This window comes from Saccopteryx bilineata, chromosome 9 (genome assembly GCF_036850765.1).
Source record: "Saccopteryx bilineata isolate mSacBil1 chromosome 9, mSacBil1_pri_phased_curated, whole genome shotgun sequence".
NCBI classification, from domain to species: Eukaryota; Metazoa; Chordata; class Mammalia; order Chiroptera; family Emballonuridae; genus Saccopteryx; species Saccopteryx bilineata.
In genome coordinates, this window is record NC_089498.1 from 42,316,843 (window position 1) to 42,385,550 (window position 68,708).

The window sequence follows — 68,708 nt, forward strand, 5'->3', positions numbered from 1 at the left end:
TCCCTCCCTCCCCTGCCTCCTCCCTCCACCCCTCGCTTGTCCTGGCCCACCTTCCTCTTACCCCAAGCCCTGCCCTCCATCTTTTTTCCCTCTTTGTCTCTCCCACATTCTGTCACACGCACCCGGACACCCTCTTTTCCCCCAGACTCTTCCTCTTACCTCTGTATTTGGGTTGCTGTTGCCCCTCACTGAGCCATAACCGGGTTGGGCCACAGCTCCCTGCAGGGAGGGTGAGACTGAGTAGGGGATCCAAAGGAGGAGGGAGTCATGGAGGGTGTGGGCTTGAGGGCGGGACGGTCGCACGACCAGAGTTGGGGTGCTTACTTACCTGAGCATTGGGCCCCAAGTTGTATGGCCCCCCATTGCCTCCTTGGCCCCAGGAGCTCCCCTGAGAGTTGGTTCCAAAGCTGCCATCTGAGCCTCCAGAGGGTCCATGGTTCCAGGGAGCACCTGGCCCTTCAGGATAGCCCTGGCCGTGAGCTCCAAAGCCACCCTGAGAACCAAAGGTGCCATGGCCTCCAGATGGAGGCTGACCATTGGTTCCCTGCAAAGACAATATACAGACACTTAGTGTATGTGACCTCTCACTCTGTGATGGTGGAGGACAGGCAGAGCAATGAAGATCGAGAGGAGCCAGGGCAGGGTATAAGGAGAGGCAGGTGAGACCCCAAGGTGATGGAGGAAGGATGCATAACATGGGAGCAAACTTCCCCAGATAGCCACAAGTCAGAGACCCCTTCATCCTCTCAACCAATCCCCAAGATTCTCAACCCAGCTGCCCACAGCCTCCCATTTCCACACCCAACTTCTAGCCACTCACCCAAGCATCACCGTTGCCAGGCATCCCCTGCCAGGAGCTGTGGGCAGCATCTATGCCATGTCGAATAATATTCTCAGCCTGTCTGCCATACTCACTCCCAGTGTTTCCAAGAGCATGGGCTGCTTCATCAGCCCCCTGGCGGACGGCCTCTCCAACCCTATGGCTAAAGGTGTCCCTCACTCCCGGGCCCATAGCCTCCCTGATTCCAGAGTTGGCTGCCTCTCCAGCCCCTTGGCCAATGGCCTTCTCAATTCCATAGCTAATGGCATCTCCCACGCCATGTCCAATGGCCTCCCCAATACCTGCTTCAGCACTTGCCCCTCCACTGAGCAATGGGCCAGCCTCCCCACTGCCCAGGTATAGGGCCAGCAGGAGGCAGGCCAGGGACCCCTGTAATTTCATCTCTGCCTCGCTCCTTCTCTCTCCTGAGTGTCTTCTTCCCACCCAAGTTTTTTTCTATTGACTCTTTCTCTTCCTCTGTGTCTGTGTGCCTCTTTTGTTCTCTTCTTCCTTCTCACTTCTTGTTCTCCCTCCCTCTAGGTCTGCAGGCTTCTCTCTCCTTTCCCTGACTCCCCTACTTTCCCAGAGTCCTCCTCCCTGCCACTACTCCTTATACTGTAGCTTAGGAAAAGGTGACAGGGATGGGCATCCCTGAGTCCCTCCCCCAGTGACTCAGGGCCAGCTACCGATAGGGTAATGAGCTGTAATTGTGAGTCTGAAAGTCTGTGTTGAAACAGAGAGGGAGCCCGTGTATCAGGGAGGAAGGAAGAAATGGAATGAGATGAGTGCAAAAGTGTTCTAATTTCCCAACCCCAGGAATTTGGGGCACAGGGTGGGGATGGGGGCATCTCAGGAGATAGGCTGTTGGTGTCTCCTCCAGGTGGCAGGTGGAGGGGAATCACAGGCTGAGCCCTGCCAGCAGGGCAGGGGTAGGTAACCCAGGGGAACAGGACCCACCCTAGGTATCAGCCAGCCTAACTTGGGGGGACCAGAATGGGATTCAGGTCCCCTTTTTGGTCTTTTCTCTAAGTTTCAATTGGCCTTTGCCCCTCCCATTTCTCTCCTCTCCCATGCTGCTACATAAAGGTGACTGCCTCACTCTCTTCCACACCCTCCAGCTCACAGGGAGCCTGGGAGCCGTGAGACTGGCCTCAGGTCTCAGTAGGGACCCCAGGTGTCCAGGAAAGAAACAGCCATGGCCCCGAGAGTGGTCATCAGAGTGTTGCAGTTAGCATCCTGGTGGCTCTTGGCTGAAAAAGCTGGGTGTGGAGCAGGGGAGCTGGGTGGGCCAGCCACCCCCAGGGATGCGTGGGAGGAAAAGACCTAGGAAGGGAGCGGCTCCCCCAGGCACCCATCCTGTTTACCCATGGTAGAGGGGACACTCATGTGAGTTCATGGCCTCCTGGGAGGGCTGGGACTGCACCAGCTCACCCCACCCACCCCCCAGCCTCCCCCAGGGGCCAGGATGGCACTCACAAGGGAGGCAGGGTCAGCACAAGGGTGGGAGCCCTAAGTCAGCAGCGTGATACTCTCTCGGGTCCCCGCTCAGGATGTAGAACCCTGGCATCCTCCTCAAGTCTCCTTCATGCTTAGTGAGCATGGCTGCCCTGTACTCTCGGGAGTCCCAGACCCTCCCACTTGCCATGGTCTCATATCACTGCCATTCATCACCCAGCTAGGAGGGACCAGTTTCCATCAGCCTTTCTCAATATCTCCCAGTTAGTCTCTTTCTCCACCCCAACATCCACACCCCAACTTGTAACATTCAACACCTCTTACCTTGTAAACACAATCCCTGTCTGTCCTCAGCAGCTCCTACCTCCCTGTTATTCCATTTCTGGCTCTCTAATGATGATAATAAATGGTGGTAGTAATAATAATAATAATGACTGCAGCTCTTGTCTACCACGGGCTTTCTGTGTATCCAGTACAGGACTAAGCAATGTAAGGCTCAGACAGCTCTGGAGATCGGTATTATTATTAGTCCATTTAGAGACAGTGAACCTGGAGTTCAGAGAGGCCGTGTGAATGTGCGGTAGAGTCGAAGCCGGAGCCCAGCCTACCTCACTCCTAAGCCTCAACGCCCAGCATTTTCTGTCACCTCAGTGTCTCAGACCTCTCCCTACTTTTCAAAGCCCTTATTCTTCTCTGGATAGAATTGGTTTTGTTTTTTCCCTGGCTCCTGGTGGTGGGCAGGGAGCAGGAGTAATCCTGAGCCCCCAGGATTGGTGATGGAGACCCTCGCGCCTGAGCCTGCTGCTTCCCGCTACCGCAGGGCAAGGTCCCAGGCAGGAGGCAGAGCGCTGGCCGACTCAGACTTCTTCCCACACTTCCCCCTCGGGACACCGCCTTCACAGTGGCATGTATCTGCCCTCTCCCTTCTCTATTACTAATATTTTTTCTTTAGCTTATTTTCTTAATATGTTTAAGAGAATATTTTGTATTGCTGTTGGAAGTGGAAAGCCAAAATCACCATCAATAGAAAGTACCAGAAGAACATAGTGAGAAGCAAACAATGGTATCATTATAGATGGTTGCAGTTTCTGCCTCCTGTTTATTAAAAAGGGAGATTAGCAAGTATGAGAGAGATGTTCAAGGCATACCAGCAGGGAAATCCAGTCCTCCTGTTTAACATAATCAGAAAGCTTCAAAGAAAACTGAGGAAAGAGTTTCTCTCATTGGGTGGTTTAAAATTATTTAGAGCCATGTTCACAGACCCCTAAGTTCTCCCCTACCACCAGAAGTCCCATGTTCTACCTTTCTGAGAAAAACTGCCTTCAGATATCTCTGGACCTGAGAGGTCACCATCACATCATTTCTGTCTTAAGGCATAGCTATTAAGTACCCATCGTCAACTCAGTAGAAGATGGGTTACTTTCATAGGCATGATCTCATTTCATCCTTATTACAACCTCAAGAGGTAGATATATACAGATGAGGCAACTGAGGCCTAGAGTGTTAATACATACACAAGATCATACATGAAAAGATTATAGTAAAATGAAGTTGTCAGAATTTGACCCAAGTCTGTCTTGACTCCAAACATCATAACACTTCCCTTGTTTTGCACATGATTGCATCTACGAATCTGCCATGCCCATGTGATGTTCAGGGCCCTCTGATTTCAGCTTTTATTCATTCAACAAATATTTATTGAACACGTACCCTGTGCCGTGCCTGTTCTAGGCACTGGTGATACCACATAGAACAAAATCATCAAAATCTCTTTCCTAGGAAGCTCATGTTCACTGTGGGGTAAGCTGGATGATAAACATATCAGGCGGTGATGAGCACTATGAAGAAAACACAGTGGAGCCTGACCAGGCAGTGGTGCAGTGGATATAGTGTCAACTTGGGATGCAGAGGACCCAGATTGGAAATCCCAAGGTTGTTGGCTTAAGTGCAGGCTCACCAGCTTGAGCACGGAGTCGCTGGATTGAGCATGGGATCATAAACATGATCCCATGATTGCTGGCTTGAGCCCAAAGGTTGCTGTCTTGAAGCCCACGGTTGCTGGCTTGAGCAAGAGGTCACTGGCTCAGCTGTAGCCCCCTGGTCAAGGCATATATAAGAAAGCAATCAATGAACAACTAAGGTGCAGCAACAAAGAATTGATGCTTCTTATCTCTCTCCCTTTCTGTCTGTCTGTTTCTTTTTCTCACTTGCTAAAACAAAACAAAAAACACACGGTGAAGTGAGGAAATAGAGAAGATGGAGGGGGTATTTTAAATAGGGTGGTCAGAAAAGGTCTGCTTCAGACGACCTATGAAATGAGACCCAAAGAGATTGAGCCATGGGGATGTCTGAAAATAGAGTATTCTAGCAAGGGAATGGTAGTGCAAGGGCTCTGAGGCTAGATCAAGAGGGAAGGAGAGGAGTTGAAATCAAAGAGGTAATCATTGTGAAGACCCCAACTTTTACTCTGCATGAGGTGGAACCAGCCAAGGGTTCAGGAAGGCTATGATCTAACTCAGGTGGTAACAGGGTTCCTCTGGGGAACCGACTGATGCAAAGAGAGGGAGGTACAGAGATCAAGGAGGAGGCTTGCAGGTGGGGTCTAAAGCTGGACTCAAAAAAAAGAAAAAAAAGAGGAGATGAGGCCTTGAGTCTGGGAAGTGTCTCTGCTCCCTCCGATGCGGCCTTGGGCCTCAAACTAGAATCTACTGGATCACCGTGTTCACAGAGTTTATCTTGAAGTCTGGGTTGAAATCTTACCTCCACCACTTACTAGCCATGACTTTAATCATCTGTACAGCAGTTTAATTATCTGTAAGAGGTGAATGTGAGGGTTAAATGAGATAATAATGCAAAGAGCTTAGAGCAGTGCTGGGCACACAGAGGCACTCAATATATGCTCTTGCTTGTGTTGGGCCATTAATGTTGTTGGAATGCTTTCTCAGCAGTTGTTTAATTTTAAGAGATACACATGCATCTCCTGAAAAAGCCAAAAGCATAACCTTATTTTTTAAAGAGGACTTACAGTCGTCCCTCGCCATAACATGGTTCACTTTTCACAGTCTCACTGTATCACGGATTTTTAAATCGTATATATCTAATTGTGTATCACGGATTTTTCACTATATTGTGGGATTTTGCAGTATATAGGTATTTTTTATATATTTATTATTTTAGTTATTTTTGTGGTAAAATGAGTATTTTCTAGAGTGTAGAAAGTGTTTAAGAACATAGGAAGTGTTTATAAGAGTGTGGGAAAGGTTAATAACAGTGTGGGAAAGGTTTATAAGAATGCAGGGAGGGTTTATAAAGCCTTAAAATATATATATAAATAATAAAATAAATATAAGGTTGCTACTTCGCAGATTTTCGCCTATCGCAGGGGATTTGGAACCTAACCCCCTCGATAGAGGAGGGACCACTGAATTCTGAAGCAGCCTGGTTCCCAAGGGCCCCAGAGAAGCATGCTACCTCACTAGCAGAGATCACCAGCAGGGACTTGTTCTTGAATAGAGCCCCAGCCATCACCACTTCCTAGCTGGGTGGCCTCAGGCAACTGTCTGCCTTCTCTGAACCTTAACTTTATCCATCTGTAAGGGGAATAATCATGGTACCTGCCTCATGGGGAGGTTGTGGGGATGGGATGAATCATGTCTGTAAGTGCTTAGCACAGACATAGTAAGCGCCCAATAAAGATGGCTGTGCAGGTCCACCCAGATTCCTCTCCCTGTCCTTCCACATCTGCAGAAACTGGCCCCTCCTGTCTTTGTTACTCCCTGGCCTGGCTCCACCTATCTGCCTCAGGAGTCTCGTTCTTGCTCACACTTATTCCAAGGCTCTTTCCAGGTCTGCTCAAGCTTCCCCTGGACCAGGTGCCAGCTATTTGTGCCTGGCCTCGACCTCTCCTTTTGAACCTCTTGGTCTAGAGGGGAAATGGATATGAAACAAGTAAATATATAACTATAAATTGTCACAAACACTATAGAGAAAAAAATCAGCATGCCATGAGAGAGAATAACAAAGATGGCCCTTTGTTTAGATTGGGTGGTCGACCGGAAGCCAACATAGGGACGATAAGGATAGGGAGGTTTGTAGCTCTAATTCCCCATTTTTTTTTCCCTATCTTCCCACCCCACTCCTCTTCTGGCAACTATCAATTTGTTCTTTGTATCTATGTATGTTTCTGTTTTGTTTTTTTTGTTTTGCTTTTTAGATTCCACATGTAGTGAAATCATACCGTATTTGTTTTTCTGTCTGACTTACTTCACTTAGCATAGTACTCTCTAGGTCCATCCATGTTGTTGCGAATGGTCAACCATATACTTTCATTAAAAGGGGGGCGTATAGAGTACAATCCTAGCAGAGGGAATGGTGTGCAGGCCTTGGGGCAATCATGTACCGTGCTTCTTTTACTCTTTAAAACCGGCTAAGCCCTTTTTTTCCAGAAGCCTCCCAGGATTGATTCCTAGTACATATTGATTTATTCTATATTTCTTTGGAAAGCAAACCCAGCAAGAAAATGTGCATATAGATAAAATCAGTGAAAGCTTTTACTTTGTGAAAGTATGATTCCCTTGAATATTCACCTTTCAGAAGGGAATCCTCCAGTTCATATAAAACAGTGCCCAGCACGGAGTAGACTTTCAATAATGTGTGCTATGAATGAATGCTACTTTTTCTCTAATGCAAAAAACAGATGTCTAAAATTTACTTTGAAATGCATCAAAAATGTATTGATACATGGCTAGATGGATAGATGTGTATGATGAACGGATGTATGACAAAGCAAACATAGTTAAAATGTTAGTGGTAGAATCTAAATAGTGGGTATCCAGGCATCCACTCTAAAGTTCTTCACCTTTGTGCTAAGTTTGAAATATTTTCAAAATAAAATATTCTGGCCCTGGATGGTTGGCTCAGTGGATAGAGCATCAGCCTCATGTGCAGACGTCCCAGGTTCAATCCCTGGTCAGGGCACACATGAGAAATGGCCATCTGCTTCTTTTCCTCCTCTCCCTCTTCTCTGTCTCTTCTCCTCTCGCAGCAGTTGCTTGGTTGGTCTGAGCATCGGCCTCAGGTGCTGAGGATAGCTCGGTTAGTCCGAGCATCGGCCCTAGATGGGGATTGCCAAGTGGATCCCAGCCTGGGCTCATGCAGTAGTCTGTCTCTCTAACTCCCCTTCTCTCACTTAAAAAAATAAACAAAATACTGCAGGGTAGGAAAAGGAACATAAGGGATTAAAATGATGGTAATCTATGAATAAGGAAAAATGCAATGAATATAAAGTGTCTGGAACAGCACCTTTATCATGAGTATGCAGGCCCCTCCCCTCCCTGCTGTGTCATTTAGTTCTTACTGATGCATTGCCTTGTATTTGTTTTCATGTTCTGTTTATATGCCTTGTCTCTTCAGGAAGCTTGTAAATTCCTCAGAGGCAAGGACACTGTCTCTTATATTTGGTCCCATAATTGATGGAATTTTGAAGCTGGAAGCCATATTTATAGTCCTCTCCTGCAGACACGAGTCCCTGCTTTATATAGGAGGAAACTGGCCCCTAGAGGGGAAGTAAGCTGCCTACAGGCACACGGTCCTGATTGGAATGCAGATCCCCCAGCAACCAGGCTAGTGCTTGGCAAGTGTTCTAGAAATTTTATAGGCAACTATGAAAGATCAGGCTCTGGCAGCAGAAAGGCTTGCTGCTTTCTCACAGGGTACCCGGGCAAGTACCCTGACCCCTCTGAGCCTGTTTCTTCACCCATGCAATGAGGATCATTAGAGGACTTCTGCCTTTAGGGTGGGGGAGGTTTTAACGGTTACAGAGAATGAACAGCTCTTCACATTGGACCTGGAACACAGTGCTCAGGTCCTAGTAGTTGCTATGATGGTTCCACCAGGCTTTAAGTCACTCGCAGATCTAAAAACTGGGCTTCCTGAATCACCATTCCTGTCTTTGTAAAGAAGCTCTCCCTCCTGTCACCACTGTCATCAGTGTGCCACTGTCATCATGGTCCTCCTCCCCATGAGAGGATCTCCCGAATGTATCTCTTTCTTCTCTCCGTATTCACTGATTCCCATACCTACTGATGCCAAATAGGGAAAGACCTCTTTGTTTTCAGAATATCCCTTGTAGCTCTTTGGCTGTTCCTCCCTCCAAATACTATGTGACCTTGGTCCTGTCTCTTACCCTGTGCGAGCTTCTGCAAGCTTCTCAATAAAATGGGGTAATAACAGTACCTCTTACCTAACTAGGTGGTTGGGAGGTTTCAGTGATGTCATGCACATAAAGCACCTGTCCAGGAGCTTAGCAGGCTTAAATTGCACAATACATTCAAGAGGTCATTGTTATTCCTTTGATGTAACATGCCCTGAATGAGGATGCTAACTCCTTTGGCTTTCCCTAGGTCCCTGCCATCCCTTCCCTGGTGTTTTTGCCCCTGCTGCTGGCCTGAAAAGGCTTTCCCTGCATATTGCTCCTCCCAGTGCTGGCCACGGACCCTACACACTAATGAAACACAGTTTATCCCTGTAAGTGCCTTCTTAGATCTGATCAGCTCAACCCGTCCTGTACATCAGCTCAACCCGTCCAGCTCCCTCAGCAAAGAAGCAAGAAGAGAAAAGACAAGCCCCCCGCCCAACACCCCTCCTTAGGGAGCATGTGGGCCATGATGAGAGTATATTATATCATATTTATTCACAAATCTCAGTACAGTTCCCTTAAGGGACCCCCGACATCTATCACCCCATCCCCAGCTCCTCGGAGTCATTTCAGCTGATCTGGCAGCAGGAATGTCAGTCTGCTCAGCAAAGTCACTGCATCAATTTAGGGAATGATGTTGGCGACGCTCTGGAAGAGAGGAGGAGATAGAGAGTGAATGCAGGGTATGCAGTCATGAGGGCACCAAGATCCCAGCTCTCACGTACTTCCCCCCACCCCGAGAAATTAGAGGGAGACTGGCTATTTTGGCCCAGGAATTGTCTATGTCTGGGGAATATTTTAAGGAAGGTAGCACCTAGATTGAAAACGACTAGGAAGTCAATACAACCTATACCCTAATAGCAGAGATACTGGGTGGAGGGCATAAGAACTGAGAAGCCTTGTCTGCTTTACCTCAGAGGATCCCGCCACCCCCATAGCCCAGGAAGCAATAAGGCATGCCTTTGGGTTCCAGGAGCAGTTTAAAGAGCTGTTACACCTCCTCACCCTCCTGCCCCAGCCTTAGGTAGCAGAGGTATTCAATCCAAAGAGTAGAGCTAGGCGTTTATTTTGGTCCCAGAGTGAGGGCCAGGATCCCACAGGAACCTATACTGCAGGTAGGGTGGGGGGTGGGAGGTGTCAACCAGGAAAAGGACAGAGCTACCAGTTCGCACCACGAGCATACTGAGGCAGGGCTGAGCAGCAGGGGTGTGTTTGTGCGGTGATTTGAGGTAGGGGAGAGTTAAGGGAGATGGTGGGCACATGAGGGGATAGGTTCAGCTGCCGCTCTCTCCCTGGCTCACAGATTCACATACACCTCTGGAGGTCTCTCTTGCAAGCTTGTGTTTGCCTCAGTGGCGATGAAAAGCATCCAAAAGATGAAAGCAGGGTGTGAAGGGCAAGGAGCAGGTGAAGACAGAGATAAGCAGAGCTAGGGAATGGGCTGGATGGTCTTTGAAAGGCTGAGAGTCTGTCCACAGTGGAGTTGTCCAAGAATAGGCAATGGGAAGGAGTATACAAATATCTCCCACGACGAAGAGCATACATCTGAGACCGTGTGGACACTCACCCTCCACAGAGCTGAAAAGTTGATGAAGGGCTTGTTGACCGAAGCCTGGAATTCAAGGACAAGAGGGTCAGTGTCCAGCATGCATCCCACCACCATCCTAGGAGGGACTCCACTCCCCCACCTCCAAGTCCTTGCTTTGTTCGGGAGACTTACTCCAGATGTTAATGTTGTGGTTGCGCCCCCTCCGTGATGGCCGGTGGATCCGCCTGGATGACCGCCCTGTGGACAAAGCCCAGACCAACATTATAATCCCTCAGCCCTTGAAGGTCCCCCAAGCTCCCCTTCCCAGCTACCTGCTTCCCTCTAGGGTGACTACCCCCCTTCCCCTTCACTGTTCAGAAAGAACCCCAAAGGCCATGTTGCCATGGTAATTCTGTGGGAGATGAGAAGAAAAGCCAGGAAGAATATCTGCCCTTATTGACTAGTCTTCCCCCAATTCCCTTTTATTTTAGTTGATGAGATGGGCCTGTCAGAGAAGGGGACTGATGACTAGAAAGGAATCCCAGTGGACTCATGCAACTACCTAGACCATAGTTAACCTCAGCCCTGACCTCAACTCTACCCCCTCCACACACACTGAGCCTGACCCCTAACTCAGGTTGGTCTCCATCTTTAATCCTATCCCCAGACACTCAGCAATGCCACCTGAATGCTGCTGCCAGCTGGAGTCCTATGGCAAACCCCTCTCTTCTGTCCTCTACATGGTGAATCCTGCCGTCTGTCTCAGAGCCCTTTCCCTACCGTGCATGCTTTCTGAATAGTCCCTTCCCCCACTCATCATCTCTGGCTCCCTGCCTGGCTGCCAGTGTAGCTATGGGCTTTGAGGCCTGGGCCAGTCCTCAAGATGGTGTCCCAAAGACTCCTCATGGAGATTAGAGAGTGTAGAATTGAGGCAGGCAGGAGTTAGCCTTCCATTGCCAAGCCCCCGGCTTGGTGCCCGTTTGTCTGTGCACGGTGCTGCTTGCCTCTCTCCTGCCCTTCAGTTTCTGTTCCCTCTACATAAATGGAGGTCAAAAATCCTCCAGGAGACCTGCTCTAATGGGGCAATGTGGGGGAAGAGAAAGACCCTGGACCTGCGATTTGCCAAGGCTATGTGCTATCTGAGTTTCCTTATCTGAGAATCGGGGAGTCAAGTCAGCCTCCTCACCCTGACTACCTCAAAAGCTCGTTATGAAAATTAAACAGAAAAGGGCTTAACTCCAAAGCTATTCCTTGTGCTCACACTATGATGTTCTGTTCTTGTCTCAGCACTCATTCTGCTCCCACTGTAACAGACTTTGGCTCGGTAACTGTTTCCTGTTTTCCTGTTCCCCAGGACAGACTTCATGTTCCTCTCTGGACCTCCTTAACTAGGAGGGCAGCTCCCTAAGGTGGGGCTGGGTCACATTCACACTGTCTGGTATAAAGCTTTGAAGTTAAGTTGGCTTGATCCATCCGACCAGTAGAGAAAGACGGAGGATTTGGTTACATAGCTGTCTGAGCTTCTTTCACCATGTGAAGGCCACCTGGGCTCCCAAATGTCTCAAGGGTTTAACCTCTCCCTCCCCAGCCCCCTTCTCCCCATTTCCCCACCCCTGTTCACCTACATTCAGCAGCTGGTTGGCCTCCTTGCCGTCTTGGTTGACCCCATTATGAACATTCTGCTGCAACCTGTCCAACTCCTTCCCGGCCTGGCCAGCAGCATGGTGGACACCTTGGCCAAGTTTCTCCGCTTCCTTTCCAGCCTGGCCAGCAGCGTGGTTGACCCCTTGGCCAAATTTCTCTGCCTCCTTCCCGGCCTGGTTGACCCCATCGTAGACCCCATGGACCACTTTGTCTGCCTCCTTTCCGGCCTGTTCAACGGCATGGTGAACTCCCTGGCCAAAATGCTCCACCTCCTTCCCAGCCTGGTTGACCCCAGGATGGACACCTTGGACTATTTTGTCTGCCTCCTTTCCAGCCTGCCCTGCAGCATAGTGCACTCCCTGGCCAAAATGCTCCACCTCCTTCCCAGCCTGGTTGACCCCAGGATGGACACCTTGGACTATTCCGTCTGCCTCCTTTCCAGCCTGCCCTGCAGCATAGTGAACACCCTGTCCAAATGGCTTCACCTCCTTCCCAGCCTGGTTGACCCCAGGATGGACACCTTGGACTATTCTGTCTCCCTCTTTTCCAGCCTGCTCTGCAGCATAGTGAATATCCCGGCCAAACGGCTCCACCTCCTTCCCAGCCTGGTTGACTCCATGATGGATCCCTTGGACTATTTTATCTCCTTTCCCAGCCTGCCCAACAGCATGGTGGACTCCGTGACCCAACTTCTCTGCTTCCTTCCAGGCCTCATCAATCCCGTGGTGAATCCCATGACCAAACTTCTCTGCCTCCTTCCCAGCCTGCCCAGCGGCATGGTGGACCCCCTGACCAAACGTCTCTCCTTCCTTCCAGGCCTCATTAAGCCCATGGTGAATTCCATGGCCAAACTTGTCGGCCTCCTTCCCAGCCTGCCCAGCGGCATGGTGGATCCCCTGACCAAACTTGTCTATCTCCTTCCCAGCCTGCCCAGCAGCATGGTGGATCCCCTGACCAAACTTGTCTAACTCCTTCCCAGCCTGCCCAGCAGCATGGTGGATCCCCTGGCCAAACCTCCCCGCCTCATTCCCAGCCTGCCCAGCAGCATGGTGGATCCCCTGACCAAACCTCCCCGCCTCATTCCCAGCCTGCCCAGCAGCATGGTGGAGCCCCTGGCCAAACCTCCCCGCCTCATTCCCAGCCTGCCCAGCAGCATGGTGGAGCCCCTGGCCAAACCTCCCCGCCTCATTCCCAGCCTGCCCAGCAGCATGGTGGAGCCCCTGGCCAAATCTTCCTGCCTCACTTCCCGCCTGGTTGACCCCATGATGGACCCCCTGAATCACTTTGTCTGCCTCCTTCCCAACCTGTCCAGCAGCGTTGTTGACCCCATGGGCAAGCTTCTCTGCTTCCTTTCCTGGTTGTCCGATGCCATTGTTGATCCCATGGGCTAACTTGTCCAAGCCGTGGTTGAGCCCCTTGTCCAGCTCCTTGCCGGCCTGGGTCCCCATGTTGCTAAGTCCGTTAAAAACTTTCTCCACTTCCCTTCCAGCTTGAGTGATTCCATTATTGATGCCTTCCAGGGCCTTGCCCACCTCTCTTTCTGCATTGCTCAGGCCTCGGTTGATTCCTTCAATGACCTTCTCAATGGGGTCATCCTTGGCAGCCCATCCAGGCAGGACCCCCAGTAGCAGTAGGAAGGAGCAGGAACTGACCAAACTGGCAAGATGCATATTGTTGGGAGACTGAGAAGGATGCAGAGAGGAACCAGCAAAGCCAAGCTGCTATTTATCCTCTGCTCCCTCCCTCTTCTCCACCCCTCATGACTCAATTACCCCTGTGAGGCACTGACTTGGTCCTCAGTCAAGAAGGTATTTTCCAGGGAGATTTGGGGTTGAGCAACAAAGAGGAGGAGGAAGAGAAGGTGAGTCATGAATGGAGAACACACACATGGCATCTTTGCTCCTTGCACAGCTTGAGCCCTCCACCCCCAGAGCCTAGATGTCTGCCCTTCCAACCACCTCCTCTTTTCATTCCTCACCCACTAACCAGGCCTTCTCTCTCCCAATTCCACCTTCAATTACCCCCATCCCTGGTTCCTAAGCATCTTCACTCCTCTCAGGGGATCCAGGATCTAGCTTCTCAGCAGTGAGATTCTAGAAAGATAGAAAATGCAGTCAAGGAGGAGGGGAGCACTCTCAGGGAGTTGAGGGAATCATCAGACTTTGTTCGTATTGTTCTTGGTGACACCCTCCCTCTCCAGCCATTCAGGATTTCTGCCTGGTCCTCAAACATACCAAGGTCATTCCTACCCCAGGGCTTTTGCACTTGCTGTTTTCTCTATCTTCTATGCAGAACTCAGATCTTCACATGGCAGGTTGCTCCTCATTCTGTTTTTGGCTCAAAAGTCACCTCAGAAAACTTTCGCTGGCCATCCCTCAGGTATACTTTGTAATATCATCCTTTGGTTTTTATAGCACTTACCACAACCCAAAATTATCTTTTTTATTGTCTGCCTCACCTATCAGATTATAAACATCCAGAGGACAGGGACTTTGTCTTCGTTGATTACTGCTATATCCCCAACTTTTAGAACATTGCCTGAAGTTTCATAAACATTTATAGATTGAACAAATGGATGGTTAGGAGAAGGCAAGAGAAGAGAGGCTAGGCCTGAGCCTGAGTCTCAGAGGGGTCTGAGGGAATGGGTGCCTAGGGTCCTTTGGGAAGGGAAGCCAGGATCACATTCTTATCACAGAACCCTAGCCTCCTGCCTCCCAGCCCTTGGGCAAGGGCAGGGGGGGGCTGATTGACATGAGCTGGGACAGGACGCAGTGTCTCCTGAAAAGCCGGTTAGGCAGCCATGGGGAGGGGCTGAAGACCCAGAGCAGCAGGAGACTGTCAGCCAGAACCTGGGCTGGGGGCCAGGAGCTCATTCTTCCTGACCTCCTCCGACTAGAGACTCCTAAGTCCCAACCTGAAGCTCCAGGTGCTGCTACAGAAGCATGGGTTGGAAGGGGAAACAGTGGAAGGGGAAACCTAGTTTGGCCTAGGTTTGAAGCGGGGCATCAAGAGGAAGGGTAGGCAGTGGTTGGTATATCTGTGGCAGAAAATCTATCAGAAGCTAGTTTGGGGGAGGGGACAGAGACCAGAAGGACAAGAGCCAGTGGGTGGGTACAGTTGGGTGCAGGGGTGAAAGATATGTGGGTTTGGGTGCCACCCCCTGAGAGAGGGGGTGGAGGTGGGATTCTAGTGGGAAGGCCGGGCAGGAAGGAATGTGCAGGGTGTGAGCACGTGGGGGTGGCAGAGTTATGTGTGTGGGTGCCCAGGTGTGGTGAGAATCTGCCTGTGTTTTCGGGCTTTGCTCAAACAAGGACAACAAGGCCCACTCCCCTTAGAGGACCCAGGGTTCTACCCCAGATCCCGGACACTTGGCTCTACCCAGAACCAGGCATCCTGACCCAGAGGCCCAGGAGTTTCTGATTTCTCTGGGCTCTGCTTATAGAGAGTGACTAATTGTACCACCTCTCCATGCTTGAGCTCATCAAATCTATTTCCCAGTTTCATGCTCCCGGGATCAAGCCAAGTCCCTGGGCAACCTCAGGAGTGGCTTTTCTGCTCTGTCCAGTGTCTAAATTAGGGAGTTTCCCATGCCAGGATATTGCTGGGTGGGGAGCTCCAGAATCCTAACCCTCCCTGAGGTTGACAGGTGGGGTTTCTTATATCTCTTTCCATCCCTCTCTCTGTACCAGCTTAGCGTCTTCGGTCAGCCTCAGTCCCCCTCCCCAGTGTTCCATTCCCATTGGCCACTGTTTGGTTCCGGATTTTGGCATCTGTCCCGGTGAGGTTGGCCTGCCATCCTCTGCTGGTTTGGGTAACGCAGCTGTGCAGCCTTCCTAGAGCAAGTGGGGGAGCTTTCAGACCCCGAGCCATCACAGCTCACCCAAGGCATTCGTAAGAAGTTTGCCATGAAAGTAGTCACAGTGTGCTTGCCGATCCACAGGCCTCTGAGCACGCGCACTGCGAGAGCCTCGCCACCCAGGAGCTGCCACAGGCTGTCCAGGTCTAGTTAGGAACTGCAGCACTTCCTATAGACTGGCAAATATTTGCTCCTGATGCTTACGCAAATATTGCCATAAAATAGGGATCTGAATTGGGCTTTGGGAGAATAGATCTCAACTTTTGTCTCTTGTTACTGGTCTACTCAGATTTGCCATTTCTCTTTGTACCAATTTTGATCCTTTATATTCTCTAAGAAATATTTTCATTTCACTGAGATTTTCATATTCATTATTGTAAAGGTGTACAAAATTGTTTCTTTTTCAATCCTGGTTTTATTTGTGTGGTCTTCCCTCCCTCCCTTGATCATACATGTAAAGTTTGTTCCCCTTTGTTTAATTACTATCTTTTTATGACTGGTCGATTGAAATCTCCCCATTTGTATATACACTCAATTTAGTTTCAGTTCCAGCTCTCCCAGGCCATCCAAGCAGTAAGGCCTCACTCTCACTCAGGCTCCTGGCAGGTGCTTAGCAAACTGAGTTCTCATGGAGGTCTGGGGAGGAGATTACATCATTCTGCCCCTTCTTGCTTCCACACATCTGGGATGGTGACTCCTTCCTGGCCCAAACCCCATACCTCTAAAACTTGGTCACAGCTGTGTGTCAACTGGCCCTGCAGGTGAAGGTGCCTGCCTGTGAGTAACAGACATGCAAGCAAGCCCCCACCCCTAGTGCTTTAGGGGAAGGGAGCCATCTGTCCCTTTGTTCCTCCCCAAACGTTAAGGGAAGCTTGCTTTGTGTCAGGCACACTTCTAGGCGCTGGAGGTCCAGTAGTGAATAAAACAAACAAGAATGCATGCCTTGTGGGACAGAAGTGAACAAGTAAATCATAACTAGATCATGTTAAAATGCATGAAAGCCACAAGAAAAAGAATGAGTTCTATGAGATGATATGCCTTAAAGGTTCCTTTAAGATTAGGGATCAGAAAACACCTGAGGAGGTGACATTTATTTATTCTGGTATTATTTACTGAATGGGTGCCTTCTAAGTAACAAACATCCTTCTAGTTGATTGGCATAAAACTGACAAGGTAGACAAGTACTCTTCCCTCCCAGAGCTTGGTCTAGTGGGCAGAGACAATTGGTAAGAAAACAAATGAATAAAGATGACTTTTCAGAGAGAGAGACATACGCTGTGAGGAACATAAAAATAATAGTGTGTAACACTGGAGTGGTTTTGCACATTGGAACATCTAACCCAGGATGGGAAGTCAGACAAGGCTTCCTGAAAGGTGGGTACATTGAGTGGGGGAGGATGATGGCAGGTAGTGACTGAAAAAGGAGAAAACTAGATGGGGGGTCCGAAGGACCTCTTTCAAACTGATAAGAACAGATACATACTACACTTGATCACAGCCAAAAGGCCAAGAAACGATGGGAGAACCTCTTAAAAGGTAACACCTGAGGAAAACCAAGAGGCAGCCAGCTGAGGAAAGCTCTTGCCAGGCATCCCAAGCATAAAATAACAGCGAGGGTAACTATGGGGGTGGCGTATGTGTCAAGGAACAGCAGGGAGCCAGAGTGTTTAGGGAGAGAGAGGAGGGAAGGGCTTTGAGGACCAACGTAAAACGTTGGATTCCTAGGTAGTACACAGCGCGAGGGCCGCACATCCCTCCAATGGGATCAGTCCTTCGTGCCGCCGCCTCTGTGACATCACTGGACTGTGACGTCATGGCAGGAATCTCGCGCCCCATCAGCCGTGGCGCCCGAGTCGCAGTAACATCGCTGGCGGGTTCCTGGGCAGGGCTAGGCTATGAAACCTTAGGAGACCATGTCGAAACGCGATATCGTCCTCACCAATGTCACCGTTGTCCAGCTGCTTCGACAGCCGTGCCCCGGTGAGGGAGAAATGGAGAGCCCCGGCTGAGGGGAAGAGAGGGTGGTCAGGGAGCAGCATTTGCCGGTCGGACGGAGTCCCCCTTCTCCAGTGTCCGCAAGGGCAAGGGAACAAGGAGGCACGGGAGCAGCCGGCACTGGCTCAATTATCCTGGGCCGCTTTCCTCCCATCCTCCTGCCGATCCCCTCCCCCGCCTGCCAGCCATCTGCGTTTGCTGGCAAAGGGGTTTCTATGGCGCGATGGTGGACGGGACAGGACCCCCCACCCCGAGCGCGGTGAAAGGATAGAAGCAGGGGCCAGGGCGGGTACTGGAGCCTAGATTACGAGGGGACATCTCTGAGGGCAGCCGCTGGAGTTAGGAATCTTGGGGAGCTGGCTTTCTCTAAATTGATGCTCCCGTCTACCAGAACAGAAGAGCCGCTAGGAAGTTGGTGGGCTTTGTCCCTTCCTGTATTGCACAAAATGAGGTCGCTTGCACCTGCCAGAGCTGTGACAAGCACTTTACAAGCCTGCGCTCACTGAAGCCTCACAACCACCTTGAGATGTCAGTGATTTACTGTTCCCTTTTCGCAGGGCGCAAAACACTTTCCTAATCTCTCACACCAGAATAGAGTTGGGACTCTGGAGTCCCTGCTCAAAACCACTGGGCAACCTTACCTCACCTGCACTCTCTCTCGCTCCACCCCCTTCTCCCATGCTCCTCACTGACAGAGGTGGGTAGGTGGGTGGGGTAGGAGTTGGGAAGCTCAGTCCCCAGGGGTGCGCATGGCGGGGGGGGGGGGGCTCAGGCGCAGCTCCAGGGTGGGGGAGACAGCAAGATGCAGCAGCAGACAGGTAAGACCAGCTATGGGCCTTGAACACCCTCCCTGTTGTCACTTGCTCTGTGACTTCAGGCCTTGGTTTCCCCTCTGCAAACTGGATTTGTAGTGCACACCTCACAGGATTCTGTGAGCTAATAATGCATGGTGAGCTCAGCACCACTACTAGCCCATGGTGATACCCAGGAAATGGGAGGGTCATTGTAATTAGGAGGGCGCTCCTGTACCTGTGTTTCTCCTGCCAGGTGATTGTTCATCAGTGAAATTCCTCTGAGTGCAGCAGCTTTCCTCTGGCCCACGTACCCCATCCCTAGAGTGGAGGGGAGGGGAAGGATAGGGGAATTTGGGAGGGGAGGACCACCCGAGTTTTCTCTGACAGGTCGCCAAGGGGAAGCATCCCTACTCTTAACCCAGATAGACAAATCAACTTTCGTGGTAGCAGAAACAGAACTCTAAGGAATGCAAACATCTTTAAGGTCACCAATAATCACAGGGTCTCTGCCGCCAACAAACACCAATATTTTTATGAACTTGTATTGCTACCAAACACCCACAGTGCCGCCTCAGGCCACAAGGTCTGCGGCAGCCCAGGGAGGTCAGGAAGACAACAGGCAGTTGGCCCCTGGCTCCTAGCCCCACCACCTCCCAAGGTCTTTTGATTCTAGTGCCAAATGCAAATCCCACCTTCACCCTCCAACCTCCCTCCAAACACTTCTCTTTCCCTTTCCACATGAATACTTCTATTAGACTTCCCCCTATTAAAATTAAAATCCTCTGGGCATTGAGATATCAGAGTCCTTACAGAAGCCCCCAACTGGAGGGTCAGATGTGATGACAGGAAACAGCCCAGAAGTTCATTAGCTTCCCTAAGGCCACACAGACACCAGATGGCTGAGCCAGGCCTGACAATCAGGCCCGATACCCACGTGAACCCTGCCAGGCAGGCTCCTTGACTGCTGCTCACACCTCCCCTCCTCTCAAGCCTTCAACGACAGCTCCGGTAGCACACCTCCAAGCACAAGCATTTTAATATGTAGTATGGGGATGGGAGTGTGTGTTTAGAGAGGTGGAAGCTAATAAGGATCTCTATTTATTTCATGTTATGATACACCTATATTTTCTAAACTTCTCTGAGGATAAGAATCATCTGAAGTGCTTGTTAGAAATACTTGAGCCTCAGAACAGGCCTACTGAGTCAGATTTCCCTAAGAGAGGCTTCCCGGATAATACTTACAGCAAGTTTGCAGACCACTGAGCTACATGAATTATCAGACCATTCAGGAAAATATTTTTGAAATACAAATGTATGTGCAATGTTCCCAGACTCCTGTCATATGCACTAGATATAGTACCTCATTTAATCCTCATAGTGACCCTCTGAATTATTATCTGCATTTTAGAGGAGGAAACTGAGTCACAGAGGATGTCACCCCAAGCAAATGTTAAAAATACATAGAATCCACTGAATTAGAATCTCCAGGGAAGAGGCCCTGGCACTGATATTTTAAAGCAAACCCACTTGCTACTCGTTCTGTGGATCACGTAGGTTTGGGAAACACTAGGCTAGATGGTTGGCCACTAGGGGCCAGAAGCCAGCAGCAGGTTCTGGGTGAAAAAAATGGCTCTATCTCTCTCTCACTGTAACGGTGCAGTTCATTGCCACCCTCACTCCCTTGACAGTGATCAGAGCCCCACCCCCGCCAGAGCCAAAAGTTGAAGCACCACCACCGCCACCGCCACCGCCACAGCCTATCAAGGCGGAATCCCCACCTCCCCCACCTCCGCCACCTCCTCCACCTAAGAAGGTTCCTATGGAACGGGTACTGACTGTTGGCATCAATGGGTGAGTCATCCCTGGCCCTTTCCTGGAGGCTGAGGGCAAAGGCTTTCCTCTGGTTACGAATGGGACAGCTTCACATTTCTCACCATCAATGTTTTCATCTGTCCACCCTGGAGAAACTGAGGAAAGGTAGACAGGGCTTTGCCCCCTCAGAGTTCACATTCTGGTGAGAATGATCAAATCAGGAACATTTGGTTTGGTGATGTTTGTATGAACAGAGTGGAGTATAATGAGACTGGAGAGGCCAGTGTTAGCTGGGCATCAGGGAAAACCTCTGGGAGGTAACCCCGGAGTGCGGCCTGAGTGACAGTGTGCAGCAAGCTGGGGCAGAAGTGGCAGCTTAGTGTACAAAGGATAGGCAGGAATTCAGTGTGCTGGTGTGGATCAACGATGCAAGAAGAGGAAGGAGAGCAATGAAAAGCAGACGGGCCTAGTACGCTACGGTAAGGAGTTTGGATCTGGTTTTACTGATGAGTTGCGGAGGTTTTCAGTCCCAGAGACATAATGACCTGAAGTTCTACAAAAACACATCCAGCTATGCAGTTTGGAATGGGGCAGAGGACAGACAGGTGAGGAAGTAGGTAAATCACTTAAGAGAATAGCAAGGTCATCTGAGCAAGACAGTGACCCACACAGGGTTGGTTGCCTTCTTCCTCAACCAGCGGTCGTCAACCTGGTCCCTACCGCCCACTAGTGAGTGTTCCAGCTTTCATGGTGGGTGGTAGCGGAGCAACCCAAGTATAACTAAAAAGATATTTAACTATAGGAAGTTATTTTATAAAGTTATTCTGCCAAACTTAGCAAAACTGTGACATAAAGTACTTGGTAAGTAATTATTATATATATGCTTTAACTTGCTGTAACTCTTTATAAATTTTTAAAGTTACTTCCCTACTTTATAAATCACCATTACTGTGGAACCAGTGGGCAGTTAGAAAATTTTACTATTAACAGAGATACAAAAGTGGGCGGTAGGTATAAAAAGGTTGACTACCCCTGGTCCTAACGGAGGAGTCCCTCCTACTTAGTCCCCTGTGGAGCTTCCTGTTACTCCCTTCTCTCCCAACCCCCCTCCGTCTACTGGCCAAGGATCCTGAAGACAACCCCACAACCCTTGTTCCTGGACAGATTTGGACGCATCGGTCGCCTGGTGCTGCGCGCCTGCATGGCGAAAGGCGTTAAGGTGGTCGCAGTGAATGATCCATTCATTGACCCAGAATACATGGTGAGCAGCCAAGGGGAGGATTGAGGTGGGGAAGGGGCTTAGGGGAGCCCTCTGGAACCTTCACCATGGCAGGTACTCCTCAGGGATGCCAGCTCCCCAACCCCTGCCACCCCAAGACGAGAAGCCATTCTGTCTCCTACAGGTGTACATGTTTAAGTATGACTCCACCCATGGCCGATACAAAGGGACTGTGGAATACAAGAATGGACAGCTGGTCGTGGATAACCAGGAGATCCGTGTCTTCCAGAGGTAAGGGCAGCTGTCTGATGCACGCCTGCAACACATTAACGGAGGAGGTATCCAGATGACCATAATGGGATTCCAGACTCTCACATGGGTTCATAAGCCCCCCCCCCCATTGTGTGTGTGTGTGCATGCCTCTCGGTACTGGTTTGGAGAGGAGGTCCCTGACGACTGAAATGGTTAAGAAGCATTAATCTAGAAAGATGCCCCACTGTACTCAAGCATACTTTTATTTAACGCACATTTGCAAGTTTTCTCTCAGGTGTATCAATTCAGTGACTAAAACTCACCTCTTGATTCTCCTTCCCCTACCCCCAACCTATTCATCTCCCTTCCCAGGAAACAGGATCTCTATCTAGCCAACTGCTTCTACTCAGCTCCTATACAGCAGCCACAGAGGGCTTTTTAAAACAACTGGACCCATTACTCCCCTACTTGAACTCTCCTATTACCCCAAGAATAAAACCCCAGCTCCTGATAGGGCCCCACAAACACTATGAGCCCTATGCTTGAGCCTTCTCATGGGACCTCAGCACACTGGTCACCCCCCTCTTGGGACCTCGATCCAGCACCTAGAACACTTGAGCAATGCTTCTTAGTGCCCATTTCACATCATTCTCACTGATATTAATTATCCTCTCCACTTAAAGATATATTCAGAATCTGTAAGTTGAATGCAGTATTAGATGTTTAATATGCTTCAAATAAAACATTTTCAAGATATCAAAAAAACTAAAAATGTATAAAGCGGAAAACAGTAACCCTACTTTATATTTCTAGTGTAAATTATGAACCACTGCTGGCCAAGTTCACACGTGCTGTGCTCGCATGCGCACAAGCCTTCCCGGCGCTCTCCAGCAGGCCCACTCCTGGCTCCTTTCACTGGGGGGGGGGTGTGTGAATGATGAAAACGGCAAGGAAGGCTAGTGATGAGATGGTCAGGGCTGGGTGCAGGGATGGGAGGGGGTGCAGGTGGGGACTGGCGCATCTATGAGAATGGGAGAGGCTGCTGGACCCGTCTGAAATCCTACCAAAAACAATTCTGGCAGAGGTCATTACAAAGTCATACCGTGTCCTTTTCTTCAACTTGGGGACCATCATTGCTGTCACTTGCAGCACTCTCCCTCTCAATGTGCACCCCTACTCGCGTGTTGCCTTGTCAGTGGTTTGTGTCCCCCTCCACGTACTCTGTCACTGCACCGTGGGTGTTCTCCAGGCAAGAGTGATGTTGCTTTTGCGTGTACTTTACCCTGCTCCACCTTTTCTAGTCAGGTGATCTTGGGCAAGGGAACTGAACTTCCTTGAGTCTACTTCCTCATATAACTGACGGATGATGATCAAATCCAGCACATCCATAGCAGGTAGCTCAGCCAAAGTTAACAGGTGTGTGGGGAGAACTGAGAAGGGCATTTTCCTACAAGGCCACAGCCTCCTTGCTGGAACAGCCCTGTCAGTTTGTGTCACCACTGTTCCTTTGGCCCATAAGGTAGACTCAGCACTTCCTTGAAGAATGAATGAATAGAATCCTCCAAACATGCCCCTGAGCAGGTAGGCAGAGCCCGAGAGCCTAGGGAAAAGGGCTGGAGTCTCTGGAGGTCCCAACTCTTTGCCCCATGCTGACTCAACTGCTGCAGAAGTTTGAGTAGCCCACTCCTCCCCAACTTGGAAGGCAGGAAATGGGCGGGGGGGTCAGAGAAGAGCTAGTTGAGCCAGATGATGAAAAGTGTGACCTGACAGAGCAGATGATCAGGGAAAGAGAAGAAGCATGTGTGGTGACCCAGGGAGAAAAGCAGAAGCTACTCATTTGTTCATTCATTCTGGCATGCAGCCAGTACAGACCTGAGGGCCAGTCTGCCTGTGCTCCCAGCCAGCTCTGCTTCCTACCCTTTCACCTCTGCCCTGGCTTCTCTGAAGAATGCCAGTAAGGCATTTTAACCCTTGGGTTGTGAAGGTTAAGCGATTCAGTAAAGGTGAAGCACTTAGAACATGGTACGTGGCAGGTGTTCAGTAAACATGTGCAGGATGGCTAATACAAAATAACCTCACAAACAGACTGAGCCCCTCTGGGGTGAGCAGGCTCAATGACAAAGGAAACGGACCCAGTCCTGTTGCCACAGAGTGGTCCAAAAGAGACAGATGATAACAAAAAAATTATAAAAGCAATACTGCAGTTGTGATAAGCCCTGTGAGGAAAAAAGATTCATATACAAGCCAAGTAGAAAACAGCAAGAATGTTTAACATGTTTTTAATGCAAATGTTTGATAAACTATCAAGTAAAAATGTAAATTTATAGAACAGAAAACCAAAAAGTTCCTTACCTTTCTGATGTAAACTACTAAACACTGCTGATCCACGGTGGCCTCAGGCTTCAGTGCCACCCCTCCCCCATGACCCCCAGGATGTAGGGCCTGTCTTCAGGGACTTGCCCAGCCTCTACAGTAGGCTCCCTGTTGCAGAAGCTGGTGGTAAAGACAAAAGGGGCAGGAAGGGCCATGGTGAGGTTGCCAGGGCAGGGAACTAGAGCAGTGGGGCAGGCCTCACCTTCCTGGGGTCCACATCCTATGCAGCTTCCGTAGAAATGGGCTGACCTGGTTGGGAGTAGTCAGGGTTGGTCCCCGGGGATAGGGAGTAAATGGGGCCTGCATAGGGAGGCATAGCAGGGGTGAGACAGTCAAGAAAAATGGGTTTAGGGTGAGAGGCAAGACCAGCGGGAACAAATCCATCTGAAACAGCTAGGTATGTGTGGGGTGGGAAGAACAGAGGGCTGCATGTCAGGTGGGAAGGTGTCTCGTCAGCCTTTCAACAGCAAAGGCCATGGACTATGAAGGCAAGGCCATGCAAGGGAAACTGACGCACAGTACTGCCACTCCTCCACAGCAAGCAGCCCAGAGATATCCCCTGGAAGTCTGTCGGGAGCCCCTTTGTGGTGGAGTCCACAGGCGTGTACCTGTCCTTAGAGGAAGCTTCTGTAAGTGGGGGAGGGGCGTCTAGGGATGGCCAGTGGGTGTGACATGGCATTCAAAGCACCTTAGGAATTCACTACACCTTCCTCCTTTCCTAGAACCACATTGAGGCAGGTGCCTCACGTGTAGTCATCTCTGCACCCTCACCAGATGCACCTATGTTTGTCATGGGGGTGAATGAAAAGGACTATAACCCTGGCTCAATGAAAATTGTCAGGTAACGGACAGCAATCATCCTGAAGTGTGTGAGCGGTACCCAGAGGACATGGAAGCCCGTGATGGGGAGGGATCAGACTCAGTCTCCCCACCCCCACTTCCACTGGTGCTTCTTTCACATCCATCTGCTTCTCCTTCCCAAATTCTTAATAGCCACCACATAAACATTCCCCTAAAACTGTTGGAAATACACGACTCTAAGAGCATGCTTGGAGAGCTTCCCCCAGCTGCACCTCTGCTGCCTCCTTCAGTGTGCAGTCATCCCCAACAATCCCTCTCATCCCCATCCTGACTTTTCATAAAACCAAGCCTGTGAGCATACCCCCAAAGTGAGGTAAGGGTGGTAGGGTGGCTCTGACACTCACCTCACAGTGCCCTGCACACCGGGCTTTTCAGCAATGCATCCTGCACCACCAACTGCCTGGCCCCTCTTGCCAAGGTCATTCATGAGCGATTTGGGATCGTGGAAGGACTGATGGTAAGTTGGGGAGAGGGCTAGGGCAGGATGGATGGCAGGGAAACTCTACCTTTTCCTCAGGATTTGCTTAGTGTGTGAAGTTAAAAGAAACTGGTTTCAAGAAGAAAGACCCACTATTGGTAAAGTCTTTTAAAGCACCATGTAACTCTCAGGCAAGGCTGAGCCCTGGCCTGCAGGTTCCCCTCCTGTGGTCTGTGGTGGAGGCCCCACCCACCTCCACACCTGGCCCATCACCCCAGGCCTGGAAAAAAAAAGGGTTCACCTCAGCCCCCTTCTTCCCCAAGACCACAGTCCATTCATACACGGCCACCCAGAAGACAGTGGATGGGCCATCAAAGAAGGCCTGGAGAGACGGACGGGGAGCCCACCAGAACATCATCCCAGCCTCTACAGGGGCTGCCAAGGCTGTGGGCAAAGTCATCCCAGACCTCAAAGGGTATGAGGGCAGGAGGTGTAACAGGGTAGGGGGCACAGTCTGGAAAGACGGGACTGGCCCCGATCTTTGAGGTGTCTGATGAGGAAAAGGGGGCAGTGGGGAGGATGGTCAAAAAAGTCTCTCGGTTCTGACTCCATCCCAATATGGGATTCTCTAGGAAGCTGACAGGAATGGCGTTCCGGGTGCCAACCGCAGATGTGTCTGTTGTGGACCTGACCTGCCGCCTGGCCCAGCCTACCCCATATTCAGCCATCAAGGACGCCATAAGAGCGGCAGCCAAGGGGCCCATGGCTGGCATCCTTGCCTATACTGAGGATGAGGTAGGGACAGAGGAGAAGAGTCCCTGGGAAGAACCCTCTGGGGACAGTGTGACTTCCCACTTGCCAAAGAGCTGCTCTCAATGTATCAGGATAGGAACTGCAGGGCTGGGAGGGTCACATCTCCCCAGGTGGCCATACCTCTGTCCTTGCCTCCTCCAAGTCTTTACTTCAGCTCCCTCTTCAGCACAATGTCCTTCTGTGGCCCTTTCCTCACCTGAAATTTCATTTCATACTCACTGTTGGTCCTGCCAGCACACACACTCCAAGAAAACAAGGATTTGGGACGGTATTTTCACTTCCATAGCTTCAGCCATCTTCCCAGGGCTGGCACAGAGCAGGTGCTAAATACATGCTCTGTGAACAACAGATCCCATTTTTCAACACTTGCTCAGGACAGGCCATGGGCAGGTGCCTTCCTGATGAGGAACAAATGTCACTGTCCCCTTTGCTCCCAGTAGTGCCATCTCTCCCTGCTTTAGCTCCTGCAGGTCCACCCTCACACAGCCACAAGGACCTCTTATTTTAACAAAAATAAGATCAAACCTTCCTACATAGAGGCGGATTAAGGTCAGTTGAGGCCCTGGGCACAGAAGAAAATATTGGGCCCCTTAGAAAAAGACAGGGGAAATAAAAATACATGTTAACCATATTTTTAAATAAGTAAAAAGTACTATATTATATGTACTAATGTTAAAATTGCACATACAAAACCAAACTTGGTGTCATTAGAAAAAAATGTAAAGTTGAGTTTTTGCAGGGCCCTTCAGCAGTTGGGGACCATGCCACATACCCGGTGCACCTGCCATTAAATCCACCTCTGCTCCTACATCCCCAACTGCTGAAAACCTTCCTGTGGCCTTCTACCAGACCAGGGCCAAAATCCTCAGAGCCTCTATGCTACAGCTCCTTCCACCTCAGATACTGAGCTGACCAGACTCTCCTAGTCATCCAGATCCAGCCTTGCTGCCTCCACTCGGGCGCCTCTATGCCAGCCCATTCCAAGTGCCTGCATTACTCCCAGGAAATGATGATGGTGTAGCCTCAAGGTGTTTGCAGTTGGTGTCCTTTGGCCAGACCCCACAAGCAAAGCCCCCCTGTGCCTTCTTCATATCCTACCCCCAGAGCCTGGACACAACAGGACTCCACCAAATATCGTAGATGAATGGATGGTCAATATGCTCAAATCAGAATGTGGGTCACTTCCTCTGTGACCCACACTCACCTTCAAAATTCTGACACCCAGGTTGTCTCTACGGACTTCGTCAGCGATACCCACTCGTCCATCTTCGATGCTAAAGCCGGCATCGCGCTCAACGACAACTTCGTGAAGCTCATTTCTTGGTAAAGGGGAAAGGGTCAGAGAACGTGGCGGGAGGCTGCGGTGATCGGGAAGGATGCCCTAACTCCCTTCCCGCCCTCTCCAGGTACGACAACGAATACGGCTATAGTCACCGGGTGGTGGACCTCCTCTGTTATATGTTTAGTCGTGACAAGTGAACTAGGACAGCCCTTCCTCTGCTTCCCTGTGCTCCCCCGGGTCCAGAACCTCTACCTCCCCTTCCCTCCCTTGGCTCCCCAGGGGAAGAAGGGCGCTCTGCGCCAAAGGGCCCGGCGCCGCAGGTCTGCTGGTGAAATAAAAACCGAGTGCTCACAGCTGCGTCCCGTGTCTCTCTGCACCGTTCCCGACGGGGTCAGTCCACACTTCCTCCCGGGACTCGCGGCTACGGGCCCGCCACAGCCCCCTTGCCGGGGACTACCCGCGTCGGCTCCAGCCACCGCGCTCAGCGGCGCGGAGTTCGTGACGTCAGCGCGCCGGCGCCGTGGACTCCACTCCCAGCAGGCCGCGCGGGCCGCGGCGGAGGCAGGGGCGCCAGGCCCGGGCTCGGGCGCCAGGAGGGCGAGGTAGGGACTTGCGCTCCGGCGGGCCGGAGGCCGGCGCTATGACCTTGTTTCACTTTGGGAACTGCTTCGCCCTGGCCTACTTCCCCTACTTCATCACCTACAAGTGCAGCGGCCTGTGAGTACCGGGAGGCCGCGGGGCGGGGGGCGCGGGCCCGGACGAGCCCTCACCGCCCACTCCTGCAGGTCCGAGTACAACGCCTTCTGGAAGTGTGTCCAGGCTGGAGTCACCTACCTCTTCGTTCAGCTGTGCAAGGTGAGGGCGCCCGGAGCCTCGCGTCTGGCCCCCAGGCTGGCCAGACCCAGAGCTCCCTGCTGCTCGGATTCCGCTTGTGTGGGATGGTCCTCAGCACTCCACATAGAAGACGGACTCTGGAAGGGTGGAACCTGAGGAGAGGCCTCCGAGCAACTTTTGCATAGCTATTTGTGTAAAATTGAGAAAACTCGGTCCCTCTCCACATGGGTACCCCAGAACCATGTACGTACTAACTGCCCACAAAACCGCATAATTCATCCGCCTCACTTTGAGGTGATCTCTGTTTTCTGTTCTCAGATGTTGTTCCTGGCCACTTTCTTTCCCACTTGGGAAGGCGGCATCTATGACTTCATTGGGGTGAGTGGAGCAAGGGTGGGAGTAGGGAGTGCAGAAGTGAGGTCCCTGGCACCTGTGCTTATTCGAGCCTCAACCCGACCCACAGGAATTCATGAAGGCCAGCGTGGATGTGGCAGACCTAGTAGGCCTAAACCTTGTCATGTCCCGAAATGCCGGCAAAGGGGAGTACAAGATCATGGTTGCTGCCATGGGCTGGGCCACCGCGGAGCTCATTATGTCCCGGTGTGTGCAGCGGCCTGGAGCCCTGATCCCTGAGAAAGGATACCTGGGTTTCAGGGAGGTTCTGAAGGGTGGGGGCTCCAATTCTGGGTACCGGAGAATCTTTCTCTTTGCCTTCTTCAGTTGCATCCCACTCTGGGTTGGAGCCCGGGGCATTGAATTTGACTGGAAATACATTCAGATGAGCATTGACTCCAACATCAGTCTGGTATGCAGTCCTGCTTTCCCACACGTTGTTTTTGCTGGTGGCAGTACTCCCCAGGACCTAACCCTGACTTCCTGCCTCCCTTCAGGTTCATTACATCGTCACATCTGCCCAAGTGTGGATGATAACCCGCTATGACCTCTACCACACTTTCCGGCCGGCTGTCCTCCTGCTGATGTTCCTCAGCGTCTATAAGGCCTTTGTCATGGAGTGAGCTGGGTGGTGGTCAAAGCCGGTTCCAAATGGGGATGGGTTATTTGTTTTCCTTTTCTCATTGTAATGTTTCCCCACAGGACCATCGTCCACCTTTGTTCCCTGGGCAGCTGGATGGCACTTCTGGCCCGAGCAGTAGTGACTGGGCTGCTAGCCCTCAGCACCCTGGCCTTGTATGTCGCCGTTGTCAACGTACACTCCTAGGCTTGTCCCAGGCATTCACACACCTTTTTCCTGTCTCCAGATTTTAGTGAAGTAAACGGTATTTGGAAAGTTGTTTCCGCCTATATCTCTCTGGACCTGTCTATCAGTACCATGCTTACCTGTGTCCCAGAGGCTCTCTGCCTTTGGAGCTAGGCAGACAGGCTTGCAAACTGGCTGGTCCTAATTTGTCCTGTGTTCTAGAGCAGTTCCTCAGCTGCTATTTTTATTATTTCCCCAGGGTAGACTGAGGGTTTGAAGTATATGATCTTTAAGCAGTGGCAAATAGGGGAACAGGTGGTAGAGGGGAGCTGGAATGCAAGAGAGGGTTCTCACAGCCTTAACCTGACACTCCCCCATGGACCCTTCACTGGCTGGTGACTTTCTAGACATATGTTCCTAATCTCCTTTGACCCACCCTTTATATGGCAGCCAAGGGGGTCGATCTGAAACCCCAGTCTATTCACCCTCCTTACAACCATCTAGGGCTCCTATTGCACACTGGACCCTTGAGGAAGACTTCTATGATTCTGAGCTCCTGTGCTTTGACCCAGTTCTATATAGTCCTCAGATCACATCCTGGCTGAATCTCCTTAGGGTAGAGTTAAGATACAGCTGCAGCCAAATAGAGCATTTGAGCCCCTCAGTGTGGATATTGTCCCAGATGGCACCCTCCCCTCCCCAACCCTTCCTTGGCCCACCTGCCCCATATCCTTCCCCTCCCTGGAAGGGATGTCAGAAACAGGGCTTTGACTGTCATGTTTAAGCTCCACCTTGATACAAATCCTTCCCACCCAGGAAAGTGTTCCCCAGCCCTGCTATTCCCAGTGGTACCCCTAGGGCAGTGGTTGGCAAACCGCGGCTCACGAGCCACATGCAGCTCTTTGGCCCCTTGAGTGCATCTCTTCGGCCAGCTTAGGAGTACCCTAATTAAGTTAATAACAATGTACCTACCTAGTTTAAGTTTAGAAAATGTGGCTCTCAAAAGAAATTTCAATCACACTGTTGATATTTGGCTCTGTTGACTAATAAGTTTGCCGACCACTGCCCTAGGGCCTGGGATAGAGCAGTTGACCTCTCCCTCCCTCTGCAAAACTGCGTAGGTCCTGTCCTAATGTTATTAAACTGTGGGCCTAGAAAAGCACTATGCACAGCTCTGCTCAGCTGTGCTATGCCAGTCTTGGTGTTTTCAGAGGGAACATACAACCCCATCCAGCCCCTAGTGAAGACAGGTTCCCCAGGTGTCTTGACTTTTACTTGAAAGGGGTTAGAGCAGACACTTCCCCGGCCCAGGTGGGTGAATATGTAATGGAGTCTTTTTCTCCCATACCCCTGTCCCAAGTACCACCTAGTTGGGTTTTTTTTTTCCATTGATTAGAGAGAGGAAGGGAGGGGAGAAAGGGAGAGAGAGAGAGAGGCATCAACTCATTTATTTGTGCATTCATTGATTGCTTCTCATATGTGCCCTAACTGGGGATTGAACCTGTAACCTCAGTGTGCCAGGACAACACTTTATCCACTGAGCCGCCCAGCCAGGGCCACCACCTAGTTCTTGATACATACTGGGACAAGTGAAGTTGTCAGAAATTATTTCAACAACTGCTTGCTAAGCAGGGACTCTGATCCAGGCCCCTTGCTGGCAGCCAACTGTCTGAACTAACCCCATGGGACATGGACAGACAGACCAGAGTGGTTGGGGCTGAGGTGGGGTGGCAGGGGCAGGAGTAAAGGGCACAGGAAACACTGGCCACAGGGATCAGGGATGTGATGAGTGAAGCCTGGTCAGTGATAGGACTACAATGATTCGGGCTGTGGTGGCCTGGAGGAACCAGGTGACCCAGACTGGGGGGCAGGCTAGACTCCCTGGAAGAGAGATGTATGAGCTGAGACCTGAAAGATGAGTTAGGGGGCAGAGAGGAAAAGAGCAGGAGTCAAGCCTGTATAAGGGCCTTGAAGTCAGGGCCTTCCCTTTTCAGCAAAACTGGTTAGAACAAGTTCAAGGGGGCTTGTAAGACAGATGTCAGCAGGTGCTGGATCCCAGAAGGCTCTGAGGGTTGGGCTGAGGAGCTGACCAGGAGCAGTGGAGAACCATGGAGAGTTCTATGTAGGGGAAAGATAGGGTCCGGTTTGACTTTGGGAAGATCACTGTGGGTGGGGAGACAGGCTGGAAGACCAGGACTGGACCAGGACAAGGGTGGCGGAAGTAGGAGGAGAGTAGCTATAAGCAGAGTAGAGATGGTAGTGACCAATAGGCTGTTTATTTCCCCCAGGGGGTGGGAACACTGGGGAGATGACAGGTGAGGAAGGAGTCAAGAGCCCTTCCCAAAGACATTTTCCAGGGAAAAGAAACCCATTGATGGAACAGTGGGTGGGAGCAGGTTTGAAAACAGTGCAGAGACCAGTGTGGGTCCCTGTGGATGTTCCTGAGCAGGCTGGAGACAGATGGTATAACTGCAGAGAACTGAGATGGTGCAGGAGGTACTGTGGTGAAGAGGAGGGAGAAGCCAGGGGCCCAGCCAGAGACTCATTAAAGAAAAGGGGAGAGACAAGAAAGAATGTAAGGAAACGGTGCAAGCAGAGGGAAGTAGGCCCAGGGACAGGGAGTTTCTAGCAGTTGGAAGCTTTTCACGTGAGGGTGTAACGAGCCTGTGGGTAACTTCCAGGAGCTGGCTGGGATGCCCATTACTGGGGAAAAGGAATGAACAAGTAAAAGAGTGGAGACATCTGTGAAGGGTGGAAGGTGCGACTGCCTGAGGTGGAAAAGATTTTTGACAGCTGTGTCAAGGACCTAGCAAGAGAATAAATAGGTGCTGTGGAAGGAGAGAGCCCAGAGGGTAGTGTAGTGATTAAAGCAGTGCTCTAGAGGTTGCCTATGATCACCTCCATCTTGCCTTTAAATGCTGTAACCCTAGGGAAAGAAATGGGAATTCATTCCCCCAAGGAGAGATTTTGAGTGCCTACTATGTACCAGGGTGTATTTTAGGAACTGGAGATAGTAGTCCTGAACAAATTAGCCCCTAAGTCGTAGGAATATAGGACTAAAGGGGCTCATAAAAACCAATTAAGATGATGCCACACCAAATTAAAAAGCAGTCACTGTGAGCTGGTTTATTACTGTTATGCAGACACAAGTGTGTTTTAAAAAAGAGCCCCCAGGCACCCCACCTCACAGGGGCTGTAGCTTCTACTCCCCATCAAAACCCCCCTGCGGGTGGGGGCTTCCCCAGTCCAGCACAGAGGACTGGGCCTAAGGACTGCTCCAGGAAGTCGGCCCCTTTGGGATGGGGAGGGGAGTACAGAGGGTCCCTCCAAGATTCGGGTGCCATGGTCTATAGGAGCAGACAGAGGTCAGGCTAGGACTCGGTTGCTCAGATGTCTTGGTGGCTGTCCAGACACGATGAGTCGTGTTCATCCCTGGCTGTGGTAGAGGCAGGGATGACTTAAAAGCAGCAGTCCCTCTAATAATAGAGCTCCTGGTCCCACCAGCCTGGTGGAGAGAAAACAAACTTAGTACTGGGGGGTTGGAGGGGGCAGGGGTTCAGAGGTTATGGCAGTTTGATTTGGAGGTCAAGTGTAGAAGATCAAGCAAAGGTCAGGACAGCTGCTCTGAGAACATTTCAGGCCCCCAGTCTCCACACTCACTCCCTGGGCAACAGCGAACTCCAAGTTTCCGGAGCTCATCATAGACGAAGATGAGGAGGCCAAAAGGCATGGGGACCAGCCACCACTGGAACCTGAAGGCACAAGGGAGATGGCATGGTGAAGGCTATCTCCAGATCTGTGTCCTGCATGCCCATCCCTCTACTCAGGCCTCATGACCCTTTACCGAATAGGCATGAAGTTGAAGATGTTGGGCATTCCAGGGCAGTAGCACAGGAAGCAGCCGATGCAGACCTGGAACACAATGGCAGTCACCAGTATCTTGTTCCTGCAGGTGGGACAGGGTGGAACAGGTTCAGACTGCCAGGCTCAGGACAAAGCCAGCCATCAGGAAGTGGGGGCCTCATAGAAATAAGGTACTGGGTCAGAGGAGGTCAGTCATTAGCAGCAGAGAGATGACCTAAATAAACATTTAGCACCAGAGTGGCCTGCACCTCTGCAACAGTGGCTGCTGGCCCTGTAAGCGTCAGCCCTTTAGTAATGAAACATGGGGGGGCCAGCTGAGAGGCATGTGGGGGAAGCTACTGACCATCTACCAATATTATCGATGTTAGCACCTGGCACTGGCACATTGCGCATTCGGTGCTGGTGTTTGCTGGCTGCAGGAAGCCCTAGTCAGGACCTAGTGGGATTTGGGACTAGGGCTTGAGGGCAGGGGACACCTGAAGAAGCCCTGCTGGAAGGTAGAGAGGCGGCGCGTCTTGCGAATGAGAACGTCAGCGATCTGGCACATCTCGATGCTGATGAAGAACACCGTGTAGCAAGTGTACTGCTGGTACAAGCGCTGCCCAAACGTCTGTGGGCCAGAGGAAACAAAAGCAGCCTGAGCCCAGGCGGAGAGCCTCTAGCCAGCTGGGCACTCAGGGCCTGGGGCCAGGAACCCTTAAATGCTCTTTCTCCTACATCAGAGTCTAGGGTGGGGGAAATGAGACGTACGGGATCCACCAGTTTGTGGGACCCCACATGGTGAGGCCCAGAAACCTTGGTCTAGCAGAGTTTGGATGTCAGTGCATGGGTAAATGACAGGTCGGGCCAGTCGCTTTCACTGTGAAAGAAGGGAGGTAGATTTTCCTGGGCATCCAAAAGAAGGGACCTGGGAAAAAGGAATTGGAATCCCAAAGCAGGATTTGCAAAGTCCAGGGCTCCAGGACACAGGCAGATGGCAAAAATAAGTGGGGCAAATGGGCATAGGGGGAACAGGGCACTTGAAAGGGTAGTCACTATTCAGTCCATTTCTTTATTGTAGCTATTTTTAATACCAGCTAATTGTGTAGGGAACTCGTCCTATGTTCCAGCTACCAAGTGCTTCACATGTATTATCTTACTTAACCCTCCCAATATTCCCGTGGGGTAGATTGGTGATAGCCAAACTTCGTGTGCATCAGAACCCCAGAAGGGCTTGTTAAAATACAGATTTCAGGCCCCACCCTCAGAGTTTCTTACCGCGGAGCTCTGGGGTGGGGACTGAGAATATGCATCAATCAAATAAGTTCCAATGTGATGCTGATGCTGCTGGTCTGATGGCCACCTGAACGTCACTGAGATAGACATCAGTGCACACTCTTCAGGTGAGGAAACTGAGGCACAGTGAGGCAAAGCGACTTGCCCAGAGTTACACAACAGTGAGGAACAACAGCACACCATGAATCCAAGGCAGTCTGGCTCCAAGGTCTACATTCTTCACCATGACAGTAAAGGTTTAAGGGGAATATCCTGATCTGTAACTCTACAGGGCCTGCAAACCAGGTCCGGCCTCTCTGTGCTACAAACCTTCATTACAGTTGGCCACACATGCGTATATTTTGAGGTGATGCAGGAAAAATAACAGAGTACAGCCTGGTTCCACATCTGAGATGTTGTGTTACTCTCAGGGCAGGGAGAGGGCCCATCTATAGCTAGGGTCATCAGAATCAGGAGTTTAGAGCTTGATACATTTATGGGAAAGGACTTTTACCCCAGAACTGGCAGAGAATTTGGTGTCCGGGATGCTCTGGCTGAGCTCAGTTGCGTGCCTACCATACACTAGATAGGCGGCATTAGAAATGAGGGAGTCCTGGAACTCACCCACTCTTGACCATAGCTGTCCTGCAGATCTTGTAGGTGGTGGTTCTCCCATTGCGGCCGCAGCCCCACACACAGCAGTGGGAACCAGCCCTCCTGGGCCATGGCTGTGAAGTAGTCCGTGAAGCCGGCAAATGACTGGATGGCACCTGGAAGAAGCAGGGAGACAAAGATGGGAGACAAACAGGGACACGGGGAGAGAAGTGGGCACAGGGAAAGACAGACATAAGCAGAGAGGGACACAGAAATGGTGACAAGAATGACAGGAACATAGTGACAGACAGGGAGAGACAGACAAGGGCCCCAAGAGAGACTGGTGACACAACAGGCACAGAGAGTGACAGAGACACCTGGAGAACTTAAGAATGATGGAAGGCAATAACCCAGAGACAGGATCATGGATAACAAAGTCAGAAACGGAGAAAGAACACAGGGGACCATAGAGACCATTATGTGCACATTAGGACTCAGAATGACAGAGACCCAGGATCAAATGCAGACACTTAAGATCCTGAACAAGCTAGAGCCCCAGTTAGAGACCCTCAAGGCAGATAAGCAGCCCTGCAGGAGAGTCACAAGCTTCCCATGAACACTCACCGATCTGGAAGTAGGAATAGGCAGCCAGGGGCTCATTGACCAATCGGTCACGCTTCGGGTTTCGTGGACGCAGGTGCATGATGTCACTCTCAGCCTTCTCATATGCCAGGGACACAGATGGGAACTTGCCAGGAGTGGAAGGAACCTGGGTTAAGCGTTTGCCTGGGCTCCTATCCCCTACTCTCCAGATCTCTCCTCTCTACTGCCAGTGGGCAGGGATAGGGCTGAGGCTAGGAGGCAGGACCTACAGGGACCACACAGCTACACCTGCCTGGACAGCCTGGGTCCAACTGCCCTATCAGTGGTGTTGTCATATCTACTCCACATCTGTCCTGGTGTCCAGGTCCATCAGAACATCTGCATTTATCTACACTATTGCATGTTCTCTCCCTGTCTCTTCCTTGTTGCTGCCTCCTCCTGCACTTCCTCCTCCCTGTCTTCCTCTGGAGTACTCTGGTCTTGGCCCTTCTCATTCTCTCCCCTTGTTTCTTTGTCCACCTCTGGCCTCTTTCTCTGTGACAGTGTCTCTGCTTTTGTGTCTTTATCCCTGTCTGTATGTCTCTGTCACCATCTCTGGTTCTCCGTATCCCTTCTGTCTCTCTATATTCTCCTCCCCACCTCCCACCCTGTATGTATGTGACTACGGAGTGGCAGCAGAGTGTACTGATGGAGAGCACGAGCTCTGGGCCATCTGATTGCCTGGCCTCTAATCCCAGCTGTGCCACTTATTAGCTGTGTCCTGGGGCAAGCTACTCAACCTACCTATGCCTCAATGAGCTCATGAGTGAAATAAAGATGATAAATAAAGCCCATGACACTGAGTGGTTATGAGGACAAAAGTACACAAATTAATGTGTGCCTGGCCCAGACTATGCATTGTGTAAGTTGTTGAATAAACATGTCAACATGGCCAGCATTGGCTATGTTGGTGCCTGTATCTGTGGCTATTTCCCATCTGTCTGCTTTGGGGTCTATCTGATGGTATCTATTTGTTTTACCCTTTGAGAGATGTCTGTCTTACTCCAAGTATAGCCAGACATCTGTATCTGGTAATATCTTTGTTTATCTGAATACATGGGTTTTATCCATACCTGAGTGTCCATCTGTGTATCCACATCCATAGTTCTGTGTCTACCTGTCTGTTTGCCTGTGCTTCCACATCTGTTATACATATCTTATCTGTTGATCTGTGTCCATGAGTATCCATGGTGGTTTCTGTCTATGTGCACTACCTATGGGCATGTGTGGGTGGGGGCATTGGGACTATAGACTCACAATGTCAGTGCAGAGTTCTATGAAGAGGATGGTGATGCACCCGAGGGGCAAAGGCACACTGACAGTGATGTAAATGAGGTATGGCGTTAGTTCAGGAATGTTCTTGGTCAGTGTGTAGGCAATGGACTTCTTCAGATTGTCAAAGATCAGTCGGCCTATGGGAATACAGCAGGCACCTTAGCCTCCTCACAGCCCACTTCCTCTGTACCCACACTGCCTGCCCTTGTCTCTGACCCAGCCCAGACCCTGCTCCACGCCCGTCACAATGGAGGCGAAGTTGTCATCCAGCAGGATCATGTCGGCTGCATTTTTGGCAGCATCCGAGCCAGCAATGCCCATGGCCACGCCAATGTCTGCCTTCTTCAGGGCTGGGGAGTCATTCACACCATCCCCTGTCACAGCCACTATTGCACCCTGCAGGGAATGGTGGTAAGTGAAAGGCCATCCCCGGGCCAGCCCAGCCCAGCCCATCTGCCCATCTTCATCAGCAGGGTCGCACCAGTCGCTGGCAGCTCTCCACAATCACTAGCTTCTGCTGGGGACTGGTGCGAGCAAACACCATCTCAGGGTGGGTGCGCAGCACCTCGACCAGCTCTGATGGGTCCATGTCCTTCAACTGCATGCCATTGATCACGCAGGCACGGGCATCCCTGGGGAGGAAGATGGGAGGGCATAGTCTGCATAAGCTATGGGAGGAACCATGGGGAAGGCTGAAGGTGGCTTACTTCCGATTAACCTGGTCCACAGGCACACGGAGGCGGGCAGCAATGTCCTCCACTGTCTCACTGCCTTCTGAGATGATGCCCACGCTGGCCGCAATGGCCTTGGCGGTGATGGGATGGTCACCTGTCACCATGATTACCTGTGCGGAGGACCAGCAGACCTTTGACCCCTTTGGATCACCCCAATCTCCCAGTCTTCCCTGGTGATACACTCATTCATTTATTCAACCAATTGTGACAACCTTCTATGTGCCTAGGAAATAGCTGGGACAAAACAGACAAAATTCCTGTGCTCATGGAGATGACATTCTGATGTGGGAAACAGAAAAAATTTTAAATTAGAAATGAATGATATAGCATGTTAGAAGGAAGGGAAAAATTAAACTGGGTATAGGGGATGCAAGTATTGATTTAAAAAGAAGTGATAGTTCAATTTTAATTATGTTCAGAGAAAGCCTCTTCAAGAAGGTGACATGTGAGCAGACAGCTGAAAGGTGAGAGTTGGCCACATGGAAATCTGGAGGAAGAGTGTTCCTGACAGAAGAAACAGCCAGTGCAAAATGAGAGGGGTGAGAATGTGCCTGAACTATTGGAGGAACAGCAGGCAGACCAACATAACTGGAGAGGAGTAAACAAGAGGTAGAGGGCTAAGGAATGAGCTTGGAAAAGTAACGGTGCCCAGATCTTATAGGGTCTTACAGGCCATTGGAAAGACTTGGGTAATGCTTACTTAGCATTGGGTCCTCAACCCTTATTTTTGTCTTTAGGGAATCACCCCTCCTGTCAGCTTGAAGTTGAAGTCCCCAGCCAAGACTGGGCAAGTAAGCCCAGACCTGGCTAAACAAGGTATTTCATCCACTAGCCACAGCAACTAGTTCAAGGATAAATATGTGACCCAGTCTAGTGTAACTGCAAAAGAGGCACTCTTTCTGTGGGTGGCTAAACAGGTAAGTTGGAGCTGCTGGGTGGTGGTCACCTTTGTCTACCAAAATGGAGGGAATGCTTGAGAATAAAGCCAGCAGAGAGAAAAACAGAGCTGACACATGAAGAAAGGCAAATTCTTAATGACAATGAACACTGGGATCCAGCTATATCTGAAGCTTCATTCCTCATAACTTTATTTTCATGAACCAATATGTTCCCTTTTTGGCTCAAGCTATTTTCAGATATCACAGTGTTCCTCATCCCCAAATACTCCCGTTCTCTGTTCTCGCCCCTGCCTGGTCCTTTCCCAAGTGGCATACCCGGATGCCTGCTGTACGGCACTTGAGCACAGCATCAGGGACGGTGGCCCGGGGTGGATCTATCATGGATACAAGTCCTGCAAAGCACAGGCCGCTAGTTGGAAAGTTCATGGCATCCACATCAAAGGCATAGCCGGGTGGGTAGTCCTTCTCACTCAGGTAGAGCTGGCAGAAGCCTGACAAAAAACAAACAAACAAACAAAAAACAAAACACACACACACACAAAACAGGAAAGTCAGAGAGGAACCCTGGGTGTACCCTTCGCTAGCAAGGCCAGGTATTGAGCAAAATAACCAGGCCCCTTGCACCAAGCACCCGTGGATGCCTAACCCTGTGCTGAATCCTTCATTCATATTATCTGAATTCATCCTCACACCCACTCTATGAACCTACTAGTATCCTCACCTTACAGATGATAAAACTGAGGCTTAGAGAGTGGACAGTTCTTGCCAGTGGTCACACAGCAAGTAAAATGACAACTCCAGAATTGAACCACAGGTCTGTGCCTTCCACAATTGAGGCAGGGGTTGGGGAAGTTTAAGGAGTCAAGACAAAATTGGAGGAGGTCAGCGGTCAGGACAAGGATTAAGGAAAGTCTTGAGGCAGGGACTGAGGAAGGTCAAAGAGTCAAGAGGAAGACTGAAAGTTGGAGGTGAACGCAAAGGTAGGGCATCAACTGGGACAAGAGTTCGGAAAACCAAGGGGTCACAGGTCAGGTCAGGATAGGTAAGGTCCAGGTGAGGAGGACAGGTCTGAAGAGAATGGGTAAAAGCAGAACTGAAGATAGGGATCAGGAGTGAGATAGAGAAAGACAAAGGTGAGTGTGTAGACTGGGGCAGGTCAGCTGTCAATCAGGGCTGGGGAAGGGCGGGTCAGTGCTGTCCCAGAAGGACGGGCCTCGGTCTGCTCTAGCCTAGCTCCTCCTCCCACACCGGTTTACCGCTGCCCCGCCCTAGGGTTCTCACCTAGCACGCGCTCGCCCAGGCCTCCCAGGCTGAGATAGGCAGTCTGAAAGGCCTCACGCCATTGCTCGTCCAGGGGCAGCTCCTGGCCCTTGATAAGGATGGAGCTACAGCGCTCCAGCACGCGCTCGGGGGCGCCCTTCATCACCAGCACGTGCCGCGGATCCCGCGGATCCTCCAGGGTGTGAATGGACAGCTGTGGGCGGGGTAGGGACAGTGTTGTGGGGGAGGTCACGCGAAGGGGCGGGCTGACGGCGCAGGGGCGCCGCGGGAAGTCTTGGCAGCATAAGGTTGGGGTCGGGCAGGTCCTCGCTGGGGGCCGAGGTTTGGGGCCGGGCTGTAGATAGGGGCCGGGACTCGGGGGATTTGAATTGCGAGCTACCACCCACCGCAGACCTGGCAGCCGAGAGCAGAAGAGGCTGTGAAGTAAGGCCCGAGAAGTGGGTGAGAGAGAGGACACTAAGGAGCGAAGCCCCGCGGCAGGCGTGGCCGGATGTGGGCGGGGCCTACAGTGAGGGGCTTGCTGTGGGCGGGACCGGGCCTCGGGCTGAGCCGGGCCGGGCGGGGTTCACACCTGGAACTTGTTGGTGGAGTTGAAGGGGATCTCGCAGACTTTGGGGAAGCGCTCCCGGTAGCCCATAGCGTTGCCCAGCGTCAGCTCCGAGAATTTTAGCAGCGCTGTCTCAGATGCGTCCCCGATCACGATGCGCTGGAAGCGGGGGCTGCTGTCAGGTGCGAGCCGGACTGCACCAGGCTCCGGGTATCCGCCGTGTTCCCTCGACTCTCACCTTTGGCACGGGCACCGCGTCCTGGCCCGACTTGAAGGCAGCACGGTTGCACAGGGTGAGCACGCGGCACAGCGCCCTCCATGTCTCTGAGGACTGGTCAAATGTCTGCCCTGGAGAACAGACGTCCATGCTGGGCCCGCGAGGGGACTAGACTCTGCACCAGACCCAGAGCGGCAGTTTAACCACACCACAACGGAGCCCCTCCGCCTAGATTTGGGACAGGATTCCCCTCCCCAGACTTGAGTGGAACCTAAACCCTTGCTTCATACCCCGAGACAGAGCCTGCTCTCCAGACCCACTATTGAGTCTGCTATGAGAGTCCTACGAGACTCCATACCAAGTCCTTTACAAACCTAGATCTTAGCCTCCTCCCTGGACCCTGGACCCTGGACCCTGGACCTAGAGGATAGAGTTCCTCTCCATTAATGCAAAGCCTTCCCCAGATTCCCTTCAGTAGCCTCTGAGCTCCCATCTAGGACTCCACCATCTGCCAGTTTCTGCAGCAGCCCCTGTCTCCTCCCACTTCCAAACCTGACTGATCTTCCGTAGTGTCAGCTGAGTGGATGTGGTTGTCAAACCATAGATGGGACACAGTCATGCGGTTCTGAGTGAGGGTTCCCGTCTTGTCAGAGCAGATCACTGATGTGGAGCCGAGGGTCTCCACTGCTTCCAGGTTCTTGACTACACAGTTCTTACTGGCCAGCCTCTTGGCTGTCAGAGACAGACAGACCTGGGGAAAGGGAGAGAAAACCCAACGCAGGGACCACCCCTTGCTTTCAGTTCCATCTCCCTCTGCTCAGCGTTGGGAATCTTAACCCCAGCCACACAGAACTGAGTATGCAGCATTTCTTCACAAAACCCAGGCTTTTTCTTGCCTCTATGCTTTTGTCCAGACTGAGCTTTCTACTTGGGATGCCTCCTCAATTCACCGAGATAAACATAGCCGGGCATCTCTCTAATCTGCCTAGCTGAGGTTCTGTAAATTCTCCTATCAACAGAATCAAAATGAAAAAATCAACATTCCCTCAGCCTCCTCTGAGCTGGTAATTGAAGGTTGTCCACACCATCAAGCCTCAGCCTCCTCCAGTCAAGGACCCTGCCTGTTCATCTGCGTCCTCAGCATGTAGCACAGACCATGGCCCACAGTAGCCTCAGTGAATGTTTGCTTAGTAGATGGAGAGATGGGAGTGGGGGTGAAAGAGGGACATTGAGAAGGTGGGTAGGAGGAGGGGATGGACAGATAGAGGGTGGAGGGAAGCCTGGATGAATGTGCAGATGGACAGCCCTATAAGCTTTCTCCACCCCTCTTCTACCTTTCCAACTCACTGTGACAGTGGCCAGCAGCCCCTCGGGCACATAGGCTACCACAATGGCCATGAAGAAGACCATGGCCCGCAGGAAGGTGTAGCCGATACACATGGCCACCACAAAAAATGTGGCACCAAAGAGGATAGCCAGGCCTGCGATGATGTCCACAAAATGTTCAATCTCGATAGCAATGGGTGTTTTCTCATTTTCTACTCCAGATGCCAGTGATGCGATGCGCCCGATGATGGTGCGGTCGCCTGTGCTCACCACCAGGCCCTGTGCTGTGCCTGCAGTGGGGCCAAAAGGGTGACTCAGAGCTGGGAGGGCAGTAGAGGGGATGTGCACAGCAGTGTGAACGGAAGGGGCACACAGTAAGGTGAGACAGTGGAGGCAGTGTGACCTGGGAAGAGGGTAGCAATAACAGGAGCTAGAGAGGTAGTATGACCTAAATAAGTGGCAGTCACGTGCAGTGGAGGCAGCGTGTCTCAGAATGTAGCAGAAGAGGGTCAGCGGAGGCAGAGATGGTAAGTGCTGAGGCAGTGGGGTCAGCTGGGTGGGCAGACAGGGGCCTCACAGACCCTCAAGGCACATGGTAGAGAAGAAGGCGATGTTGCGGGTCTCCAGTGGGCTCTCGTGTGTACACTCCGGTGAGCGGGTCTGTGGCTCAGACTCTCCAGTCAGCGAGGAGTTGTCCACCTTGCAGCCCTGGGCCTGGAGGATGCGGATGTCGGCTGGCACGCGATCCCCACCTTTCATCTCCACCAGGTCACCCACCACAAGCTGATCTGCATTGATCTGGAACTTGTCCCCGTCTCGGATCACAGTTGCTTGCTGTGGGGCAGGGACAACTGAGTTGAGGTGGGCAGCAGGTGGGGCGCGGAAGTTGCTAAGTGCAATGGGGATGTGGGGAGGTGGACAGGGAGACAAGCTGAGGACCTGAGGGGAGAGATGGAGGCCAAGGACAAAGGGCAGGTGCGGCCTGAACGGAGGGGGCCACAGATGCCAGGAGCCTGCCTGAGCTGGTATGGGGTCTCTGGAATCTGAAGTGGGGGACTGGAGGACCCACCTGGGGCACAAGATTCTTGAAGCTGGCAATGATGTTGGTGCTCTTAAATTCCTGATAGTAGCCAAAGCAACCAGTGACCACAACCACTGCAATTAGGGCCACTGCCAGGTACAGCTGGGGGCAGATAGGTGGAGGATGGCTGGTGAGTACAGGCTGGAAACTCCCTGTATGCGGCCACCTGCCTGCTTCCTAGTCCCCTGATATTCTCAGGGTTAAACTTCCACCATAATTTTCCCCACTCTACTAAGAAGCTTCATGCACTATTCCCTGTGGCCTTCGTCTCCTATCCTTATAGTCTTCATATCCCACATTCAACTGCACTGTTTTCTCAAGGGTCTGTGTCCTTGTGTCCCTGGATCACATATTCTCTGGCCCCTAATCCTAGGTCTCCCATATTCTCATATCCCGACTTGTGCCCCATGCCACCATGCATCTTGATCCATATGTGTTCCCTTTTCCTGTGTCCTCCAAGTCTTGGTTTCCACATGTCCACTGCCATTTGTCTCCTGGTGTTCCCATGTCCTATATTTCCTGTGCTCCAAGTTTCATATTCTGTTTTCATAATTTGCCTGCTTTCTCTGTGTCCCCAATAGTTCCTGTGCCCTCGTGTCCCCGTTCCATTTATCTGTGCGCTGTTGATCTTATTATGCTTCATATTCTGTGATCTCCATGATCAGTGTCTCAGGTTCCAAATTACAAGTCCCTGTGTCCTGTGTCTTCCATGTCTATGTACTTCTGAGTCCCCACTCTATGTCACATTCAATGTCAAATGTCCCTTAGTCCCCATGTCTCTTGTCTGACCTCTGTTATACATCTAATGCCCTCTTTCCTGCCCCTTGATATTTTCTGTGTCTCTATGCTCTGTGTCTAATGTCTTATTTCTCTCCATGCACTGTGTCCTGAGTTCTGTGTACCTTATGTCCCTATCCCCTTGTGTCCCATGCCTGAGTCTCAATGTCCCCTGTGCCCTCTGTCCTTGATCTGTCCCATGTCCTCTGCTGCCCAAGTCTCATATCTTAAGTATTGCATTTATTTGTCTTTGTATCCCCAGGTGGCGATACATTCTCCAGTGTCTCCTGTGACCTTGAGTCTGTTCCTATCCAAATGTCCTTCACCCCTCCCCCATGACCATGTCTTGGAACTGCAGTTTTGTGTCTCTGTATCCCCACCCTATGTTCCTGGTATCTTGAATCCCCATGCTTAATGTTCTCTGTACTCCAGATACCTGTGTCTGTCCTCCAACACCCACCACTCACATTGTCATTGGTGGTGAGGTCATCCTCACTGGCCTGGATGCCAAACGCAATGAGGCAGATGGCAGCAGCTACCCACATGAGGCACTGCAGACCACCTGCCAACTGCCTTGCAAACTTGACATACTCCGGGGTACCCTTGGGTGGCCGCAGAGCATTGGGCCCATCCCGCAGCAGCAGTTCCGCAGCCAAGCTGGCAGACAGGCCCTGGGGACAGAGTGGGGTGGGTGTCAGTGGCTGCGAAGGGCTTTCCTCTCCTGATACACTCCTTGGGGGTTTGGGGTACTTTTCTGTCTCTCCCCCTTTCTTTCTCTCTCTGCTCCCCCATCTGTCTTGCGCCTCTTCATTTCTTTCTCCGTCTTTGTCTCTGTTCCTGCCCCTTCCCCCTTCCATTCTTCTCTCTTATCTTTCTATCTCTGTCTTCCTGTTGTCTCTGCCCCTATTTCTTGCCCATCTCCCTGCCTCTCTTTCTGTTTCTATCTGCCTCTCTTCTTTTCCTCCCTCTCTTCCTCCCTCCTCCCTCCATCTCTGTCTTTGCGTGTGTGCTTGGCCCTTTCTCTCTAATGCATTTCCCGCCTGCCCCCCTCACCCCTCACCACCTTTTCCCTTCTGTCTACCACTTTTCCCTCTGCCCAGAGCTCACCTTGGTCACACTGGTCTGGTATTTCTGTTCCAGCTCCGACACTGACAGCTGGTGGTCGTTCTGTGGGGAGGGGGGCAGGACATTCACTGTCCAGCTCTCGCTGGTTCCCACCCTGCCCCCCACCGAGCCCCCCAGCCCCAAGCTCACAATCTCCATCTCCTTCTTCATGTTCTCCAGCTTATCCTTCCTCTTGCCCCCTCCAGAGCCTGCCTTCTTCTTGCTCAGCTTGGCTGCCATGTCCCCACCAGGCCCAGGACCCAGCTCCACTGAGTACAGCTCGTAATTCTCCTGGGGACAGGGGTAGAGGAAAGGCATCACATCCCACCAGAACCCCTGCTCCAACCTCCAATCTCCCTCCCCCAAGCCGTGTCCCCAGGCTATACTCACTGCCTTCCCCATGGTCCTCCCTCCTTTGTCTGGACCAGCCCTGATATACCCAGGGAAGAGGAGGTGGGGCGGGACTGGCCTGATTATAGCTGATTACATGGCTCCTTGGGATGACCTCTAGGGCTGGGCAGCTTAGGCATTCCTGACTGGTCTACCCAACCCGCCCAGACCCCATTGCAGCCTAGGAGGGAACAGGTGGGACTACCCATAGAAACAAGAAAAGAGGTAAACATGTGCCATTATGTGCTAGGCACTGTGCTGAGAATGTCCATGTGTTAACGTATAGAACCTCACAGCAACCCTTTGAGGTGACTACTGTCCTTGCCTTGCCTTACAGATGGGGAAACTGAGGCACAAAGAGGTGAAGTCACTTGCTCATGCCCCCAAGATAGGATGTGAAAGAGTCAAAACTCAGAACCGGCTCGGTTGGCTGCAGTGTCCATTTTTAGACCACACTGCACATGCCGCACCCGGAGAGGGAGAGGGAGAGGAAGAGGAAGAAGGAGAGGGAGAGGGAGAGGAAGAAGGAGAGGGAGAGGGAGAGGGAGGGCTCTCCCAACAGTCGCTGGAACGCCAGTGTTTAGGGGATACTTACCACATGCTGGGTCTTCCCTGTGTGCTTTGTGAAAATATTTCATTAGCTCCTCATAACATCCCTGTAAAGTGATGTTCCACTGTACAAATGAGGAAACTGAGGCACAGCTGGGTTAAGAACACTGCCTAAGGTTGTAATGAACAAGCATCAGGAGCAGGATTCCAGCCCAGGCTGGACCCAGGAGCCTGGCTCTCATAAGGGCTCACCAGTAGAAAACCCAACACGTCACAGCTGCAGTGCCAAGTATGTCCAGGTACTGCACGTATATAACCTCATGGATCCTTGCAACAAAACCCTGTGAGGGTGGCACTATCATTCCCATTGTGCAGAAGGGAATACTGAGGCTTAGAGAGGTTCAAGGAGAATTCCTAGAGGTTCTCCATACATCCAGCTATAGCCATCACAACTCTCAATCACTCCCCTGTCTCCACCCCAACCTGCCCAGATGGGGAAACCAAGGTACAAAGTAGAGAAAAGGTGTATCCAAGGGTCCTGGCTCAATCTTGGTGCTTGGTGCTTGGTGCTGGGTTTGAGGTCTGGGGGCCTCATCCCAATCCCACAGTCAAGGGGGATGGTGCCTCTGCAGGCAGCAGTGAGTGGCTGCACTGGTGCAATAGTGGGACCTTGATTATTTCCTGCTTGGGCCTCAAGGGTGGACATGTCTCCAGGAGCAGGTGTGGGTATATCTGATAAGATAATTGCCTTGGTGATGTCCTTCTCCTGTGGGGCAGGCCACCTGGGAAAGTCAAAGCACGTGAGTAGTCCCAGCTCCTCCGCACAGGCCACCCAGCTGGTCATCCCCTGCCTGTTACAGGAAACCCCAAAAGAGAGGCAGGTGGGGCCGCAGTCACGGACTGCCCTTACAATGTGTCCACTTGTTCACTGGGATTTCATCTCTCTGGCTCACACATGTAAAATAGCTTGTGTCACTTCTCTGCTTATAACCCTCTGGGGCTTCTCTTTTTTTCTCAGAATAAACACCACAATCGTTCCTGCAAGATCTCTTTCCAGCTCACCTCTCCTGGTTCAGTTTCTACTATGGTTCCACTAGCACTGGCCTCTTCTGGCCTCCTTGCTGTGCTTTGTATAGACCATAGTCCTTCATGCCCCAGGGCTTTTGCACTTGCAGCTTTTTCTGCCTAGTACTCTCTTCCTTAGATATCTGCATGGCTCTCTTACCTCCAGGTCTCAGCTCAAATGTTACCTCTTCAGAAAGTCCTCAACTGTATAATGCACCCCATCAGAGTCCATTCACTCACCCTGCTTTACTAACACCCCTTATCCCAATGTGACATTGTATTTGATTTTTGTTTGGTGACAATCTTGTTGCACTAGAAGGAAGACTGAGACTAGGCTGTGTTTACTGATGTCTGCTTAGCACCCAGAATAGTGCCCCAGACACACAGTAGATGCTCCATAAACATTCTTGAGTGTTGGACAGGCTCTATCATTGGTGGGGAATTTCATCAACAAACCTAGTCCACTGGGAAGGCCTTCAGGAAGTCTTAGTTATTGGGGAATTCCTCAGGCACCCCCTAACTGTCTCCAATCCTCCCACCCTAGCCCACCAGCCCACTACCCCTCAGAGTATCCAGGGCCTGGGGCAGATATGGGGATATGTCTGCACAGATTAGGGACCACATGACCTACATCACAGGTGCAGAGACTGAGGCACTGTCACTGGCAGCAGATGGCTGACCTGCAATATTGTGCAAACCTTTGTCAAAACTCAGGGACTGCCCTTCTCTGGGCTCTGCCTCATTTGTTTTAATTTCTCGGTTTTATTATTTTAATTTCCATCCTTTTATTTTAAATATTTCAAATCTACAAGTTACAGAAATAGTAAAATGACTACTTACCTACCCTTCACCTAAATTTAATGATTTTGCTACATTTACACTGGATGATAGATAGATAGATAGATAGATAGATGATAGATAGATAGATAGATAGATAGATAGATAGATAGATAGATAGATAGATAGATAGATAGAATGATTTTAAGTTTTGGCTGAATCATTTGAGAGTAAGTTGGAGACAGGATGCTTATCCATAAATACTTTGGCATGTATCTCTGGTGAATAAAGATGCTCCTTACATAACCACAGTCCAATGAGCAAATTCAGAAATTAACATTGATATGACATTACTAACGAATCTAGAGACTTTATTTGAATTTACCATGTTTCCCACTCAGGTTCTTTTCTTGGCCCAGGATCCAATCCAGGATTGCACTTTGCATTTAGCTGTCATGTCTCCTGAGTCTCCTCCAATCTGTGATTTTCTCAGTCATTCCTGTCTTTTATGACCTTGACATTTTGAAAGAGTATCGGTTATTATGTAGAATTTCCCTCAGTTGGGGTCTGTTGATGATTCCTCATGATGAGATTCAGGTTGTGCACTTTTGGCCAGAATGTACCATGATGTAAACCCTTCACAGAGCATCTTGTTAGGACAAACCTCATTTTTGAGTTTGGAAGAAGGTGGACATTTGGGGATATCAAGAGGCTTAGGGAATGACCAGAGGGCTATTCTATGATCTCCTTATTTTCTATTGAAAATATTGTCACAGCCATGCTGCCACTCAGCTGTACTGATGATTAAAGTAAAGGAAATAGCTACTGCCTGAGCCCCCAGACCCCCCTCACCTGACCACCTCAAGAGGCTGCTGGCCCAGCTCGACCCTGCGCCAGCCCCACAGCCTTGTCCATTCTGACTGGTCAGTGCCCAGCCCTGTTGACGGTTAAATATTTTTACCAGCCCCTTTGATTACACAGCCTTCTGATGCTCCTCAAGTTCTGTGTCTTTGGGGTGGGGGATTTATTTTCCTGTGAGTTCCTTTTTTTTTTTTCTTTTAAGAGGCAGGGAGAGAGAGAGAGAGAGACAGGCACATAGGAACATCGAGTTGCTCCTGTATGGGCCCTGACCGGGAAGTCAAACTGGCAATCTCCACACTCCGGGAGGATGCTCCAACCAACCATGCTATCTGGGCAGGGCTTAATTTTTATTTATTTTTAGAGAGACAGAAAGAGGAAGGGAGAGAGAGGGGAGAGGAAGGGGGAACATTTGTTGTTCTACTGAGTTGTACTTTTTTTTTTTTTTGGTTGCTTCCCATGTGTGCCCTGACCGGTGATCGAACCCACAACCTTATTGTTTTGGAACAGCGCTCTTAACCGACTGAGCTAACCAGCCAGGACCCCTGTGCATTTATTCTTTCATTATGTGTCCAAACAATCCTAAGCTGTGTCTGGGGGTCGACATAGGCTATTGCCCACAGGCAGGACCTGGGTAAAAAGGGGGGGGGGCGCCAACGTCTTTGGCACTCTGCAGTGGAACCTGGGTAGAATGGATCATGTAGTTTCAGGCCAAAATGACCTGGGGCCAGAGGCTTCTCGCAAGAATGTTGCAAGTGTGACTTGACCCATTTAGCACAGTGCTGCAAGATTTCTCTGAGCCAGGCCACATGGCTCACTGGAGACTTTTGAGAACAACAGTCAAAAACAATTTTTTTAATTTTTTCCTAAGATAGATAAGGCAGAAGACATGTTATTAAGAGGTTAACATTGAGTGGGTTTTCAGGGGAATTTGAACAAGTCTCCTGCAATCACGATGAAACATACTTTAGGGATTCAGCCCCTACAAGGCCTGACGCAACGTTTCCCTTTCATGCTGTAAGCCTCAGTGTGCCCCCGCCCACCCAGGCTTTGTGCTTGTCAAAAATAGCATGTCAAGACCTTGGCACATGCAGTTTCCTCTGCCTGAAACATTCACCCTGCATCCTCTCCATGTTCAGCTGCTCCTCCTCTTTCCTGTTCTAGTGCAGATGTTCCTTCCTCCAGGAAGCCTTCTCGGACCACCCACTGGGCTGGATCAGGTACCTCCCCTGGGCTGTTACAGACCCCAGGTTCTCCATCCCAGCTCTGACCTCTCTAATCTATCATTTCTCCATCGCAAGCCTGACCACTCTGGCTGTCATTATTTGGTGACATTACAGCTCCTGCTTGGACTCATGAGGACAGGATCCAGGATGTCTCAGTTCCTACAGTGCCCTGCATCGCCCAGGCTGTCCTTAGGGACTGTTTGCTGGGTGAAAGAACTCATTGTGACGTGAGTTTTGGTATGTGTTTGGTTTCTCTGATAAGATAGTGGAGTTAACAGTGCCCTTCACCTCCTGGGCAGGTCACCCCCACCACACCCCCATATGTTGAGAAGACTGAAGCTAGTGGCTGGGCAAGCAGGGACCTTTTTTCCTCCTCCTTAAGCTAGCATAGGAGCAGACAAGGGGTTGACAAGTGGGGGCAAGGTCTAGCCCAGCCTAGCGAAGCTGGCAGCCAGGTCTCCTGTGTTCTGTTCCTCTCCCACTTTTGTTCAGATGCAGAAAGGTCAACCACTCTTAGAAAATTGCCAGGCTGCCCTTATCTAGGATCTTAAAATAATAATAATTATTATTGTCATTATTTGTGACAGAAACAGAGAGAAAGAGAGAGGAAAAGATAGGGACAGACAGACAGACAGGAAGGGAGAGAGATGAGAAGCATCAGTTCTTCGTTGTGGCACCTTAGTTTTCATTAACTGCTTTCTCATATGTGCCTTGACCGAGGGGCTACAGCAGAATGAATGACCCCTTGCTCAAGTCAGTGACCTTTGGGCTCACGACAGCGACCATGGGGTCATGTCTATGATTCCACGCTCAAGCCAGCAATCCTACACTCAAGCTGGTGAGCCTGTGCTCAAGCCGGATGAGCCCACACTCAAGCCAGCGACCTTGGAGTTTTGAACCTGGGTCTTCTGCATCCCAGTTTGATGCTCTATCCACTGTGCCACTGCCTGGTCAGACTAGGATCTTAAAATTATATCCAGAATGCAACCATCTCTCCTTTTCCTCTGTTCCCACTCTGATATAACTTCCATCCTTTCTCTCATGGATATTGCAGCTTGCCTCCTCCCCAGTCTCCTTCTCTAGTCCCTGTACTCACAGTCTGCTCCCCATATGAAGACAGAGGTAGCTTATGAATGCAGAATCAGGTCAGGGCCCTCTGGGCTACAACTCACTCCTGGTAAAAGCTAAGTCCCCACATTGTTGCCTGACTTCTTAGTGGTCTGCCCAGTTGCCTCCCTAACCTCCCATCCCAATCTCCATTTGACCAGTTCCTTTCCAGCCACACTGGCTCCCTGCTGTGCCTCAGATATAGCAAACAGCCTTCTGCCTCCTGGCTTTTGCATATGCTTTTTCCTCTCCCTGGAATGTTCTTCCTCCAGATATCTTCATGGTTCCTTCTCTTCCTCTATCAGGTCTTTGCACAAAAGTTGCCTTCCTAGTGAGACCTCCTTGACTAATTAAAACTGTAGCCCACAATCCCCCTCCAGCTCTATCCATTTCCGTTACCTTCTTCACTTGCCTCCTATAACACTTACCACCCTCTGACTTACTATATGCTTTTTCTTACTGAATTGCTTGTATATTTTCTGAATCCCCAATAGAATGTGAACTCCATGAGGGCAGCGATGTTGTGTGATTATTTTGTTTGTTTTTGGTTTTTGGACTGATGTATCCCTATTGCCTAAAATGGCAAATAGTAAGTGCTTAATAAACTTTTGTTGACTAGATAAATCTCAGGGTCCCTGAGACACTCAACAGCATGCAGCAGCTTTCGTGGCCACAAAAAAACTAATATGAACATATAGCCCTAACTTGGAATGATGTTCTTTGTCCAACACAACCCCAACATAAATAGAGGGACAGATAAAATGACAAGAAACCGATGATAACAGCTGACACTCATTAAAACTCCTCGTGCTCATGCATAAAACTCCTGTCTTCCACGCTTTATATGTCTGAGCATGTTTCATCCTTACAATAACCTCACAAGAAAGGTATTGTTTTTATTTCTGTTTCACTGTGAAGAAACAGGTTCAGAGAAGTTAAATAACTTGCCCAAGATCACATAGCTAATAAGTGGCAGAGCCAGGATTGGAAGCAATGCAACTGGCTAGGGAGTCCTCACAAACCTTTGGATACACTGGCTCACACCAGGTACTTATTTGACAAACAGGTTCCTCATTAAAACTATCCTTCATTTAATTATTTACTGAATGTTTATTGAGCATCTATTATGTGCCAAGCTTTGTACTGAACACTGGGATTTGCAGTGAACAAAACAGTCATGGTCCTAGCCACAGTGCTTACATGCTAGGGAGAGAGACAGGCATTACTAAGTAATCAGAGAAATGAATATTTAATTGCAAATTGTGAGAAGAAGGTGAATAAAAATAACAGGAAACTTGAGGAGAAAGGCAGAGGGGAGGATCCTGAACGAGGAGTGAGGTATCATCAGAGGAGAATGTTTGAGGAAGGAACATTTGAGCTGGGGCTTTAAAGATGAGAAGACAGCAGGAATGATATAGATGAAGAAGGAGCAAACAGCCTTTGGTGGATGCAGGATAAGCTGCGTCAGGGTTGGCGTGTGGGAGGGCAAGAGGCAGGGGTGAGGTTAGTGAGAGAAAGGTGACAGACGTTGAGGACAGGAGTTTGTGCTGGGCCTTGTAGGCCAGGGTAAAGGGTTAGCATTTCAGTCTAAGAGCAACTAGGACACGGGCATAGTCAGGACTGAGCTTTAGGAAGATGCCCCTGGCAGCCACAGGAGGGTGGATCAGAAGAGACTTAGATTAGAAACCCAGGGAGGAGATTGGAAAAGGGACCTCTGGGAGAGGAGTAGCAGAGCTGGAAAGAGTACATACAGTCTGATCTCATGAGGACATAGGCTGGGGGAGGAGGTACCCAGGGGAGACCCAGGACTTCAGACTGGGGGTAGTGAGTCTTCCCCTGACATAAGACCGTAGAAGAGAGGCAGGTCTGAGGGAGTTCTGAGGCCACTGTAGGAACCAAGGGACTTGCAGACAGCCAGAAGGCTGTGGGACAACTGGGGCTTGGATCTTACAGGAAAGGCTGAAACTGGGAACTGAGATGAGGCCCTTGTCAGTGCAGAAAGTTAAAGTGAAGCGACAGGCGTCTGAGACAAACCTCTGTCAGGGGTGAGGAGAACAAGCAGGTAAGGGCAGGGCCAGGACACAGCGCTGGAAGTCACACTGTTAAACATGAACGTACAGTTAGAGGTGTGAAGAGAATCAAGAGGCACCCAGGGTGGCTCTGGATGCAGAGAAAAAGGAAGCCTCGTGAAGGAGGGCAGGTTCAGCAGCGCCCCGTGTTCTGAATGCCCCCAGTGCCCAGCAGAGTGCACACCACACAGCACATAGTTCCATATTTGCTGAATGAAGGTATGGATGGAGGAGTCAAAGGCAAAAACTCAAAACTCACATAGATTTTTCATACAAACAATGAGAACTCAAGGGCAGCATTTTGTTCATAGGGCAGGCTGACACCTCATTTCTCAACCCTGACAAGGAGGCTTGATAAAATCGGAGAGTTGGAAAAAAGTATTCTGGGATGGAAGAGTATGCAGATTCAGAATGGGGTTCAAAAACGAAGGTTGAGGGGTAGGTCTCTTGATCCAGTCGTCCAGTCTGGGAGCTGAAATTTTGGGTGGGGTGTGAGTGGGAGGAGGATGGGACTTCTTCAGTCAAGGCTTCTTCCAACTTCCTGCCAATTAGAAAAGGACAGTCAATAAGTGTGACTGAACCAGCCTAACAGAAAAAGTAAGATGGACCCTACCGACTGTCAGCCAATCGGTAAAGAGAAGAGAGGTGGGGCGGGCCTGCATAATCAGGATGGCAGGACCAACCAGGACACACTCTGTGCACTGTCAGCCAATCATGACAAGAGAGTAAAATGATGGGGCTGGACCAGCATCTAGCCAGAGGAAATTGCTAGGCACACCCCCTTGGCTCTCTAGCCAACCAGGAGCAGAAGTGGGGGAAGGGCTTTATTTTTCCTGGGTCCAAGCTGGACTTTGGAGAGTATGGAAGCTGCCAGGTGTCTGGGGCATGGAGCCTTGCAGGGAGGGGATTCTACGTCTGGGAAGTGGCACCGAACCACCTCCACAGACACAAGCGCCTCCAGAGATCCTGAATACGACTTTGAGAAATTGGCAGCGCATCAGCCCCTGTGTTTGCTTGCTTTGCTTGCATTCCTCCCCTTTGGAATGCTAGCACTGCTTCACTTTTTTTTCCCCTCCAAAATTTAAATAATTATATTAATTAACTGCTTGATACTTTTTGTGTGTGTGTGTAACAGAGACAGAGAGTCAGAGAGAGGGACAGATAGGGACAGACAGACAGGAAGGGAGATGAGAAGCATCAGTTCTTTGTTGCAGCACCTTAGTTGTTCATTGATTGCTTTCTCATATGTGCCTTGACTGGGGAGCTACAGCAGACCAAGTGACCTCTTGCTCAAGGCAGCGACCTTGGGCTCAAGGTAGTGAGCCTTGATCAAACCAGATGAGCCTGCACTCAAGCTGGTGACCTCAGGGTTTTGAACCCGGATCCTCTGTGTCCCAATCTGACGCTCTATCCACTGCACCACCGCCTGTTCAGGCCACTTGATACATTTATACTATATATTTTTACTATACTTTTTTTGGTTGAAAACTCCCTAATTAATTTTTTATACAGCATCTAGCAACCTAAGCAGTGTTTTTCAAGGGAATACCTTTAAATTTTTTTCTTTATTGAATTTATTGGAGTAATATTGGTTAATGAATCTCACACCTGTCAGAATGGCTATCATCAATAAATCAACAAACAACAAGTGTTGGTGAAGATGTGGAGAAAAAGGAACCCTCGTGCACTGTTGGTGGGAATGCAGATCGGTGCAGCCACTGTGAAAAGACAATACTGAGTTACCTCAAAAAATTAAAACTGGAACTGCCTTATGACCCAGTGATTCCACTTCTGGGAATATAGCCAAAGAAACCTGAAACACTGATTCGAAAGATTATATGCATCCCTATGTTCAGTGCAGCTCTATTTATAATAGCCAAGATCTGGAAGCACCCCTTCACTTTCAAGTTTAGAAAGAATCAAGGCCCAGCTGCTGCCTGCCCCCTTTTCTTCCCACCCCCTTCATCAGATAATATACTGGAGTTTGGGGTAGGTGGCTTTCCCTCAGTGGCTCCAGCCCTGGAGACCCCTGACTTTCCCCTTCCCCCTACATTCTGAAACCATTTCTATCCTCTTACTCCCACAAACCAAGGATGCCACTGGCTTTTATTTTTGCTGCCATCACTATGAACATAGCCCCTGTCTATATTTTCTTATCATGTTATGCTCTTAGTGCCTGGATTGCCAGCTGAGGGCATAACAAAGGGCTGTGTAGCCAAGGCACAGACCAGCCAAGGGATTTTCCAGCCTTGGCCCACACTAAAGACTCCAGGGATTCAACACTCAAGAGACCCACCTGCTGGGGGACATCCCAGTCACCATCCTGACCTCTTAGTCACTCCTCACCTGCATGTTTGTCTTCCTCCATCTTTGGCCTTCACATTTCCCTGCTCTGTGCTCCTGCGGCCCCCACAGTACAAGGCTGGTGATTAAGAAAAACATCAAGAAAGTTTTTGACTAAATATACCTACTTCCTGACTTCTTTAGTGTGTGTGTGTGTGTGTGTGTAGCCGCATTGTGGGTGTGGTGGGGGAAAATGTGTCTTGTTGTGATTTCATTGTTATTTCTACTGTGGTTATTTCTGCCTTTATTTGGGTATGAATGCTTGTGTTTGCCAGATTAATGCAGACAATAGAATGGGACAGAACAATCTTGTCTAAGATGACACTATTCCCATCTGAACTATTATTTATGTAGTATCTCTTTATTTTAAATTAACTCACTTTTTAAAACAACTTAAATAAATTGCTTTTTAAAGGGAACTTTAAAGCACTGAGTAATGGTGGGGGGGGGGGGGAGTATCTTTTGCCATAAAGAGAAAATAACCATAAAAATAAATACAGGAGCCTGGCCAGGCGGTGGCGCAGTGGATAGAGCATCAGACTGGGATGCCAAGGATCCAGGTTCAAGACCCCGAGGTCGCCAGTTTGAGCATGGGCTCATCTGGTTTGAGCAAAAGCTCATCAGCTTGGACCCAAGGTCGCTGGCTTGAGCAAGGGGTTACTCAGTCTGCTGAAGGCCCACGGTCAAGGCACATATGAGAAAGCAATCAATGAACAACTAAGGTGTCGCCACGAAAAACTGATGATTGATGTTTCTCATCTCCATTCTTGCCTGTCTGTCCCTATCTGTCCTTCTCTCTGACTCTCTGTCTCTGTAAAAAAAAAAAAATACAGGAAAGACAAAACTGTACTATTAAATTATGGCCAGTTCCACCTGGTTATTCTCCCTGCTCTCCAGCTGCCCCACACCAGTATCTTCCACAGATCTATTTTGTTTATATCTTGAAATATCCATGAGCCCCCAGGTTTAGTTCTCAGCTATCCTTTCATTTCATGGTATATGATATCCCTGGGCCACCTCCTCCCAATCCACCCATTGCAAGCTCATATGAGAGTGACAATAAAATATCTAGTCCTCAAAATTATGGATGCTTTTGAAGTTTAGCTGGGAGGATCCAGCTATGTACATGAATATAGGTCTCACTGCAGAAAGTCCAAGTCCAACGGGTCACCCTCTCTAGAGAGTACAGAAGTCATACCCTGGGGTCAGACTCCTAGGCTATGACAAAGTCAGGACTAGTTATGATCAGGCTTAGCTACAAATAACAAAAAACACAAAATGGCTGTTGTTCAGCACCCAGGCCATAACTAATGACATAACCCAGAAAATGTATGAGAACAGAGCTGGATCCCTGACGTAGTCTGCTGGGAGCCCCCCTACTTCAAAACTTGTTCTGTGACAGAAGAGATTTCCTTTTTGTTTAAGCTGCTTTGAGACCATTTTCTTGCAGCCAAGAGCTTCCTAATGAACATTGATACATTCTAGAAAAACATTTCTGGTGAAAGTAGCTGAATATTTTTAAGACCTTTGGTAAATATCACCAAAGGTTTGATGAAAAAGTTGAATTAGTAGGCACTATTAACTCCATTTAGCAAATACAAACACCAGAACTTGTTAAAAATAGGTAATGAAGCTGGGATTAGGACAAAGATTTTTATACTGTATTCTCAAAAAAGGAAGAGCCGATATTGCATTCATGAATAAAAAATAGGAGGCCATAGAAACGGAACACACAGAAACAAGAAGATCTCAGTGGAATGATAAATATGATAGCAGAAATAAAATTTTCAAGAGGGAATTTTGGAAAATGGTTGAAAATATTTCCCAGAAAATGGAACAAGAAAGGCAGGGAGTAAGGAAAATCTAAGAACATTAGAAAATCATCCCAGGAGGAATAGGAATTGCAGAAAGGAAAAAAAGAGAGAGAAGCACCAGAAATTATCAAAGAAATTATACAAGAAATTTATTCAGAAATTAAGGGCGTAAATTACTAGCAACCTAGAGTAAAACAAAACCAAGGACAAAGCTAAATACAAATATTGATCAACTTATGATAAAATATGACTTAAAGATTTTTATAACATCATTTCACAGTACTGTACATATAGCCTACTCAACTTACAACCAACCGTGTTACAACCAGTCTGTCAGAACCAATCATGGTCATAAGTTGAGCACTAGCTGTATATGAGTTGAGATGTTTAGCAAACTAAAGTTAGTACTGTATTATATTGTCCTTTTAAAAAATATATCCTTTTCTGCCGTCTGCATCATTCATTCTCATATTCATTTGCTCTTTCACTCCCTCTTTTGCTTCCTTTGCATTTCTTTGTTTAGAACTCTATGCTTCATATATTAAGGATTTTCCTAAATTACTTTTTCTTTACATTTAAATTTTTTTTAATTTATTGATTTCAGTGAGAGGAAGGAAGAGAGAGAGAGAGAGAGAGATGGAGAGAGAGACAGGAACATTAAGCTGTTCCTGTATGTGCCTTGATTGGGGATCGAACCAGCAACCTCTGTGCTTTGAAACAATGCTCTAACCAATTGAGCTATCCAGCCAGGGCATTTTTTTTTTCAGATTTTAGAGGCATAAAATGTTGCCTGGAGCCCAACCAGGTGGTGGCACAGTGGCTAGGGCATCACCTGGGAAGCAGAGGACCCAGGTTTGAAACCCTGAGGTTGCTGGCTTGAGTACAGGCTCACCAGCTTAAGCATGGGGTTGCTGGTTTGAGTGTGGGATCACAGACATGACCCTATGATCACTGGCTTGAAGCCCAAGGTCACTGGCTAGAGTGAGGGGTCACTGGCTTGAGCACGGGACCATCAACATGATCCCAAGGTCACTGGCTTGATTTGAGCCTAAAGGTTGCTGGCCTGAAGCCCAAGGTTGCTGGCTTGAGCAAGGCATCACTGGCTCAGCTTGAGCCTCACCCCCACCCCATCAAGTCAATATGAGAAACAATCAATGAGCAACTAAAGTGAAGCAACTACAAATTAAGACTTCTCATATCTCTCCATTCCTGTCTCTCTCTCAAAAATTAAAAAAGATCTGGCACTAAAAGTAAGTCAGTTACAAGCATGGCCCCAGATAGGCAGAACATCAGCACAGACCAGGGTTGCCAGGTGGATCCCAGTCAAGGTGCATGCGGGTGTCTGTCTCTATCTCCCCTACTTTCACTTGGAAAAAAATAAAATAAAATAAAATAGATGTAATTGACAAGTAAATTTGGTTATTTTTGTAACATATATTTTAAAATATGACTGATAACATTATATCAGGATATATCAGATATTTAGGATTTTTATATAACTTCTGAAACATTTATATTAATAACTTTTATAAAAACATTTCCTAAAGAAATTTTAGCATCGTTTCTTATTTGATAATGCTTCCCATGTATTTTTAAACATCAAATAAACTTAATTAGTTTTATAAACTATTTTATAAGGGGAAAATACTATTGAATAAATATTTGAAATGTTCCAGGGATTCTCTAAAAATACCAAGTTAGTCCAAGGTCAACAGACTTTATTTAAAAGTTAATTTGGGGAAAGTTTGTTAAAAAACAATCAAAGTTTTAAAATATTTGATTAAATAGGATCATAGATCACTGTGAAACAATAGTTTTCCATTAAACCATAGTAATAAGACTTCACAGGAAAATACAGAAAGTTATATAATTGAGAAAAGAAACTTAGCTCTCAGTTTTCTTAAGTAATAAAAAGCCTATTAAAGAGACCCTGGCCAGTGGCTCAGTGGATAGAGCATCAGCCCAGCATGTGGATGTCCCAGGTTCAATTTCTGGGCAAGGCACATGGAAGAAGCAACCATCTGCTTCTCACCCCTTTCCTCTTGCCCTTCTCTCCTTCTTTCCCTCCTGCAGCCAGTGGCTAGATTGGTTTGAGCATCACCCCGGGTGCTGAGTATGGCTCAGTTGGTCCATGAGCATCATCGGCTCAGGTGCTAAAAATAGTTTGGTATTTGAACATCTGCCCAAGATGAGGTTGCCAAGTGGATCCTGGTTGGGTTGCGTGCAGGAGTATGCCTCACTATCTCCCCTTCTCTCACCTAACAACAACAAAAAAAGACGTGTTAAAGAAAAATCAATCTTTAGTTTTTAAGCAGATTACATTAAAAGTAAAGAAAATTTTTCATTTATAATTTCTTATCTTTGTCTATTTAATGAGATAAAATCAAATTCTAATTTTATACCACTGTACTTTTGATATTATATTTTATTTAAATAAATCTTAATATTTTTTATTTATTCATTTTAGAGAGGAGAGAGAGAGAGAGAGGAGGGGGGAGGAGCAGGAAGCATCAACTCCCATATGTGCCTTGACCAGGCAAGCCCAGGGATTTGAACTGGCGACCTCTGTGTTTCCAGGTTGATACTTTATCCACTGCTTAACCACGGGTCAGACTAAATCTTAATTTTTTAAATTAAATTTAACAGGGTAAGAGTACATAGATTTTGGGCACACATTTCCACATTATATGGACAATAGATTATGTTGTATTTTCATCAACCAAAGTCAAATCATCCTCCGTCACCTTATATTTTTTCCTCTTTATACCCCTTCCCTAACCCCCTTCCCCCTCCCCCTCCCCCCATCCTCCTCCCCCTGGTGACCACTGCACTCTTATCTATGTCCATGAGTCTCAATTTTGTATCCCACCTATGTGTGGAATCATACAGTTTTTAGCTTTTTCTGATTTACTTATTTCACTCAGTATAATGTTATTAAGGTCCATCTATGTTATCATAAATGATATTATGTCATCATTTCTTATGGCTGCATAGTATTCCATTGTATATATGTACCACATCTTCTTTATCCAATCCTCTATTGAAGGGCACTTTGGTTGTTTCCATGTCTTGGCCACTGTGAATTAATGCTGCAATGAACGTGGGGAGTGGTGTCTTTACGAAAATAAATCTTAATTTTAACCTTAGTTAAGACCCTTAAGTTGTACCTAAGCAATTAGAGGGTTCTCAGCCCCCACCCCCATCCTTGTAATGTGCATCCCACTTGTCTTCCCCACCACAGGACCTACCCAAAGACATAGCCTCGAGATAGTAATGCGATGTTGAGACTATCTGGACTATATCTGTGACTGCAACAGTTAAGACCTCTATCCAATCTTTTAAGATTTAGTGAGAAGATAAGAAAATTTTCTTTCTCAAGACTCCTTTTCTTTCTGCAACTTTTTATATCCATTAGCTTTTGTCTTTTTCTTTTTTTATTCTAGAACAATCTTTTTACTTTAGGGAAAAATTACTTCTTTTCCATCTCAACAAAAGTATCTCTCTATTACTCATACTTTCTCTCACTAAATACACATATCTTATTTTCTTTGCCTACTCTTTATATACATTTTCTTTCATCTTTATTATTTCTAGTAGTTTTGTAAAACAACAATAAGAAAACCTTAAAATGGCCATATTACCCAAAGCACTACACAAATTTAATATAACCCCCATTAAAATCCTAAAGTCATTTGTGTGTATGTGTGTGTGTGTGTGTGTGTGTGTGTGTGAGAAAGAGAGAGAGAGAGAGAGAGAGAGAGAGAGAGATGGGGAGAGGGAGAGAGAGAGAAGAAGAAGGGAGAGAGATGAGAAACATCAACTCGTAATTGCATCACTTTAAATGCTCATTGATTAATTCTCATACATGCCTTGACCAGGGGGCTCAAACTGACCCAGTGACCCCTTGCTTAAGCCAGTGACTTCAAGCCACCAACCTTGGGCTTCAAACCAACAACCTTTGGGCTCAAGCCAGCAATCATGGGGTGATTCCAATGATCCCATGCTGAAGCCGGTGACCTCACATTTAAGCTGGTGAGCCTGCACTCAAGCCAGTGACCACAGGGTTTTGAACCTGGGACCTCAGCATCCCAGGTCAACACTCTATGCACTGTGCTACCACCTGTCAGGCCTAATGTCATTTTTTAAAGAAACAGAACAAAAATCACCATGTCTGTATGGAACCATAAAAGACCCTGAATAGCCCAAGCAATCCTGAGGAAAAAGAATGAATTCAGAGGTATCACAATACCTGACTTCAAATTATACTACAGGACCACAATAATCAAAACAGCATGGTACTGGCATATAAACAGACAGACCAATGAAATAGAATCAAGAGCCCAGAAATAAAACCACATATATATGGACAAATAATCTTTGACAAAGGAGCCAAAAATACACAATGGAGAAAAGAAAGCCTCTTTCAATAAATGATGCTGGGAAAATTGGAAAGCCACATTCAAAAGGATGAAATGACTACAGTTTGCCCCTTTGCACAAAAATTAATTCAAAGTGGATCAAAGACCTAAATATAAGATCTGAAACAATAAATTACATAGAGAAAACAGAAGTCCTAAACTTATGGACCTGGGCTGTAGAGAACATTTTATGAATTTGACCCCAAAAGCAAGGGAAGTAAAGGCAAAAATAAAAGAATGGGACTATATCAAATTAAAAAGCTTCTGCACAGCAGAAGAAACTGACAACAAAACAAAAAGCAGCCAATCAAATGGGAGATGATTTTCACAAACAATAGCTCTGTTAAGGGTTAATATCCAAAATCTATAAAGAACGCACAAAGCTCAACAACAAACAAGTAAACAATTCAAGTAAAAAATGGGGAAGGGGCCTGACCTGTGGTGGTGCAGTGGATAAAGCGTCAACCTAGAAATGCTGAGGTTACCGGTTTGAAACTCTGGGCTTGCCTGGTCAAAGCACATATGGGAGTTGATGCTTCCAGCTCCTCCCCCCTTCTCTCTGTCTCTCCTCTCTCTCTCTGTCTCTCCCTCTCCTCTCTAAAATGAATAAATAAATAAATAAACTAAGCTTAAAAAAAATGGGGAAGGGGGGAGGAGAGGGAGAGAAAGGGGCAAGGGGAGGGGCATAAAGAAAACCAGATAGAAGGTGTGATGGAGGACAATTTGACTTTGGGTGACGGGTATGCAACATAATTGAATGACAGGATAACCTGGAGATGTTTTCTCTGAACATATGTACCCTGATTTACTAATGTCACCCCATTAAAATTAATAATAAGAAACATACTATTATAGAATATTGCTTGGCCAGAGGTGGAGGAAATTTCATTGAATCAGTTGGGGATTTAACTTTCCCTGGCCAATAGTATTATAATGCCACCTTTAGACAGAGAAAAAAACCCACACTGGATAGCACCACATAGACTTGACTGGATCTGCAAAACAGGGCCTATATCCACCTTCCCAGGAACTTTTTGGGAAGGGAGCTGTATAATGGGTATGATAAAGCCATCTTTCTTCCTCTTGCCTCTGAAAACAGGCAACTTACTTGGCTACCATTGGTGAGGGAGGGGAGGACTTACATGAACTTTTATTCTGTTGGGTTGCTTGGTAACAATTCCTGTTCTTGCCCTTTTGTTTAACCACATGCAGTGGTGGCTTTAATATCTGTCAGGAAGCAAATAGTTAAAAGGGAGATAAGACATTTTTTTGTTGGGAGTGGAGGGGTGATTGTATTTTTGTGTTGGACTTATCTAGTGTGTTCTTTTCCAGGTCATTTGGAATTATTGGGATCCCAGTAAGGACTAACAACAGGGTGCACCAGCTCTGAGGTTTGTTTGTTTTTTATTACCTAGTGTCCTTTGGTTCTGGGCCCAGGTTTCTATGCTGTCTCAAAAGGATGAAACCTTTAAATTGTTAAAAAACAAAATTCGCCCTGGCCGGTTGGCTCAGCGGTAGAGCGTCGGCCTAGCGTGCGGAGGACCCGGGTTCGATTCCTGGCCAGGGCACACAGGAGAAGCGCCCATTTGCTTCTCCACCCCTCTGCCGCGCTTTCCTCTCTGTCTCTCTCTTCCCCTCCCACAGCCAAGGCTCCATTGGAGCAAAGATGGCCCGGGCGCTGGGGATGGCTCTGTGGCCTCTGCCTCAGGCGCTAGAGTGGCTCTGGTCGCAACATGGCGATGCCCAGGATGGGCAGAGCATTGCCCCCTGGTGGGCAGAGTGTAGCCCCTGGTGGGCGTGCCGGGTGGATCCCGGTCGGGCGCATGCGGGAGTCTGTCTGACTGTCTCTCCCTGTTTCCAGCTTCAGAAAAATGAAAAAAAAAAAAAAAAAAAAAAAAAGAACAAAATTCGACTGAGTAAATTTGAAGATCCAATTGGCTTTATTAAGTAATTCATGAATCAGACAGCACCCCATCTAGCAACAAAAACGCCCTCTAAGGAGTTGTACAAAATGGTAAGTTTTTATAATCAGAAGGGTGAAGCAAGGGGGTTATTAGTAAAATAAATAAATAAATAAATAAATAAATAAATAAATAAATAAATTTTTATACCAGGACATACTCTTTGGGGGTAGGGATGGGGGAGTAATTGCAAGGGTTTTATCATGCAGATGACTTCTTGCTATGGAGAATGAAGAGCGCCTACATAAAAGAGTACCTCATTGGTGTTGACCAGAAAGTTCCAGAGTGGCTGATTAAGATTACAATTCTGGTGAATGTTCAAACTGCAGTTAGGTCAAGTATTATGTCTAGGTTAGGTATCATGCGCTCTAGCACAGGTGGCACCTCTTTAACAAAACAAATAAATGAAGTCTTTGAACAGATCCTTAATAAAGTCTTAAAGCTCAGCATTCTAGAGGATAGTTACCTTCAAACTCCAGGATGGTGAGAAAGCAGTGAGCTCAGTGGGCTCTGTGGGTGCCAGCAACTGTTTGTTCACCAGCCTCATAGTTATTGGGGGTCTTATTCAGATCCAACTTCTTTAATAATCATGAACTTAGAACTTCAACAGCATAAATAAAGAACAACAATACAGAAACCATAAAAAAGAACCAGTCAGAAATGAAAGATACATTAACTAAGATGAAGAGTAACTTAAAGGGAATCAGCAGTAGTAGTGATTTGGAATACAAAAAGCAAAAAATCACCCGATCAGGCCCTGACCGATTGACTCAGCAGTAGAGCATCAGCTGGGTGTGTGGAAGTCCCAAATGTGATTCCCAGTCAGGGCACACAGGAGAAGCAACCATCTGCTTCTCCACCCTTCTTCCTTCTCTCTCTCTTTCTCCTCCCTTCCTGGAGCCATGGCTCGAATGCTTCCAGCAATTTGGCCCCAGGCACTGAGGGTGGCTCCATGGTCTCTCATCAGGTGCTGAAATAGCTCGGCTGCTGAGCGACCGAGCAACGCCCCAGATGGACAAAGCATCACCCTCTAGTGGGCTTGCCGAGTGGATCTCAGCTGGGGTGCATTCAGGAGTCTGTCTCTCTGCCTCCCTGCCTCCCTGCCTCTCACTTAATAATAATAAAAATAAATCATCCAATCAGAACAGCAAAAAATAAAAAAAGAATCCCCTAAAATTAAGGTAGTATAAGGAGCCTCTGGGACAACTTCAAGGGTAGCAATGTTCACATCATGAGGATGCCAGGAGAAGAGACAGAGCAAGCAATTAAAAATTTATCTGAAAAGTGATGACAGAAAACTTCCTTAACAAGATAAACCCAAAGAAGCCCAACCAAGACACATCATAATTAAAATGCAAAAGATTAAAGAAAAGAGAGACTCTTAAAAGCAGAAAGATGAAAGTAGTTATTTACCCCCATAAAACTGTTAGCTGATTTCAGAACAGAAGCTTTGCAGGCCAAAAAAAAAAGTGGCAATTAATATTCAAAGTGATGAAAAGCAAGGACCTATAACTGAAATAACTCTACCCAGCAAAGCCATCATTTAGAATTGAAGGACAGATAAAAGCTTCCCAGACAAGAAAAAGCTAAAAGTTCATCACCACCAAAACACCAACCATTTGATTTTACATCAAATGTTAAAGGTTTTCTTTAAAAAGGAGAAAAAAGATTAAAAACATAAATAAAATAGCAATAAATACATATCAATAAACAATTGAATCTAAAAAATAAAAGAAGCCCTGGCCAGATTGCTCAGTTGGTTAGAGCAGTGGTCCCCAACCCCCCGGGCCGCAGACCGGTACCAGTCCGTGGGCCATTTGGTACCGGTCCGCAGAGAAAGAATAAATAACTTACATTATTTCTGTTTTATTTATATTTAAGTCTGAACGATGTTTTATTTTTAAAAAATGACCAGATTCCCTCTGTTACATCCATCTGACGTTTGTCCAACTCACTCTTGACGTTTGTCTCGTAAGTTCGACAATTATATTTAAAAATATGACAGTTTTTATGCTGGTCGCATAATTTTATTTTGTGCATTTATCCGTCCCACCCTGAAGGCTGGTCCATGAAAATATTTTCTGACATTAAACCAGTCCGTGGCCCAAAAAAGGTTGGGGACCACTGGGTTAGAGCATCATATTAATACACAGAGGCTGAAGGTTTGATCTTTGGTCAGGGCACATTACAGAAACAGATCGGTGTTTCTGTCTCTCTCTCCCTTCCTCTCTCTCTAAAATCAATAAATAAAATTTAAAAAATAAATAAATGAACAAGCAGAGCAAAAACAGCTCATAGATACAGAGAACAATTTGATGGTTGCCAGATGAGAGGGGGCTAGGAGGAATGGGTGAAAAAGGGGAAAAAATTAAGTATAAATTGGGCCCTGGCTGGTTGGCTCAGCGGTAGAGCATCAGCCTAGTATATGGAAGTCCTGGGTTCAATTCCCAGTCAGGGCACACAGGAGAAGTGACCATCTGCTTCTCCACTTCTCCAACCTCCTCCCTCTTTCTCTCTCCTCTCCTCCTGCAGCCACGACGTGAATGATTCAAGCAAATTGGTCCTGGGCACTGAGGATATCTCCATGGCCTCTCCTCAGGTGCTAAAATAGCTCAGTTGCTAAGCAACAGAGCAGCCACCCCAGATGAGCAAAGCATCCCCTTGTAGGGGGCTTGCTGAGTGGATCCTGGTCAGGGTGCATATGGGCGTCTGTCTCTGTCTCCCTGCCCCCTGCCTCTCAATTAATATATATAAAAAAAGAGAAGTATGAATTGGTACTTACAAAATAGTCATGGGGTTGTAAAGTACAGACAGCATAAGGAATATAATCAATAATATTCTAATAATTATGTATGACAGGGGTCCCCAAACTTTTTACACAGGGGGCCAGTTCACTGTCCTTCAGATTACTAGAGGGCCGGACTATAAAAAAAACTATGAACAAATCCCTATGCACACTGCATATATCTTATTTTAAAGTAAAAAAACAAAACGGAAACAAATACAATATTTAAAATAAAGAACAAGTAAATTTAAATCAACAACTGACCAGTATTTCAATGGGAACTATGGGCCTGCTTTTGGCTAATGAGATGGTCAATGTCCAGTTCCATATTTGTCACTGCTAGCCGTAACAAGTGATATGACATGCTTCCAGAGACGTGATGTGCTTCCAGAGCTGTGATGGGTGCGTCCCGTGTCACCGCAAGTAGTACTGTACATGAGCGACACCCACTTTGCGGTGCCGCCACATACCGTGCTCCTCTCACTGACCACCAATGAAAGAGGTACCCCTTCCGGAAGTGCAGTGGGGGCCGGATAAATGGCCTCAGGGGGCCGCATGCGGCCCGTGGGCCATAATTTGGGGACCCCTAATGTATGGTGTCAGATGGGTGTGAGATTTATTAGGATGATCACTTAGTAGGTTATGTAATGTCTAATTACTGGGGTGTACACCTGAAACTAATATAATATTGTATGTCAGCTGTAATTGAAAAATAAAAACTGATTTTAAAAAATACAGAGGTGTTTGCTTTCTCCACTCTTATTCAACATAGTTCTAAGGTCTAGTCATAGCAATCAGATAAGAAGAAATGAAAGGGATCTACTTGGAAAGGAAGGTGTAAAACTGTCATTATTTGCAGATGACATGATAATGTATATAGAAAACCCTAAAAACTCTACCAGAAAACTACTAGAACTGATAAATAAATTCAGTAAAATGGCAGGATACAAAATTAATATTCAGAAATTTATGACATTTATATACACCAATAATAAACTATTAGAAAGAGAAACTAAGAAAACAATCCCCTTTACAAATGCACTAAAAAATAAAATAAAATACCTAGTAATAAATTTAACCAAGAAAGTAAAAAGATTGTATTTGGAAAAATACAAGATACTGGAGAAACAAATTGAGGAAGATATAAATAAGTAGAAGCATATGCCATGTTTAGGAAAATAATATCATTAAAATGTCCATACTACCTAAAGCAATCTATAGACTCAACACAATTCTTATTAAAATTCAATGGCATAAAAATTCATATGGAATCACAAAGATCCTGAATAGCCTCAGGAATCTTAAGAAAGAACAGGTGACGGACTCATGTTACCTGGTATCAAACTACACTACAAGGCTGTAGTGAGCAAAACAGCATGGCACTGGCATAAAAACAGACATATAAATCAATGGAACAGAATAGAGAGCCCAGAATAAACCCACACCTTTATGGTTATTTAATATTTGACAAAGAAGGCAAGAACATACCATGGTATAAAGACAGTCTATTCAATAAATGATGTTAGAAAAAGTGGACAGATGTATGCAAAAAAAATGAAACTAGACCACCTCCTTAAAACATACACAATAAACTCCAAATGGATTACATATGTCTCAAAACCATAAAAATTTTAAAAGAAAACATAGGCAGTAAAATTTCAGACACTTTTCTTGGCAATATTTTTTCTAAGGGCAAGGGAAACAAAAGAAAATATATATATATACACATATATATATATGTATGTATATGTATATATATGGGACTACATCAAACTAAAAAGCTGCCTGACTAATAGTGGTGGCACAGTGGATAAAGCATCGACCTGGGACACTGAGCTCCGAGGTTCAAAACTCCGAGGTCACCAGCTTGAGCATGGGCTCATCTGGCTTGAGCATGGAGTTGCTGGCTTGAGCATGGGATTATAGACATGATCCCATGGTTGCCTGATTGAAGCCCAAGGTTGCTAGCTTGACCCCTAGGTTGCTGGCTTGAGCAAGGGGTCACTGGCTCACTTGGAGGCCCCAGGTCAAGACACATAGAAGAAGCAATCAATGAATAACTAAAGTGTCACAACTCTGAACTGATGCATCTAATCTCTCTCTTTTCCTGTCCCTCACCCATCTCTTGCTACAAAAACAAACAAAAATTAAAAGACTTTTGTACAGCAAAGGAAACAATCAACAAAATGAAACACAACACTCTGAGTGGGAGAACATATTTGTCAATGATACATTTTATAAGGGGTTAATATCAGAAATTTATAAAGAACTTATACAACTCAACACCAAGAAAACAAACAATCCAATTAAAAATGGGCAAAGGCCTGACCTGTGGTGGCGCAGTGGATAAAGCGTCAACCTGGAAACACTGAGGTTGCCGGTTCAAAACCCCAGCTTGCCT

General features: G+C 48.4%; 5 protein-coding genes, 1 long non-coding RNA gene, 1 other non-coding gene and 1 pseudogene across 9 annotated transcripts in view; 3 read left to right on the forward strand and 5 right to left on the reverse strand.

Moving 5' to 3' along the window:
- Window positions 1-1,412, reverse strand: part of DMKN (dermokine) — a 16,215-nt gene extending 14,803 nt beyond the window's left edge. For all 3 annotated transcript variants that reach the window (XM_066243800.1, XM_066243799.1, XM_066243798.1), the window contains exons 1-3: window positions 821-1,412; window positions 329-544; window positions 160-219 (exon numbers count right to left, since the gene is read on the reverse strand). In XM_066243800.1, coding sequence (XP_066099897.1) covers window positions 160-219; window positions 329-544; window positions 821-1,222 — 678 coding nt within the window. In that variant the 5' untranslated portion in view covers window positions 1,223-1,412. The remainder of the gene's footprint in view (window positions 1-159; window positions 220-328; window positions 545-820) is intronic.
- Window positions 1,413-7,175: 5,763 nt separating this feature from the next.
- On the forward strand, window positions 7,176-7,252 carry TRNAM-CAU (transfer RNA methionine (anticodon CAU)). The gene has a single exon. It is a non-coding gene; the product is annotated as a tRNA-Met (tRNA).
- Window positions 7,253-8,941: 1,689 nt separating this feature from the next.
- Window positions 8,942-13,355, reverse strand: SBSN (suprabasin). Its single transcript, XM_066243507.1, has 4 exons — window positions 11,625-13,355; window positions 10,192-10,257; window positions 10,039-10,083; window positions 8,942-9,119 (listed from the first exon to the last, which is right to left on the reverse strand). The coding sequence occupies exons 1-4, from the start codon at window positions 13,311-13,313 to the stop codon at window positions 9,096-9,098; spliced, it is 1,824 nt and encodes a 607-aa protein (XP_066099604.1). The 5' UTR covers window positions 13,314-13,355; the 3' UTR covers window positions 8,942-9,095.
- Window positions 13,356-16,604: 3,249 nt separating this feature from the next.
- GAPDHS (glyceraldehyde-3-phosphate dehydrogenase, spermatogenic) lies at window positions 16,605-27,663 on the forward strand. Its single transcript, XM_066243078.1, has 11 exons — window positions 16,605-17,479; window positions 19,977-20,139; window positions 21,265-21,361; window positions 21,504-21,610; window positions 24,483-24,573; window positions 24,667-24,785; window positions 25,181-25,262; window positions 25,547-25,698; window positions 25,856-26,018; window positions 27,262-27,359; window positions 27,443-27,663. Exons 1-11 carry the CDS (start codon window positions 17,413-17,415, stop codon window positions 27,513-27,515), a joined length of 1,212 nt encoding a protein of 403 aa, XP_066099175.1. The 5' UTR covers window positions 16,605-17,412; the 3' UTR covers window positions 27,516-27,663.
- On the reverse strand, window positions 16,905-17,017 carry LOC136313714 (U2 spliceosomal RNA; annotated as a pseudogene).
- On the reverse strand, window positions 21,501-27,809 carry LOC136313018 (uncharacterized). The gene is made up of 5 exons (XR_010727088.1): window positions 27,671-27,809; window positions 27,241-27,355; window positions 26,157-26,232; window positions 23,924-24,064; window positions 21,501-21,635 (listed from the first exon to the last, which is right to left on the reverse strand). It is a non-coding gene; the product is annotated as an uncharacterized lncRNA (long non-coding RNA).
- Window positions 27,810-27,841: 32 nt separating this feature from the next.
- TMEM147 (transmembrane protein 147) lies at window positions 27,842-29,443 on the forward strand. Its single transcript, XM_066243077.1, has 7 exons — window positions 27,842-28,035; window positions 28,104-28,173; window positions 28,471-28,530; window positions 28,616-28,752; window positions 28,873-28,957; window positions 29,043-29,164; window positions 29,248-29,443. Exons 1-7 carry the CDS (start codon window positions 27,959-27,961, stop codon window positions 29,369-29,371), a joined length of 675 nt encoding a protein of 224 aa, XP_066099174.1. The 5' UTR covers window positions 27,842-27,958; the 3' UTR covers window positions 29,372-29,443.
- Window positions 29,444-32,465: 3,022 nt separating this feature from the next.
- Window positions 32,466-45,372, reverse strand: ATP4A (ATPase H+/K+ transporting subunit alpha). Its single transcript, XM_066242346.1, has 22 exons — window positions 45,336-45,372; window positions 45,096-45,236; window positions 44,949-45,008; window positions 44,309-44,512; window positions 43,053-43,166; window positions 42,565-42,817; window positions 42,005-42,273; window positions 41,210-41,408; window positions 40,679-40,788; window positions 40,465-40,599; window positions 39,894-40,086; window positions 38,928-39,103; window positions 37,687-37,823; window positions 37,461-37,611; window positions 37,207-37,375; window positions 36,962-37,116; window positions 35,687-35,810; window positions 35,093-35,238; window positions 33,691-33,824; window positions 33,195-33,296; window positions 33,011-33,102; window positions 32,466-32,855 (listed from the first exon to the last, which is right to left on the reverse strand). Exons 1-22 carry the CDS (start codon window positions 45,345-45,347, stop codon window positions 32,827-32,829), a joined length of 3,105 nt encoding a protein of 1,034 aa, XP_066098443.1. The 5' UTR covers window positions 45,348-45,372; the 3' UTR covers window positions 32,466-32,826.
- Between the last annotated feature and the right edge of the window lie 23,336 nt (window positions 45,373-68,708).

Coding starts and splice junctions, on each gene's coding strand:
- SBSN (XM_066243507.1), bottom strand. CDS start 13,313: ATGCATCTTGCCAGTTTGGTCAGTTCCTGCTCCTTCCTACTGCTACTG. Junction 10,258..11,624: donor AGGCCAACCAGCTGCTGAAT/GTAGGTGAACAG, acceptor CTTTGTCCACAG/GGCGGTCATCCAGGCGGATC. Junction 10,084..10,191: donor CCACAACATTAACATCTGGA/GTAAGTCTCCCG, acceptor CTTGAATTCCAG/GCTTCGGTCAACAAGCCCTT.
- GAPDHS (XM_066243078.1), top strand. CDS start 17,413: ATGTCGAAACGCGATATCGTCCTCACCAATGTCACCGTTGTCCAGCTG. Junction 21,362..21,503: donor TCATTGACCCAGAATACATG/GTGAGCAGCCAA, acceptor TGTCTCCTACAG/GTGTACATGTTTAAGTATGA. Junction 25,263..25,546: donor GGATCGTGGAAGGACTGATG/GTAAGTTGGGGA, acceptor TTCTTCCCCAAG/ACCACAGTCCATTCATACAC.
- TMEM147 (XM_066243077.1), top strand. CDS start 27,959: ATGACCTTGTTTCACTTTGGGAACTGCTTCGCCCTGGCCTACTTCCCC. Junction 28,531..28,615: donor GCATCTATGACTTCATTGGG/GTGAGTGGAGCA, acceptor CCCGACCCACAG/GAATTCATGAAGGCCAGCGT. Junction 29,165..29,247: donor TATAAGGCCTTTGTCATGGA/GTGAGCTGGGTG, acceptor GTTTCCCCACAG/GACCATCGTCCACCTTTGTT.
- ATP4A (XM_066242346.1), bottom strand. Junction 35,239..35,686: donor CTATTCCTACTTCCAGATCG/GTGAGTGTTCAT, acceptor TGCTTCTTCCAG/GTGCCATCCAGTCATTTGCC. Junction 33,297..33,690: donor TTCCAGCAGGGCTTCTTCAG/GTGTCCCCTGCC, acceptor TCCCACCTGCAG/GAACAAGATACTGGTGACTG.